The 56437-nt window shown below is 42.6% G+C and overlaps 1 protein-coding gene, 4 non-coding genes and 4 pseudogenes across 5 annotated transcripts; all 9 read right to left on the bottom strand.

Moving 5' to 3' along the window:
• Nucleotides 1-12855: 12855 nt before the first annotated feature.
• Nucleotides 12856-12997, bottom strand: LOC145986102 (U2 spliceosomal RNA; annotated as a pseudogene).
• A 1128-nt stretch (nucleotides 12998-14125) lies between these two features.
• Nucleotides 14126-14317, bottom strand: LOC145986084 (U2 spliceosomal RNA). The gene has a single exon (XR_014441530.1). It is a non-coding gene; the product is annotated as a U2 spliceosomal RNA (small nuclear RNA).
• A 4191-nt stretch (nucleotides 14318-18508) lies between these two features.
• Nucleotides 18509-18590, bottom strand: LOC145986100 (U2 spliceosomal RNA; annotated as a pseudogene).
• A 5955-nt stretch (nucleotides 18591-24545) lies between these two features.
• LOC145986090 (U2 spliceosomal RNA) lies at nucleotides 24546-24731 on the bottom strand. Its single transcript, XR_014441535.1, has one exon. It is a non-coding gene; the product is annotated as a U2 spliceosomal RNA (small nuclear RNA).
• A 10623-nt stretch (nucleotides 24732-35354) lies between these two features.
• On the bottom strand, nucleotides 35355-37085 carry LOC145985485 (uncharacterized protein T26G10.4-like). Its single transcript, XM_083119556.1, has one exon. It carries the CDS (start codon nucleotides 37083-37085, stop codon nucleotides 35355-35357), a length of 1731 nt encoding a protein of 576 aa, XP_082975682.1.
• A 1691-nt stretch (nucleotides 37086-38776) lies between these two features.
• LOC145986099 (U2 spliceosomal RNA) lies at nucleotides 38777-38941 on the bottom strand (annotated as a pseudogene).
• A 5854-nt stretch (nucleotides 38942-44795) lies between these two features.
• LOC145986089 (U2 spliceosomal RNA) lies at nucleotides 44796-44981 on the bottom strand. Its single transcript, XR_014441534.1, has one exon. It is a non-coding gene; the product is annotated as a U2 spliceosomal RNA (small nuclear RNA).
• A 2271-nt stretch (nucleotides 44982-47252) lies between these two features.
• Nucleotides 47253-47445, bottom strand: LOC145986075 (U2 spliceosomal RNA). The gene has a single exon (XR_014441521.1). It is a non-coding gene; the product is annotated as a U2 spliceosomal RNA (small nuclear RNA).
• A 1132-nt stretch (nucleotides 47446-48577) lies between these two features.
• On the bottom strand, nucleotides 48578-48753 carry LOC145986091 (U2 spliceosomal RNA; annotated as a pseudogene).
• Between the last annotated feature and the right edge of the window lie 7684 nt (nucleotides 48754-56437).

Here is a 56437-nt window from a genome sequence, read left to right as displayed (position 1 = left end):
GAGAGATGGGCCGCCAGTTGCTCACATCGTTTTTGTCCCCCTTCTTGTGGATCAGGATGGTGTTGGATTTCTTCCACTGTTGGGGGATCTTCCTCTCCCGGAAGCATCTTTGGTACAGGCATTGGAGGAGGTGGGCGCCTGGGTCGCTGGCTCGCAGGGCTCCGTAGGAGACTCCGTCTGGTCCAGGGCTGGTGTTGGACATCCTCGCGAGACGCTTGGTAATCTCCTCGGCGTTCGGCGGTCTGGTGAGGAGCTCTTCTTCCGCTGGCGTGGTCGGCATGTTCACTTCCACCATCCCTGCTGGTCTGGGTAGGGGATCCTGGGCGACGCCTCTCAGCTCCTGTTGGAAGTGCGCGGACAGTTCCTCCCTGGGGATGAGGCAATACGGGGATGAGTTGTCGAGGATTCCCCTCATTGCACGCTTCCTGTTCGCGTTGTACGCCTTCTGTTGTCTGGAGGCTGCCTGAGGATCGTACCTCTGTCCTCCACGTCTCCGGGGGGCCGGGGGGCGTCTAGGGTGGGTGGGTTGGCGCTGGGTGCGTTGTTCATTATTGCGGGGGGGCCGGGTGGTGGAGTAGTTGGCCTTGATGCTGGCTATGAGACGGTCAACTGTGTCCTGGAAGGTGTCCCAGGATGGTGCTTCCTCCAGTCTCGGCAGCCACTCACGCTGGAAGTCTGTGAGGCGGTTCACTGGCAGTCTCGGAGGGTTCCTGGCTTCGTCGTTTATTCCCGGTGTATCTACGTCGGGGGGCGTTGGTGTAGGTGTCCACGCGTCTAAAACTCTGTACACTTCGTTGTCGACCTGTAGTTGGCTTCCGTTGGTGGCTGGAGGCGGTGGTGTCGGGAGCACGGGGTGGTCACGCGGCTCGTGTGTTTCTCTTGGCGGTGGAACTTGAGGGGTGGGTTGCTGAGTCTGGATTGGTTGGAACCTGACCCTCTTCCTGGGTGGTGCTCTTGGGGGCAGGTCACTCTCCGGTTCTTCTCGGGGGTGCAGGTCGTGGCCAGGCGTGGTGTGGTGGCTGGGTGTTGTAGATGGTCGTGGCGGCGATGCTGCGGCTTCCTCTTCTGCTGGTGTTGCGAAGAAACTCATGTCCGGAAGCGGTAGTTCCGGTGTGGGAAGGAGTCGGAGCTGCGATTCTGTAAGTGGTTCGATGACTAGGAACCGCCGGCACTGGGTGTCCAGTGATGGGCTGCTGCTCGCCTGTGAAGGGTGTATGGTGTGTCCCTCAGGGGTGGGGGCAGTCCGTTCGTCGCTCTCCATCACGACGGCAAGTGGTGAGTTTGCTGGTGGCAGGTTTTCATTTGCCGCTGCTGCTGGTTCGTTGGATGAAGTTGGGACCTCCAGGGGGCTTTCCGTACCATCAGCGAAGAAGCCGAGCACGCAGGAGGCTTCGTCGATGGTGATGAAAGTCTGACAAGTTGAGTCGCCGCAGGTGTTTGGAGCTGCGGGAGCCGCCACGAGTTCCTCAGGCTCTTGCGTGGAGCTAGCCTCGTCAAGGGTTACGAATGTCAGTTGGTGTGCTGGGCTCTCCTCCTCCTCAGTGGGTGACGTCGGACTGGGATGATGGGGGTGTTCACTTCCAGGGGGGGAACAGGTGGTCATATCTAGAGTGAAGAAACTGGATACGTGCGTCACCGGGGAGATGGGGCTGCTGCTCACTTTCCTTGCGTTCAGAGGGCTCTCGTTCCTGGTGCGAGGGGTGGAGACGCGGAGGGGTCTCATCAGAGTCAGGATACGCGGCACGTCGACGTCTGTCTCGGGAAGGAGGCGTCCGGCGTCTACTGTGTTGGCGCTGTTGCTGCTACTCGGGCGTGTCCTCTGCCAGGGGTTTTGGTTTGCAAGGGCAGGGGTCAGTGAGGTTGCTGTGTCCGCTGCACCTTCCACCTCGTTGTTGTGGGTGTTGGAGGCCCCCGTGTGCTCCGTTGCGGGTGGACTCGCGGTTGGGTGACTACACGTTTCTGGAGGCGGCGAGGCACTTTCCGGCGCGGAGGCGACGGGGTTACTGGCTGTCGGTAGGGACGCCGTTAGATTGACGTCAGCCAGGTTGTACAATGCACATTCTTTCGTGTAGTGCACTTTGCATTTTTTAACTGTATTGAACAATGCCTTGCACACGCAGCACTGAAATTTCAGTTCGACCCCCTTGTGGTGTTTCTTTATGTGTTTGTTCAGGTCATTGTGGTTGCGGTATTCGCCGAACGTCGTGCGGTTCCCTATGGTGCTACCAAATTGTATGTAGCACTGGGGGCAGCGTACGTTGTTGCCGAATGGATAGGGAACACTAACACTCGACATTCTGTGGGCCATGTTACAGTCGTCACACTAGGGAAGTTTTGTTTGAGCGCACAGTTTGAAAAAAAAAAAAAAAAAAAAAAAAAAAAAAAAAAAAAAAAAAAAAAAAAAAAAAACTTAGCACTGTATTTCCTTCCGTTGCTTCTATTTTTGCGGCACTATTACACGAAGACGATACGGCGTCGCGATGCTCCAACGAGGACGGCAGCACTTGTCCACTTGTACACCGTCTATAATGCGCGGGGTCCTTCGCATGTGGATCCAAGATGGCGGGAGTTCACTGACGGCTCTCGGTACGTGCTGGAGTAAGGGATTTTGTGAGGGGAATTTGAATTATCGTTGTGTTCAAAAATTTCCCTCGCCATGCTTCCCGTGCCGGCGCGCTGGCTTCATTGTTCGTGGGCGCGGGACCAAGACTGTCTGGCGGATAACCTTCTGTGGCCGTAGTGCTTACAGGCCACCCACGCTTTCCTCCCTTCTTGCGTGCACCCACACACGCGGGATGGAGACACAAATAAATGAATAGAAGAAAATAATGTTATTCCTGCGACCAGGACACAGTAGCACTGTAGGCACCCGTATGTTGTGTAGGAAAAAAAAAAAAAAAAAACAAAAAAACTTTGTTTTCTTCCGTTGTTTCTTTTTGCGGCACTATTTCACTTCATTACACGAGGAGGGAACGGCGTCGCGATGCTCCAGCGAGGACGGCCGCGCTTGTCCACAGTCTATAATGCGCGGGGTCCTTTGCATGTGGGCCCAAGAAGGCGGGTGTTCACTGGCGGCTCGCAGTACGTGCTGGAGTGAGGGATTTTGTGAGGGAAATTTGAATTACCGTTGTGTTCAAAAATTTCCCTCGCCATGCTTCCCGTGCCGGCGCGCTGGCTTCATTGTTCGTGGGCGCGGGACCAAGACTGTCTGGCGGATAACCTTCTGTGGCCGTTGTGCTTACAGGCCAACTACGCTTTCCTCCCTTCTTGCATGCACCACACACGCGGGATGGAGACACAAATAAATGGGTAGAACAAAATAGAGTTATTTCTGTGACCAGAACACAGTAGCACTGTAGGCACCCGTATGTTGTGTAGAAGAAGAAGAAAAAAAAACAAAAAAAAACTTTGTTTTCTTCCGTTGTTTCTTTTTGCGGCACTATTTCACTTCATTACACGAAGACGATACGGCGTCGCGATGCTCCAACGAGGACGGCAGCACTTGTCCACTTGTACACCGTCTATAATGCGCGGGGTCCTTCGCATGTGGATCCAAGATGGCGGGAGTTCACTGACGGCTCTCGGTACGTGCTGGAGTAAGGGATTTTGTGAGGGAAATTTGAATTATCGTTGTGTTCAAAAATTTCCCTCGCCATGCTTCCCGTGCCGGCGCGCTGGCTTCATTGTTCGTGGGCGCGGGACCAAGACTGTCTGGCGGATAAACTTGCTGTGGCCGTTGTGCTTACAGGCCACCCACGCTTTCCTCCCTTCTTGCGTGCACCCACACACGCGGGATGGAGACACAAATAAATGAATAGAAGAAAATAATGTTATTCCTGCGACCAGGACACAGTAGCACTGTAGGCACCCGTATGTTGTGCGTGGGTTACTTCACCGCACTACCGGTAAAAAAAAAAAAAAAAAAAAAAAAAAAAATCCTTCCGTTGCTTCTATTTTTGCGGCATTATTTCACTTCGATAGGCGGAGACGGTAGGGCGTCGCGATGCACTTGTTCACTTAAACACCGTTTATAATAAGCGGGGACCGTCGCATGGGGACACAAAATGGTGGAAGTTCAGCGACGGCTCTTGGAGCGTGCTGGAGTGGGGGATTTTACGAGGGGATTTCGAACAACCGTTATGGCCGTTATGTTCGAAAATTTCCCTCGCCATGCTTCTCGTGCCGGCGCGCTGGCTTCATTGTTCGTGGGCGCGGGGCCGAGACTGACTGGCGGATAACTGTTGTGGCCGTTGTGCTCACAGGCCTCCCTGGCTTTTTCCTTTCTTGCAAACCCCCACACACGCGGCAAGGAGATATAAATGGATTAAATGCAATGAAATAAACTGATTCCTGCGACGAGAATACCCTGGCTCTGCAGACACCCGTATGTTATGTGTGGCACACTTCACTGTACCACAGAGTTGGGGTGTGTGATGTTCGTATAAAAAGAGAGTAAATAATAACAACAAAAATCACTATACTTACAATGTCATCACACAAAAATACATGTGTGATTGTTCCTGTTGGTAGCCGCTGCCACACTTTCCCGGCACTCGTCACTCGGTAGCACGAAACTGTACAGCGTCGCGAGGCAGGTGTATGCGCGCGGAAATATCACGGACGTCGCGAGAGAAGCGTCGGTGTTCATGCGAGCACAATGCAGGCATCGCGATGTTCCTGGGGGACGTCAGGCTTCATTACAACTGTGCGGCGTCGCGGTGTGCACACGGGACGTCAACACTTGTCGCGGGAACTGATTCGGCGTCGCGATGCTCGTGTGGAAACAGTAGCACTCGAGATGTCGGATCTCGCGAAAACGAGCCGGGCGTCGCGATGGTGACGGATCCACTTGTCGCACTCACATTTTGGTGTTCACGCGGAAACTTCTGCGAATAAATTGCAATTTCAATGAATTTTACAGTTTTCTTCTTAAATTTGAATTTTGGATGGCACTTTGTCACAAAAAATTAAGCTGATAAGAACAGATAAAAAAACTTTATTACAGAAAATGCTGAACGAAGTTCAGAATATACAGCTCACCTATTTTAAAATGAGATTTCAAGTTGCACAGCCTTAGCTGGCAGTATAGACATAATATTAGAACAGAGTTATAAAATCCAATCAAAATCAGGTATTGTAAAATACAAATCAATTATTGAATTAGAAGATCAAGTTCAAGTTCATTAACTACGTCATCAATTCATAACATATCCAGTATAACCAATATGAGTATCGCTAAATATTCATAAACCATTTGAGTTTATGCCTCATACGCTTAAATAGTTCAAATTTAACATATGAACATTAACCCCACTACAACTAGGAGTTAAATTTGTCAATCTTCAAAGATGACAACGTATGCTATACTAAATAATCTCATAAGATACAACCATCAAATAAGCAAGCGAGACTTCAACCTTAGATCAAATATTCAAAAACACTAAAGGCAAGTTAAAACCAATAAGATTTAGCAATTGCATAAGTGTACAGCATTAGATATATCGTTGCGGGACCATATACATAACAAATTGGCCGTATGATAACCATAAGAGTCATGTGTCAGGTGAATATATTTCTAAAAAATTAATCCAGAATATTAAGTAACGTATAATCACGATAATAACTCTACTTAGTTTGACATACAATAATTACAGAGCCATTAGTAAATGACTATCCTCCATCCTATGATATAGGATCACTCAATTTAAAATACAATAATCATACGACTGTTCATCATAAAGGCAGTTTACATCATTAAATAAAGTAAATTTGCATTCATTGCATACAATTCATTTATAACACAATAAGTGGAAATTCACAAGTAGATAATAAACTCAAAGACACCGAAAAACAAATAAAATACAATATGATTTGCAGTTGCATAGACTTTGAGCAGAATATAATCCAATAATTAAATGAATATAGTGGCCTTTAACCAAATAAAATTCAATCATGCCATGGACATATAATAATATACAAACGTTAAATTATAATTAAAATTATATAAAAGTTATAGGTCCACTACTTGAAATATTCAAACAACCCTTAATCAGTAAGGCCGCTTACAATATTTAAAATATAGCTAATTTACATTTATTAGCATATAATTCATTAATAACCGATTGGCCAAGATAAAACAAAAGGCTAACATTAATATCCTACAGGGCCAGTCCAATATTACAGCTTCCCGGTAACATGCTCGGTAGGATATAGGTCATATCAGGTTTAAGACTGGTAAAGTCAATCTACTACTACTTACACAAAACAAGTCACCAGTTAATGAAATCGTCAGTAATTATACTTCAAGAGTTCAACAGGTAGGAAGGTAAAATCTTAGTACTGTCTAGCCCCTGTTATATGCTCAATAAAAATATCCCTGGACCATTTAATAGTGTCGCTCACAATAAGCCTCTTCATTAGGCCTGAGTATCGATCACTAATGCCCAATGCTCTAATAATACTATCGTTGGCCGGGTCCCATGTTCCAAGGGCTCCAACAACTAGAGCATCACATGTGACCCGCCACCCTTTTGCAATAAGTTGGTCAGCAAGCGATTCGTATTTTAGTTGTTTAAGCATTCGAACAGCTTCAAGAGATTCCTTCCTGTTGTCAAATGGTACAGCTACATCCACAATGTGACACGACTTTTTCTCATTAGAATATGCAACTATGTCAGGCCTTAGTGTGCTATTGCACCCCTCAACTCTTTTATTAATATTAATGATGGAGAATTTGGATGCAATCGCTTTAGCTATACGCTCTTGAATTGCATTGTGGCGCAGCTGCCATGCAGCAGAATGAAGTCTGCAGTGGTTGATCACATGAGGCAAAGTTTCGACAGCGTACCCACATCGCCTACACCTTTTATCTCCTTGTCCGTATCTAGTAGTACCATTTAATTTTACGGTTCCCAGACGAGCCTGGTGTATAAATCTCCAATCTGCAAAGCGGGTATATTTACCCTCCCTAACAAAGTGATTGGAGAAGTAGGAGGCTGAAGAAATGTCCATTACTTTTCCTTGGTCAGGCTTCTTTTTGATTTTAACCAAGTAAAACTCTTGAGCAGCTTTTCTGAGCATTGATTGTAAATAGCCACGTGAAGATTCATCAACAATTATTTTGTTTCCACTAGAGGGACAAGTAAATCTAATCTCCAGGGAATTTCTGTTGTTATTGAACGACCATTCAATGTTGAATTGCTTCTTCAGTAACACAGTTGACTTTCTGCAGTAGGACCAGGTAGAAGAAGTATCACCTCCATCTCTGGAAAACTCCTCATCATTCCTGCCATTCAAGTAATCAGTCAACTCAGACCATGAGGGATCCTTCCTAATTTTCCTTCTTACCACACTCTTCAATTCACCCAATGCCACTCTTTGGACATTCACATCAGGAGTCGTCAGCAATCTATATGCACGGACAATGCCCGAAATATCAACCAGTTCACTCAGGGGCAGAATGCCAGCACCACCCTTATCCGTGGACATAAAAACTATTTCGGGACTAGCCCGAGCTGGCAAGTTAAGCCACTTCTTAACCAGTCGCTTCAAAGCCGAGTCAATTTCTCTGAAGTTCTTTTTCATTATAAGTGAACCCCTAAGAGAATGCTGAAAGCGAGGCAAAATGAAGGACCTTATTGCATCAATTTTTTGCCACGGGGCAAGAAGACTAACATCTATTTTCTGCAGGTCTTCCGTGGCTTTAATTAGGGTTTCATCCGGACTTGAATTTGATTTGAAACCTGCCGGGATTCCCAAATAGCAATATATTTCCCCCTCCTTCAGAACCCTCATAGGGTTACCTCCAAGGAGAAAAGTAGAACCCTCTACTCTTCTTTTACCTTTACAGTTGACATGTAAAGATGCGCATTTTGGAGGTTTAAACTTCAAACCGATGGAATCAGCTGTTTTATGAGCTACGGTTAGCAATTCCTGCATCAAAGCGGATGATTTAGCAATGACGACTAGGTCGTCGGCATATGCTAAACATGAGTATGAATCACCAAGAAGTTTGTAGCCATGAGAGTCACTAACAGAAGTTAACTGACTAATAATAGACTCCATAGCGATATTAAAAAGGACAGGGCTAAGAGGACAGCCCTGTTTAACCCCAGCAGAGATTGGAATGTCCTTGGTATACCCAGTACTACTTCTAATTCGAGTGGTAGAATTAGAGTACATATCCTTAATGATAGTTAAGATACGATCAGGAAAACCAAATTTACGTAGGCTATCTAGGATGTGCTTATGAGGGACCGAGTTAAAGGCATTCGCCAAGTCGAGCCAAGCTACCACCACCTCTTTGTTATTTCTCCGTGCGTCATTGATAGCAGCCTGTATAATGAAGTTATGCTCAACACATCCCTCATAAGGCCGAAACCCTTTCTGAACACCTGAGAGAATTTCATTCCTTTCACAGAATTGAGAAATTCGATCTGAAATGACACCAGCATAAAGTTTCGAAATGGTGTTGCCAAGTGTAATCGGACGCCAATTATCCAAGATCTGCTTATCACCCTTTTTGTAAACTAATACCGTGTTTGATTTCTTCCAGCTGGCAGGAATACGATTCGCGTTCAGACATCTATTAAAGATGTATGTCAGTACAATACAGCCCGAATCATACTTCTTCAGAGCAGCATAAGAAACCCCATCAGGCCCAGGACTGGTATTTGCAGTTTTACCAAGTCTTTTTCTAACTTCATCGCAAGTAATTGGTCTGAGAGACATGTCATTGTTATCGTCACACACTTCCTCACCCTCGTCAGACGGCTCATTACCTTCTTCTGAGTTTAAATTATCAGGTAAGTCCAGATTAACCATCCTTTTACTTTTAAAGAGATCTTCAAAGTGCTTCTGAATCTCGGCAGCTTCAACCTCACAATATTGTGAGGATTGATTTAGGATGGAGTTAACCGCTTTCTTTTTGTTCACTCTAAATAATTTTTGTATTTTGGAAGCCTTCTGAGCATCAAATCTAGGGCCATTATTACGCCGATTAAACCTTCCGTCTCTAATGTTGGATCTTTGGGCAGAAGGATTAGCTCTCGGGTGTACATAGCTGGTATGAGTAGACCTACTGCTGTTGTTATTATTTTGAGGCTGATTAATTTCATTTGACTTGGGTTTCATAGCCAATATAAGACCATCGACAGTCACCTCAAAGTCTTCAAAATCAACAGCCTCTCTCAGCAATGTCAACCAATGGGATTGGAAGTTGGTTAGCTTTATTTCATTGTCATTCCTTATGTCAGCTGGTCGGTCAATTAAAGGGGCAGATTCCGGAGCAGCAATAAATTCATCAAGGATTATGTATTCCTCTCCGTCAACGACCATAATTTCCCCCTGTAAAGTCTGATCAATAGCAGTGGCCTGTGAAGAATTAGCTAGAGGGGAGAGAGAGAGGTTCAAATCCATATCAAGCGCCCTCTCGGAACACTGATTAGAGCCCAAATTATTACTAGATGAGACCCGGTTGGTCACAACATCCAACTCTATATCAATCAAACCGGTCTCTTCAACAGTATAAGTCTGAACACCAGAGGCATTAAAGGGAGACACATTGTTAGAGTCATCAGGATAAACATTATCCGTACTAGAACCAAATGTTTCATTTATAATCCTGAACTTTTCACCATTGACCCTAACTCCACTACTCGTGGTTTCTACATTATGATCGTTATAAGTGACTTGCCTCAATTCTGATGGGTTGGGGTCCGACTGGATGATGGGTCCCTCTAGAGAGTCAGAGAGGCAGCCATCCAGCTGATCCATATCATGCGCCCTCTCGGAGCACTGATTAGAGCCCAAATTATTACTAGATGAAACCCAGTTGGTCACAACATCCAACTCTAAATCAATCAAACCGGTCTCTTCAACAGTGTAAGTCTGAGCACCTGGGGCATTAAAGGGAGGCACATTGTTAGAGTCATCAGGATAAACATAATCCGTACTAGAACCAAATGTTTCATTTATAATCCTGAAATTTTCACCATTGACCCTAACTCCGCTACTCGTGGTTTCTACATCATGGTCGTTATAAGTGACTTGCCTCAATTCTGGTGGGTTGGGGTCCGACTGGATGATGGGTCCCTCTAGAGAGTCCGAAAGGTAGCCATCCAGCTGAGCATCACTGATGTCCTGGGCTTCTGGGATGGTCACCAGTTTACTAGAGTCCAGAGGACGACTCCACAACGCAATATCTTTGCTATTGCCTTCGATCCCGGTAACTTGAATTGGGATAGGGGTAGAGGTGGCAACAACTAAATTCTCCTTGTCAAGCAAATGAGTATCAGACGGGTTATCGTCATCGTCATTAACAGTCAAGAACTCGTTATTGTCCTCAAACAGTAAGCTTCCGTTGATCATCCCTACATAGCTTTTATTACCCGTAATGCTTAAAGTATCATTAATAGTCACATTATTCTCGACTACCAAATCTTCAACTACACCTAGGGGACTATCACTAACACACTCTTCACATGAGCTTTTACAGACCTTAAAGTGTGATTTTCCTTGTTTTAATAAGTCAAATAGTAACCCACATTTCGAACATTTAAAGGTCAGCAAAGTACCTTTATGGTATTTTTTGACATGTTTATATAGGTCATTGTGAGTTTTATATTCACCGAAGGTACCCCTTTTGGCAGAGCCACTAGCAATATTAGTAAAGCATTTGGTGCATTTAAATGTAGAAGGAAGAGGAATTTCAAGAATCACACTATCCTCTTCCATTGTTGATCGACACGAGCTAACAGACATATTAGAACAACAAAATAAGAATATTATAGTTCTTAGTTATAAACGATAACTATACCCGCTCTTAAAGATGGGATCTTCATCATCGGTCCGGTCCAGTCCGCCATTAAGTCCCGCTGCAGTCTTCAAGGTAACAGAGGCCAAATCTCTTGACAGGGCAAGTTCACTGCTGGAAGCGGCCTTCGCTGGTATGCCCCAGACCTAGGCAACACACCCCAGAATGACACGGACTGGCTCCTCACTGGATCGCAGTCCACCTCCTATGGTCGGAGCTGGCTCCCCGCCGGATGGCAGTCCACCCCTCCTATCAGGGGCTGGCACGTCCCTGAAACTTCGGCGAAACGGGGGCTGGCTCCCTGCTGGATGGTACTCCTCCAGAGCTTCGGCGATACGGGTGCTGGTTCCCCGCTGGATGGTACGCCTCAGCACGCCTCTGAAACCTCGGAAGAACGGGGGCTGAATCCCCGCTGGATGGAACGCCCCTGGAGCTTCGGCGGCACAGGGGCTGGAACCCCGCTGGATGGTACTCCTCAGCACGCCTCTGGAATCTCGGAAGAACGGGGGCTGGATCCCCGCTGGATGGTACGCCTCAGGAGCTTCGGCGGGACAGGGGCTGGTTCCCTGCTGGATGGTACTCCTCCAGAGCTTCGGCGATACGGGTGCTGGTTCCCCGCTGGATGGTACGCCTCAGCACACCTCTGGAACCTCGGAAGAACGGGGGCTGAATCCCCGCTGGATGGTACGCCCCTGGAGCTTCGGCGGCACAGGGGCTGGAACCCCGCTGGATGGTACGCCTCAGCACGCCTCTGGAACCTCGGAAGAACGGGGGCTGGATACCCGCTGGATGGTACGCCTCAGCACGCCTCTGGAACCTCGGAAGAACGGGGGCTGGATCCCCGCTGGATGGTACGCCTCAGGAGCTTCGGCGGGACAGGGGCTGGTTCCCTGCTGGATGGCAGTCCACCTCTACCAGTCAGGGCCAGCTCGCCTCTGGAACCTCGGAAGAACGGGGGCTGGATCTCCGCTGGATGGTACGCCTCTGGAGTATTTCGGCGAGATGAGGGCTGGCACCTGCTGAATGGCAGTCAACTTTTCTTCAAGTACTATAACAGAGAAAACACGAATATAAGCTAAAAGACAAAAAATACGCAGTTAGAGACTGTTCAGCCAAGGCCCGTCTCTTTTAAGTATATGCCAAAAAATATCAAAGTGTAGCCCGTTATTAATAATTAAGCTGATAAGAACAGATAAAAAAAACTTTATTACAGAAAATGCTGAACGAAGTTCAGAATATACAGCTCACCTATTTTAAAATGAGATTTCAAGTTGCACAGCCTTAGCTGGCAGTATAGACATAATATTAGAACAGAGTTATAAAATCCAATCAAAATCAGGTATTGTAAAATACAAATCAATTATTGAATTAGAAGATCAAGTTCAAGTTCATTAACTACGTCATCAATTCATAACATATCCAGTATAACCAATATGAGTATCGCTAAATATTCATAAACCATTTGAGTTTATGCCTCATACGCTTAAATAGTTCAAATTTAACATATGAACATTAACCCCACTACAACTAGGAGTTAAATTTGTCAATCTTCAAAGATGACAACGTATGCTATACTAAATAATCTCATAAGATACAACCATAAAATAAGCAAGCGAGACTTCAACCTTAGATCAAATATTCAAAAACACTAAAGGCAAGTTAAAACCAATAAGATTTAGCAATTGCATAAGTGTACAGCATTAGATATATCGTTGCGGGACCATATACATAACAAATTGGCCGTATGATAACCATAAGAGTCATGTGTCGGGTGAATATATTTCTAAAAAATTAATCCAGAATATTAAGTAACGTATAATCACGATAATAACTCTACTTAGTTTGACATACAATAATTACAGAGCCATTAGTAAATGACTATCCTCCATCCTATGATATAGGATCACTCAATTTAAAATACAATAATCATACGACTGTTCATCATAAAGGCAGTTTACATCATTAAATAAAGTAAATTTGCATTCATTGCATACAATTCATTTATAACACAATAAGTGGAAATTCACAAGTAGACAATAAACTCAAAGACACCGAAAAACAAATAAAATACAATATGATTTGCAGTTGCATAGACTTTGAGCAGAATATAATCCAATAATTAAATGAATATAGTGGCCTTTAACCAAATACACTTTGATCTTAGCCAAAAGGCCGAGAAGCGATGGGTTTCATTGCAAAAAGTGTCAAAATGAACGTGAACAACAGCTTACCTGGCCGTGGGAGTCACAGTTCCGTTGACCCTGCAGATTTATCACAAGATTTCTGATCACAAGTGAACATGTATTTAAACGCAGCCCAGAAGGACACATTTAATTGATATGTGAGATTTGTCGATATGCACCACAATTTGTCAGGGTGAGGAAAGGAAGTGATCTGGAGTGACACTTTTTGAGGGCCAGGTACTTATACCAATGGCTAGCAAACAGGTTCCGTTTCCGGTGCTCTGAGAAATTCCCTCGCGCAGCGTGGATTTTCCCGCACTGGCGCACGATCGTAGAGTCGTCACTGGTTTCCCGCCATTGGACGCCCAAGCTGCTAATATTTCTGGATTGCAGTAAATAGAATGAAATGCGCCCATCGGGGAATGTAGGTAGCATTGGCCCAACTTGACTCTCGTTTCGCAGTGTACAACGTTTCCACTCAAAAGCAACGCATGTGGGTTTACGGAATACCTTTTCATATAAGTGTGTATTGCAGAAATAGAAAAGAGGCCACATAAGGAGGAAAACGTGTAAAATTGCAGAAGTGGATACATTTCGCGAAACGAAATTGTTCCACCAAAAGGTGCCCGTTGCACACACCGCGAATGCCTCGGTACGGGTTTAAACGAACGGGAGACAAGCTGTGACGCTGTATTGAGCGTTGCGAATGGTTGTGGAGAAAAGTGATATGAAAGAAAGATAGGCACACAGAGGGCAATTTGAGGTGTGCATGTGTGAATCGCCTTACCTAAAGTGACAAATGAACATTGCAAATTACCTAGAGAAATCGAGGATATGGTTCATGTGTGGGCGAGCCTCTGTGCTGGAGTGGTCAGTGTTAAGCGTTACGAAGAGAGGGAAGTTGTAAATATAGAAAATGTTCCATCCTGCCATCCATCGTCGCGATTATCCGAAATTGTAGTAACGCGACGTAAAGGGAAGTGAAAGAAGTAGAATAAGCTTTTCAATGGAAATGTCGCATGTTCTGTAGGCAACTAAATATCCGATGTATTAACATTGCACAAATCCAAAATATGAAACACATTTTTGGGTAAATCGTTTTTTTTTTTTTTTTTTTTTTTTGCATTCGATAAGGTCTGCCGTTCCCGACTGTACTGCAATGCCGGGCCGACAGGTGGTGAGGGTGTGGCAAGCCACGACCGCCTCACCTGTTTCCAAAAATCAGTTTAATATACTGGACCTGCAATGCAGGTCGTATCAGATATTAAGCTGATAAGAACAGATAAAAAAAAACTTTATTACAGAAAATGCTGAACGAAGTTCAGAATGTACAGCTCACTTATTTTAAAATGAGATTTCAAGTTGCACAGCCTTAGCTGGCAGTATAGACATTATATTAGAACAGAGTTATAAAATCCAATCAAAATCAGGTATTGTAAAATACAAATCAATTATTGAATTAGAAGATCAAGTTCAAGTTCATTAACTACGTCATCAATTCATAACATATCCAGTATAACCAATATGAGTATCGCTAAATATTCATAAACCATTTGAGTTTATGCCTCATACGCTTAAATAGTTCAAATTTAACATATGAACATTAACCCCACTACAACTAGGAGTTAAATTTGCCAATCTTCAAAGATGACAACGTATGCTATACTAAATAATCTCATAAGATACAACCATAAAATAAGCAAGTGAGACTTCAACCTTAGATCAAATATTCAAAAACACTAAAGGCAAGTTAAGACCAATAAGATTTAGCAATTGCATAAGTGTACAGCATTAGATATATCGTTGCGGGACCATATACATAACAAATTGGCCGTATGATAACCATAAGAGTCATGTGTCAGGTGAATATATTTCTAAAAAATTAATCCAGAATATTAAGTAACGTATAATCACGATAATAACTCTACTTAGTTTGACATACAATAATTACAGAGCCATTAGTAAATGACTATCCTCCATCCTATGATATAGGATCACTCAATTTAAAATACAATAATCATACGACTGTTCATCATAAAGCCAGTTTACATCATTAAATAAAGTAAATTTGCATTCATTGCATACAATTCATTTATAACACAATAAGTGGAAATTCACAAGTAGACAATAAACTCAAAGACACCGAAAAACAAATAAAATACAATATGATTTGCAGTTGCATAGACTTTGAGCAGAATATAATCCAATAATTAAATGAATATAGTGGCCTTTAACCAAATAAAATTCAATCATGCCATGGACATATAATAATATACAAACGTTAAATTATAATTAAAATTATATAAAAGTTATAGGTCCACTACTTTGAAATATTCAAACAACCCTTAATCAGTAAGGCCGCTTACAATATTTAAAATATAGCTAATTTACATTTATTAGCATATAATTCATTAATAACCGATTGGCCAAGATAAAACAAAAGGCTAACATTAATATCCTACAGGGCCAGTCCAATATTACAGCTTCCCGGTAACATGCTCGGTAGGATATAGGTCATATCAGGTTTAAGACTGGTAAAGTCACTCTACTACTACTTACACAAAACAAGTCACCAGTTAATGAAATCGTCAGTAATTATACTTCAAGAGTTCAACAGGTAGGAAGGTAAAATCTTAGTACTGTCTAGCCCCTGTTATATGCTCAATAAAAATATCCCTGGACCATTTAATAGTGTCGCTCACAATAAGCCTCTTCATTAGGCCTGAGTATCGATCACTAATGCCCAATGCTCTAATAATACTATCGTTGGCCGGGTCCCATGTTCCAAGGGCTCCAACAACTAGAGCATCACATGTGACCCGCCACCCTTTTGCAATAAGTTGGTCAGCAAGCGATTCGTATTTTAGTTGTTTAAGCATTCGAACAGCTTCAAGAGATTCCTTCCTGTTGTCAAATGGTACAGCTACATCCACAATGTGACACGTCTTTTTCTCATTAGAATATGCAACTATGTCAGGCCTTAGTGTGCTATTGCACCCCTCAACTCTTTTATTAATATTAATGATGGAGAATTTGGATGCAATCGCTTTAGCTATACGCTCTTGAATTGCATTGTGGCGCAGCTGCCATGCAGCAGAATGAAGTCTGCAGTGGTTGATCACATGAGGCAAAGTTTCGACAGCGTACCCACATCGCCTACACCTTTTATCTCCTTGTCCGTATCTAGTAGTACCATTTAATTTTACGGTTCCCAGACGAGCCTGGTGTATAAATCTCCAATCTGCAAAGCGGGTATATTTACCCTCCCTAACAAAGTGATTGGAGAAGTAGGAGGCTGAAGAAATGTCCATTACTTTTCCTTGGTCAGGCTTCTTTTTGATTTTAACCAAGTAAAACTCTTGAGCAGCTTTTCTGAGCATTGATTGTAAATAGCCACGTGAAGATTCATCAACAATTATTTTGTTTCCACTAGAGGGACAAGTAAATCTAATCTCCAGGGAATTTCTGTTGTTATTGAACGACCATTCAATGTTGAATTGCTTCTTCAGTAACACAGTTGACTTTCTGCAGTAGGACCAGGTAGAAGAAGTATCACCTCCATCTCTGGAAAACTCCTCATCATTCCTGCCATTCAAGTAATCAGTCAACTCAGACCATGAGGGATCCTTCCTAATTTTCCTTCTTACCACACTCTTCAATTCACCCAATGCCACTCTTTGGACATTCACATCAGGAGTCGTCAGCAATCTATATGCACGGACAATGCTCGAAATATCAACCAGTTCACTCAGGGGCAGAATGCCAGCACCACCCTTATCCGTGGACATAAAAACTATTTCGGGACTAGCCCGAGCTGGCAAGTTAAGCCACTTCTTAACCAGTCGCTTCAAAGCCGAGTCAATTTCTCTGAAGTTCTTTTTCATTATAAGTGAACCCCTAAGAGAATGCTGAAAGCGAGGCAAAATGAAGGACCTTATTGCATCAATTTTTTGCCACGGGGCAAGAAGACTAACATCTATTTTCTGCAGGTCTTCCGTGGCTTTAATTAGGGTTTCATCCGGACTTGAATTTGATTTGAAACCTGCCGGGATTCCCAAATAGCAATATATTTCCCCCTCCTTCAGAACCCTCATAGGGTTACCTCCAAGGAGAAAAGTAGAACCCTCTACTCTTCTTTTACCTTTACAGTTGACATGTAATGATGCGCATTTTGGAGGTTTAAACTTCAAACCGATGGAATCAGCTGTTTTATGAGCTACGGTTAGCAATTCCTGCATCAAAGCGGATGATTTAGCAATGACGACTAGGTCGTCGGCATATGCTAAACATGAGTATGAGTCACCAAGAAGTTTGTAGCCATGAGAGTCACTAACAGAAGTTAACTGACTAATAATAGACTCCATAGCGATATTAAAAAGGACAGGGCTAAGAGGACAGCCCTGTTTAACCCCAGCAGAGATTGGAATGTCCTTGGTATACCCAGTACTACTTCTAATTCGAGTGGTAGAATTAGAGTACATATCCTTAATGATAGTTAAGATACGATCAGGAAAACCAAATTTACGTAGGCTATCTAGGATGTGCTTATGAGGGACCGAGTTAAAGGCATTCGCCAAGTCGAGCCAAGCTACCACCACCTCTTTGTTATTTCTCCGTGCGTCATTGATAGCAGCCTGTATAATGAAGTTATGCTCAACACATCCCTCATAAGGCCGAAACCCTTTCTGAACACCTGAGAGAATTTCATTCCTTTCACAGAATTGAGAAATTCGATCTGAAATGACACCAGCATAAAGTTTCGAAATGGTGTTGCCAAGTGTAATCGGACGCCAATTATCCAAGATCTGCTTATCACCCTTTTTGTAAACTAATACCGTGTTTGATTTCTTCCAGCTGGCAGGAATACGATTCGCGTTCAGACATCTATTAAAGATGTATGTCAGTACAATACAGCCCGAATCATACTTCTTCAGAGCAGCATAAGAAACCCCATCAGGCCCAGGACTGGTATTTGCAGTTTTACCAAGTCTTTTTCTAACTTCATCGCAAGTAATTGGTCTGAGAGACATGTCATTGTTATCGTCACACACTTCCTCACCCTCGTCAGACGGCTCATTACCTTCTTCTGAGTTTAAATTATCAGGTAAGTCCAGATTAACCATCCTTTTACTTTTAAAGAGATCTTCAAAGTGCTTCTGAATCTCGGCAGCTTCTACCTCACAATATTGTGAGGATTGATTTAGGATGGAGTTAACCGCTTTCTTTTTGTTCACTCTAAATAATTTTTGTATTTTGGAAGCCTTCTGAGCATCAAATCTAGGGCCATTATTACGCCGATTAAACCTTCCGTCTCTAATGTTGGATCTTTGGGCAGAAGGATTAGCTCTCGGGTGTACATAGCTGGTATGAGTAGACCTACTGCTGTTGTTATTATTTTGAGGCTGATTAATTTCATTTGACTTGGGTTTCATAGCCAATATAAGTCCATCGACAGTCACCTCAAAGTCTTCAAAATCAACAGCCTCTCTCAGCAATGTCAACCAATGGGATTGGAAGTTGGTTAGCTTTATTTCAGATACAGATACAGATACAGATACTACACTTTGATCTTAGCCAAAAGGCCGAGAAGCGATGGGTTTCATGGTTTTTTTTTTGGTTTGGTTCATTGACAGGTCGCTTTGCTTGCTTCAGCATCAATCTTTATTTGGCTGATATCTCATTTTTCAATCACAATTGTAATTACATATACATACTTTTCTTTACAGGATTTTTGACAAAGTCCCCCGCAGCTGTCGCTAGGGGAGTTACTCGACAATATTTCCGGACAAATACAATTCTAACTACTACAATACAATAACAAAATACAAATACATATAGTGTACTGTGTACAGTACGACATGAATATTTTACATAGTTATGTTATCTGGAATTCTGATTTTTCCGTTCTGTGTATCTGTAAACAAACAGGTATGTGTTTGTTTCTTGTATAGTACTTCCAATGTCTGGAAGAATATGTCTTGTGGTCTTTATTGTTATGGTCGAGGTAGGCGCACAATGTTCCGACGGGGCCTCGATTTTCCGATATCTTTGATGAGTGGATTTGGATGAACTTGGATTTTCCTCCAAAGTTTTGCTTGAGCTGAGTGAAGAGCTTCCATGAGAGGTGAGCACTCCAAATCTTCGTGCATTTGTTGTATTCGGGTTGTTCTTGGGTAGTGTCCTATAGCTCTAAGGGCTCTATTTTGCACCACTTGGATTTTGCGATGATGGATATGGGCCATCTGCTTCCACACTGGTCCTGCATACAGTAATATAGGCCGGATCATCATCCTATATACATGGATTCTGGCTTCTAGTTGGAGAACGGGCGAACTAAGTATTGGATATAAGTATCCAATACGTTGTTTTGCTCGGTTGGCCATCTTCTCGGTATGTTGGCCGAAGGTGAGATGACGATCCAATGTCACTCCTAGGTATGTGACGGATGTTGTGCTAGGAATTGCTTTCCCGAAGAGCTGGATGTTTATCTTTCCGGTGGAAGGACCGAGTCCAAATTCTATGGCCTGACTTTTCTCAGGATTGATGTTTATCCTCCATTTCCGTGCCCATACCTCGAAAGTTTGGAGGTATTTCTGAATAGCTTGCATACTTGGAAGGAGTCTTCTGCTCCATCCAAAGATGGCAGTATCATCGGCGTATGTAGCGATGATTCCTTTGTTAGGTTGAGGGATATCAGCTGTGTAAATGGCGTAGAGGAGTGGAGATAAAACTGAACCCTGGGGGACTCCTGCTCTTACTGGTCTTCTTTCAGATCGTTTTCCGTTGAAGGTAACCGTGAAGGATCTTCCGAGTAGGTAGTTGGCTAGGATTTTGCAATAGCTGATCGGGAGCTTCATATTGTAGAGTTTGTAGAGAAGACCAGCGTGCCAGACACTGTCAAAGGCTTTGTGGACGTCCATGAATATTCCCAGGACCCGTTGTTTACGATCCATCTGCACGGCAATATTGTCCACTACTCGTAGGAGTTGATCGACTGTTCCATGTTGGGTTCTAAATCCAAACTGGTGATTGGGAATGATGTGATGTTCTTCACAAAAGTCCGTGAGTCTTTTTCGCAAGACACGTTCGAATAATTTGGCTAGATGTGACAGGAGGCTAATTGGCCTATAGTTCGTTGGTAGTTCTGGATTTTTGCCGGGTTTGGGAATTGCAATGATATTTGCTAGTTTCCAATCCTTTGGGAAATACCCGATCTTCAGTATATCTGTGAACAGTCTTGCCAGGAAAACCGTGCCTTTTCTGGTGAGATTCTTTAAGGCCGCTGACGGGATCTTATCAATCCCCGGTGCTGATTTGGTTTTCATTTGCTTGGCTGCTGCTGCCACCTCACGTGGGGTGACATGATGTACATCCAATCTCCTAGGTAGGCTTTTCAGTTCGTCAAGTCCTTCTTTTACCACTTGTTCCGTGTCTTTGTCCCGGAGGTGGTGATGGGGGACAAAGGATGCGTAAAAGTGATCAGCCATCATATCAACCTGCTTATCTGGATCCATTACGTGTTCTGCTCCAGTTCGTAGTACTGGGGCTGCCATGGTGTTCTTGTTCTGCAATGTTCTGGCTAGCTTCCAGAAGGAAGTGTCCATCGGAGAAAGATGCCTTAATGTATGATCCCATCTATCCATTCTATCACGGAGAAGGTAGTTGTGTAGTTGTTTTTGGACCATCATCCAATCAGCCTTGTGTGTTGGAGCTCTGGATCGTTGCCATCTTCTTCGGGTCCATCTAGCCAGGTGAATTAGAATAGTTAGCATCGGTGTCTCCCTTGATACTGCAGGTTCATTGCTGTATGAAGTCGCTTTATACCAAGCCTTCGTTACAATGTGCGTGAATTTGATGACAGCTAGATCAATGTCCCTGGGCGAATGGAGGTGTATTCTGGGGTCGATCTCGGCATGAGTTTCCTGTCGGTATTGATTCCAGTTGGTGGTAGATTGCTGCAGTGTCTGGAATCGTTGGCAGTAGATACCTTGAGCCAACGATGCTATTATTGGAAGATGATCCGAAGTTAGTTCGGGGACCGCATAGGGTGCAGTACTGGTGCCAACTCCTTTCAGAAGAAGAACATCTAAGACATCTGGGAGACCTCCGTTACGTGGATAAAATGTGGGTTCTTTTGGTGCCATAATATGGAAATCTGTATCTTGGATCCTATTATATAATGTATTCCCAGCTGTGTTGGAAGTCCTTGAGAACCATGATGGATGTTTTGCGTTTAAGTCGCCTCCCACCACCATGTTTGGTCCCATGTTGTCCAATTTGATGATATCGTTACCATCCAATGGTATGCTGGGTGATTTGTAAGCGGCCACTAATATCAGGTCCATGGCTTCTGTTTTGACTTTCACAGCCAGTGTTTCGATGGAAGTTGTAGGTGGTGTGGCAATCTGTGTTGCTGCGATTCCTCTTCTCATTAGTATAAGGAGTCCCCCTTTGAGTTGTCCCCGTCGGTCCAGTCGGAACTGTCTATAATTGGCCATCTTCCAGCTGTGATGTGGTTTGAGATGAGTCTCATTGATCAGTGCTATGTCAATCTTGTGTCGTTGAATGAAATGTTGAAATTCCAGTGTTTTTTTCATTATGCCATCTGCATTGAATACCAGGATGGTGATCTGTTTTAGGAAGTTTCGACGACTAAAAGCAGCCATCTCGTTGCATGTCTAGGAGTGTCTCTATTAGTATCGATACCATTGTCATGCCAGACCCTGCGGTTGCCAGCTTTTGTAACCCCTTGGACACATGTTGCCAAATCCTTTGTAAATTCCATGATGCAGCCAGGTCTATCAAGGATTGGATACCTTGTCCCAAGGTTGGAGAAGTTGTGGGGGGTGTCGGCCTAGATGGAAGTTGCGACACTCTTGGGACCCTTCCTGCGTATGTGGAAGTGGATGTTGCTGTAGTTGATGCAGCTGGCTGTGGTTGTGAGGCGGACGTGCTTGGACGTTGTATGGTGTTCTGTATTGAAGGTCTTCCCAAGTTGTTTACGGTGGCAGTGCTTCTGAGTGTCGATGACTCCTTTCGGTGAAAAATTCTGCAACCTCTATAGTTGGCCGGATGCTCCCCACCGCAGTTTACACATTTGGCAGGCAGCTTTCTGTCCTTTTTTGGGCATTCACGAGCATCATGTGGTCCTGTGCATTTTACACATCGGGGACGTGCTTTGCAAAGAGCCGAAGGATGCCCTAATCGTTGACATTTGAAGCATTGAAGTACATCTGGCGTTCTGTACGGTTCCACCGTCATTCTGTAAAGGCTAATATACTCCTGTTGATATATCGTGGAGGCTGAGGATGTTCTTTGGATGTTAACCAGATATAACGGCATCTTTTTTCTGATGTTTGTTGTGTTGTCAGTCTTTTTCAGCTGGCTGACAGATATAATCTGGAATCCTAATAATTGGAGCTCGTCCTTGATCCATGCAGGGTCGAGATCTATTGGAAGGAGTCGTAGCACCACCTTTAGTGGTTTTCCTTGTTTTTGTGGGCCTGTCGCATATTCGATGTTGTTAAGTGATAGTCTTGTTACCATAGTGTGGAAATCTTTTTCTGTCTTAGAGTTGATTCTCACGCAATGTGCAGAGACTCTTACTCTCGGTTGTTCTTCTAAATGGGCGCAGATGTTGCTAACCATTTGATGTGGATGTGATATACCATATACGAAGATTGGTGGAATGCTTTTCATTTGTGATGGTAGGCTCCCTCCGCCTGTTGCTCCCTCTGTATCCATCTTGTCTCCGTCTGCTTCGACTGTCCCCTCCGTTTGAGTGAAATTTTGTAGTGGAACCGGTGTTGTTCCCTCACATTGTACTGGGAGGTCATCGAATAGGTTCGGTGTCGTAAAGATCGGAGTTTGCGGGGCGAATGGTGTTTTCGCTGCTTTACGTGGATCTACCAGTTGGAATGACTCATCATCAGATTTTGTTTCTTCTTCTTCTTTCTTGCCTCGCTGTTTCCGGCGGCGTTTCGGGTCTTTAAGTGGTGTGTGTCCCAATTTTCTCGTGTCTCGTGGTCGTTGTCCCATTGGAGTCGGATTGCCGGTGTTCCCTGGGTGCTTCAGGAATTCTCTCGAACGTAAGGGTCTCTGCATAGTGGCCGATTCATCGGATTGTAGTTCGTCATAGGTTCCCGATCGTAGATCAGAATCGCTCTCTGTATTAGAAGTTGATCTATGTTGTTGAGAACTGCGACGTTCTTCTTTTCCTAATTTGGCGGTGGATATGGATCCAGCGAATGGCGGCTTCATTACCATGGGTGGCAGGAAGTGTTTTCTCTGTGCTCCTGCACAGGTATCGCTAATGTTGCTCCCATTTATATCCATCGCAACGCGTCGCGTCGCGATGCACAATCAAGGCTTCAGTTGGCACCGTTAGGTTTCCACCTTGATTCCCGGGGACTGGGCCTCCCCGGATTCCATGATGTGGGTTTCATTGCAAAAAGTGTCAAAATGAACGTGAACAACAGCTTACCTGGCCGTGGGAGTCACAGTTCCGTTGACCCTGCAGATTTATCACAAGATTTCTGATCACAAGTGAACATGTATTTAAACGCAGCCCAGAAGGACACATTTAATTGATATGTGAGATTTGTCGATATGCACCACAATTTGTCAGGGTGAGGAAAGGAAGTGATCTGGAGTGACACTTTTTGAGGGCCAGGTACTTATACCAATGGCTAGCAAACAGGTTCCGTTTCCGGTGCTCTGAGAAATTCCCTCGCGCAGCGTGGATTTTCCCGCACTGGCGCACGATCGTAGAGTCGTCACTGGTTTCCCGCCATTGGACGCCCAAGCTGCTAATATTTCTGGATTGCAGTAAATAGAATGAAATGCGCCCATCGGGGAATGTAGGTAGCATTGGCCCAACTTGACTCTCGTTTCGCAGTGTACAACGTTTCCACTCAAAAGCAACGCATGTGGGTTTACGGAATACCTTTTCATATAAGTGTGTATTGCAGAAATAGAAAAGAGGCCACATAAGGAGGAAAACGTGTAAAATTGCAGAAGTGGATACATTTCGCGAAACGAAATTGTTCCACCAAAAGGTGCCCGTTGCACACACCGCGAATGCCTCGGTACGGGTTTAAACGAACGGGAGACAAGCTGTGACGCTGTATTGAGCGTTGCGAATGGTTGTGGAGAAAAGTGATATGAAAGAAAGATAGGCACACAGAGGGCAATTTGAGGTGTGCATGTGTGAATCGCCTTACCTAAAGTGACAAATGAACATTGCAAATTACCTAGAGAAATCGAGGATATGGTTCATGTGTGGGCGAGCCTCTGTGCTGGAATGGTCAGTGTTAAGCGTTACGAAGAGAGGGAAGTTGTAAATATAGAAAGTGTTCCATCCTGCCATCCATCGTCGCGATTATCCGAAATTGTAGTAACGCGACGTAAAGGGAAGTGAAAGAAGTAGAATAAGCTTTTCAATGGAAATGTCGCATGTTCTGTAGGCAACTAAATATCCGATGTATTAACATTGCACAAATCCAAAATATGAAACACATTTTTGGGTAAATCGTTTTTTTTTGCATTCGATAAGGTCTGCCGTTCCCGACTGTACTGCAATGCCGGGCCGACAGGTGGTGAGGGTGTGGCAAGCCACGACCGCCTCACCTGTTTCCAAAAATCAGTTTAATATACTGGACCTGCAATGCAGGTCGTATCAGATATTAAGCTGATAAGAACAGATTAAAACTTTTATTCAAGAAAATGCTCCATATTACAGTAGATTTAAGATATAAAATAGACAAATTGCACATCATTGATGGCGTTCGTTTTTAGATTACAATACATTTAAAATATGAAATAATAAGCTGTACATCTTTGATGGCCGATCTTGCAAAAAACATAGATAAGACAGGCAATAATAAATGTTTTAGTCAGTTACAGTTGGAAGGTCACATTAAACAGTACATGGCATTAAAAGACCCTTCAAGAACAAGGCCAAAAATGTCAATTTTAAATACAATAGGACCAATGCACATATAAACCAATAAGAATCACAATATTTAAAATTTTCAGATGTAAAGTATAGTAATGAGAGCAACAGAGTAAAATTGAGCTACAATCTCATTAGGTAACATTGCACAAATTTTTAACCCAATTTCGTTGTCATGGTATCATCCTTGTATTCACAAAAGTAATTCCTTATGTATATTACAGTTCTTTTAATAATGAAATGTCCAGTGACATATCCTAAATAGTCATTCATGTAAAAAACATAAATAAAATAGATAACAGATTTTAGTCTATTACCATTAGGCGAATCATAATTACCTGATTAAAACGATTCATTAAAAAATTCCATCAATTACACTCCATTTCAAAATCAGTATTGCTCACTTAAGTTGATTGTCAAAATGACATCAAAGATCATAAAAACACAATAGAATTAATGTACATATAAATTAATAAAGATCACCATACACACCGTTGCGAGTTCAAATTATGATAGCAAGTTTGGTCAAGTCAATTTAATATTTTTTTTTATCAAAGATCATAGTGTCAAATTTAAATGTTATGTACATATAAGCATAAAAATTCACAGAATATACATTAACAAATTCAAAAAATAATAGGTTCAGCTTAACAAATTAACAACTTAATTGCAAAATGATTTTTATAATTATTACAGCTCATTTAAGAATAAAAAAGTCTAATTTCTCATCCTAGATAATCATTCTACAGGGAGGTTATTTCAGTCGTTCACCGCCAGCGTATCGGCCGTTCAGCGGGCTCTTCATGCAACAGGTCCCGGCAAATTGCGTTCAGGAAGTCCGTAACAGAAACCGCTTGTTTTGTAATGTTTCCACTTTTCACAATTACAGTTACAATTACAATTGAAATAAGCACGTACCTTGTCGCAAGGATGCTGTGTGTGTGTGTGTGGAAAAGGTGTCCTCCCAAATACAAATATTTCTGGCACCTTATTTCTGACAGAAAATCTTAGATTAGACATCGCTACTTTATCGTCAGTTGTCAGAAAGGGAAGACAGCATCCCGGCGCATAAAGCAAACCGAAAGCGTAAAATGATATTTAAAAGTAATAATAATGATGATCACTAACCTCCTGTGTTATAAGATATGTTGAAAATGACCTCCTTTAACAGCAATACAACACGTTTCTTAGGTTCAAGAGATCCGGTCTATCGTAATTCCCTGACCACTTTTCTGCAAGAATTCGTTTTCACGTAATTATCGTACATAAAAACTCTCTGTTCAAGACTATATTTGTTTAACGACATAACTAATGAATGAATAACAATTAACACACAATAAAGCACTGGCCATGAGTAGCAACACAGTATAAACAACACGCGTACTGATAAACGCAAACAGAAGTGAACTTGAACGTACACTGACTAGTCTGGTAGCCGACAGTGTTGCTAACCATTTTTCGGCAATGTCCCTACAGACGTAGTCAAAATGTCCCTACAACTGACCAAATGTCCCTACGCCAAGTAAAGCGACTAAAAAAATTATCACCTCATGAGCATGCAAAACAGAAGATAAAATATACACATTTACTTACCAAATCTTTCTGCTCGGTGCTTCCACAATTAATGAAGGAGCGAATTTACATTTGCCTATCCTAACTTAACCTAACCGTACCTGGAAGCGGACCCGGCGTCTACCCAGCGTCGAATAACATGGGTACCTGGGGGAAACCCTGGGGGGTAAAGGCGGTCAGGGGCGTGATGCTGATCACATCACCCCCACTCACGACCGGATCAAGAAAGTGTGGGGCGTTACCCTCACACCCCCTATACGCCTTCATGGCGTGGTGCTATGCACAGGGGAACACTTTACCTTTTTTGTACCTGAATGGTTCGTGGGGCTATCCGTCAATGGTTTGTTGGGCTACCCGTTTTTCGAGCCCAAATTTTAACTATGTTTGCCTTGCCTAACCTAACTTAACCTAACCTTACCGAGAATGCTCAGTGGGGCTATTCCTGAATGGTTTTGCGGTAATTGTGATTACGAACCGATAAAAAATATTTTTTTCGTATCACTTTAACATCATCGAAGACGCCATTTTCGTATCCTGCAATTTTATGATTGATGTAATGTTGCCAAATTTACCTGTAATCAAATCAGTTCTTCTACATCGTGATTGTCGCTGTTACATGTAAGCATGTTCTTTGGGCAATATACTGAAATGAATAAGTTTATTAATTAGCCCTCCTGCACACTCCACCTAACAATCTGTATAACATTAACAACTTTTTTACTGTTCTCTTCCGCTATTCTTATACAATCCATGCTCTCCAAGTATGAAATCAACAGTGTGGCAACGCTGTAGACAGCGTAACTAATTGTAATTTGTTCATATCAACAAATATGGCTACCATACTTGTATACGGAGAATCATTGCGAGAATTGAAATGCTTATTTTACAACTTTTACACGTTAATTAACATTTTTTCCCCCTCACCCCAACATGTTAACTTGAGATAAATCATCACGAATAATTATTTCGTGAGTATAAGACGTAGCATAGAAATTACAGAAGGGTCCGGTATTGGAAATTCTTGCCTTAATGAATAATAGGGGTGTGCGGGACAGAATTTTTTGGGTCGGGACGGGATCGGGACGGTAATTTTTTTAAATCCCGACATTCGGGACTGAAAAATTTGCAATTTCCCGACCAAGTCGGAAAATTTTCGGGACGGGAAATGTTCGAAATTTCCCGAAGCACTGGAAATCTCGAATTTTACAAGTCATTTTCACTTTAAGTGATTGTTTTTGCATTTCTAGAATAAAAACTTACAATTTTCGATAAGTTCCAGAAACTTACAAGGCAGAAAACGTCGAGAATTAACGACTTTTTAAAGTAAAGGATCCCGCACACCCCTAATGAATAACGTTGAGTCGTTTACTGTTGATTATGTTATTTGAAGTCATACATGCTGCTGCTGTGCAGAGATAGATGTTGGTTGGTGATGCTGTATTTCCTGCAGTCTTTAACAATTCTGGTCCCATTTTACTTCCCGTTTTTGTTTTTGTTGAGTTGAGTTGGTGTTTTAAGTCCACTTTATGCACAGTAAGGCTAATCGGGACTGGACCTACAGTTTAAAGTGGGATCCGAATCACTTGTGCCTCCACGGGTATCGAACCCGGGACCCCTTGATTACAAGGCGACGACGCTACCACTGCGCCATCGGGGAGGCCCTTTTTTTGTTTTTGTATCACTTAACATTGAAAATATTCTTTCAGTTTCTGCTTTAGAATGTGGCAATGTTAGCACTATTTTCGCGAGAGTGGAAATGTTTTCAAAAAGGAACTTGCCTTGAAAGTTTTTGGTAACCGATAACATGTTTCAAAATTCTGATGGAGATTTGTTAGTTAGTTCTTTTTTCTCCTCTTCGCTAAAGTATCCAGATAAACTAATTCATAAAATGTCATTTACCAAGATTGAAAAAAGTACCTACGTTTTCCCTCATTTGGCACAATCTGTCCCTACGTTCTTACGCGGGAGAAATTTAGTGAAAAGTCCCTATGCTTAGGGACATGTCCCTACGGTTGGCATCACTGCCGACACGTGCAGTATGAAGCGCCCTCTCGCGGCTGACAGACAACTCACCCAACCCCCGATAAGCTGCCGGCGCTGTCGCGACAACTGAGGATAAAGTAGCGATGACTAATCTAAGATTTTCTGTCAGAAATAAGGTGCCAGAAATATTTGTATTTGGGAGGACACCTTTTCCACACACACACACACACACAGCATCCTTGCGACAAGGTACGTGCTTATTTCAATTGTAATTGTAACTGTAATTGTGAAAAGTGGAAACATTACAAAACAAGCGGTTTCTGTTACGGACTTCCTGAACGCAATTTGCCGGGACCTGTTGCATGAAGAGTCCGCTGAACGGCCGACAGGCTGGCGGTGAACGACTGAAATAACCTCCCTGTAGTAGAAGCATTGGTGAAATAGATAACAAATCTCAATCCATTGCAATTAGGCAGTTCACAATTACATGATTAGACCATTCATTAAAAATCCCATCAGTAATACTCCATATCAATGTCAATGTGACCAATCTAAATCACTTGTCAAAATTACTCAAAGGCCATAAATATTAACTTTAAATACAATAAAAAACAGTGAACGTATAACTCAATAAGGTTCACCGTACACATAGTATCAAATTCAGAGTATAATAGCGAATTTGGTAGAGCCAAAGTAAGCTCCAGTTTCTTAAATCGAGTTGAGCAAATTCTTGTCTGATATAATTATCATCGCCACTCAGGCCTCCTGGTATTGCCTTGATCCGGTGATATGTTCAATGAATATGTCGCGAGACCATTTTATGGTATCGCTTACCATCAATTTTTTCATCAGGCCCGCATACCTGTCACTAATACCCAGAGCCCTAATGATACTATCATTTGCTGGGTCCCATGATCCCAGAGCTCCAACTACCAAGGCATCACAGGTGACTCGCCACCCCTGACTAGCAAGTTCATCAGCAAGCGGTTCGTACTTTAGCTGTTTAATCATCCGAACCGCCTCTAATGCTTCCTTTCTATTTTCAAAGGGTACTGCTATGTCGATGATATGGCATGTTTTGCTAACTGGAGATCTGATTACAAGATCAGGTCTGAGCAAGCTGTTACACCCTTCCACTCTTTTATTGACACTGACATTGTAGCGCTTAGATGCAAGAGCTTTAATGACTCGATCTTGTATTGCATTATGTCTACGTTGCCAGGCTGCAGAGTGAAGTCTACAATGGTTAAGAACATGGGGAAGAGTCTCAGATGCAAACCCACACCTTCTACATCTCTTGTCCCCATGTCCATAACGCGTGGTACCATTGAGTTTTACAGTTCCTAATCTTGCCTGATGGATAAACCTCCAGTCAGCGAACCTTGTATATTTTCCTTCACTAAGAAAATGGTTAGAATACGACGAGACTGATGAAACATCCATAACTTTACCCTGGTCAGGTTTCTTCACTAATTTAGCAAGGTAAGAGTCTTGGATAGCCTTTCTCAAGCGTGGTTGGAGAAAACCTCGTGCGGTTTCATCAATGATAATTGGATTTCCACTAGAAAGATCAACAATTTTAATTTCAAAATTGTTCCTGATGTCATTGAATCTCCATTCCAAGTTGAGACGCCTCTTCAGTGTCATAGAGGACCTACGACACTGCGACCAAGTGGAAGCTGTGTCGCCGCCATCCCTAGAAAAGTGTTCATCCAATCGACCATTCAAATAGTCTGCCATATCTAAATTTGTTGGCTCTCGTTGAATCTTACGCCTGATGACACTCTTTAATTCATCGAGAGCCACCGACCGTACCCTAGGATCGTTAGAGGTCAACAACCTAAATGCCCGGACAATTGAGGTAATGTCGACCAAGTCACATAAAGGGAGTATACCAGCACCACCCTTATCAGTCGACAGGTAAACAATTTCAGGGCTAGCCCGGACTGGAAGATTTAACCAAGTTTTTGCTAGTCTCTTAAGATCTACGTCAATTCTTCTAAAATGTTTTTTGAGAATGTTAGCTCCCCTCAGCGAGTGTTGGAATCTAGGGAGTATAAAAGATCTAACAGTCTCCAACTTCTGCCAGGGAGCTAATAGACTCGCATCAATTTTATTTAGGTCTTCAGTCGCTTGAGACAAAGCCTCCTCCGGGCTAGTGTTAACCCTAAATCCAGCTGGAATTCCAAGGTAAGTATAAATGTCACTCTCTCTTAAGGACTTGAGTGGTTCACCACCAAGTTCAAAAGTTGATTCTACCACTGACCTTTTACCTTTGCAGTTTACAAGAGACATGCACACTTCGCAGGTTTAAATTTCAGTCCAATATTTTCTGCGGAGCGGTAGGCATCGTTCAGTAGTTCTTGCATTAATTTATTCGACCTTGCTATCAAGACCAGATCGTCAGCGTAAGCAAGGCACGAATATGAGTCACCATGAAGTTTAAATCCATGCGACATAGACAAAGATGTTAATGATTTAATTATGTCTTCCATTGCAATGTTAAAAAGAATCGGGCTGAGAGGACAACCTTGTTTAACACCAGCACGTATAGAGATGTCCTCAGTGTATCCAGAAGTGCAACGGATTCTGGTACTCGAGCCCGAGTACATATTCTCAATAACAGAAATTAGCCTCGCAGGGATATCATACTTCCTAAGACTACTTAGTAGGTGACTATGAGGGATTGAATTGAAGGCGTTGGCTAAATCAAGCCAAGCAACCAAAACCTCCTTATTATTCCTACGCGCATCATTAATAGCCGCCTGGACAATATAATTATGCTCTACACAGCCCTCATAGGGTCGAAAGCCTTTCTGAACCTGTGACAGAATGCCATTCAAATCACAGAATTGTGAAATTCTATCTGCGATAACTCCAGCATATAATTTAGAGATTGTATTGCATAGAGTGATAGGACGCCAATTATTCAGGTCTCGTTTGTCCCCTTTCTTATAAACTAATACAGTATTTGAAGTTTTCCATTTTTTTGGGATCTTGCCCTCACTTAGACAACGATTAAAGATGAAGGTCAGCAAAGCACAATTCGAGTCGTATTTTTTTAGAACAGAATATGGAATACCATCAGGTCCAGGACTGGTATTAGCTGCTTTACCCAGTCTTTTGTTAACTTCCCCCATTGTGATGGATCTAGTGGCTGGGTCATCATTACCTTCTTCTGAGTTTAGATTATCAGGTAAGTCCAGATTAACCATCCTTTTACTTTTAAAGAGATCTTGAAAGTGCTTCTGAATCTCGGCAGCTTCTACATCACAATATTGTGAGGATTGAGTTAAGATGGAGTTAACCGCTTTCTTTTTGTTCAGTCTGAATAATTTTTGTATTTTGGAGGCCTTCTGAGCATCAAATCTAGGGCCATTATTACGCCGATCAAACCTTCCGTCTCTGATGTTGGGTCTTTGGGCAGAAGGATTAGCTCTCTGGTGTACATATCTGGAATGAGTAGACCCACTGCTGTTGTTGTTGTTTTGAGGCAGATTAATTTCATTTGACTTGGGTTTCATAGCCAATATAAGTCCTTCGACAGTCACCTCAAAGTCTTCAAAATCAACAGCCTCTCTCAGCAACGTCAACCAATGGGATTGAAAGTTGGTTAACTTTATTTCGTTATCATTCCTTAAGTCAGCTGGTCGGTCAGTTGAGGGGGCCGATTCCAGAGCAGCAATAAATTCGTCAAGGATTATGTATTCCTCTCCGTCAATGACCATAGTTTCCCCCTGTAAAGTCTGATCAACAACAGTGGCCTGTGAAGAATCAGCTGGATGAGAGAGAGAGAGGTTCAAATCCATATCATGCGCCCTCTCGGAACACTGATTAGCGTCCAAATCATTACTAAATGAAACCCGCTTGGTCACAACATCCAACTCTATATCAATCAAATCGGTCTCTTCAACAGTATAAGTCTGAACACCAGGGGCATTAAGGGGAGACACATTGTTAGAGTCATCAGGATAAACATAATCCGTACTAGAACCAAATGTTTCATTTATAATCCTGAAATTTTTACCGTTGACAATAATTCCGCTACTCGTGGTTTCTACCTTATGGTCGTTATAAGTGACTTGCCTCAATTCTGATGGGTTGGGGTCCGACTGAATAATGGGTCCCTCTAGAGAGTCAGAGAGGTAGCCATCCAGCTGAGCATCACAGATGTCCTGGACTTCTGGACCAGTTTACCCGAGTCCAGAGGGCGACTCCACAAGGCAATCTCTTTGCTGTTGCCTTCAATCCCGGTAACTTGAATTGGGATAGGGGTAGAGGTGGCAACAACTAAATTCTCCTTGTCAAGCATATGAGAATCAGACGGGATATCGTCATCGTCATTAACAGTCAAGAACTCGTTATTATCCTCAAACAGTAAGCTTCCGTTGATCATCCCTATATAACTTTTATTACCCGTAATGCTTAAAGTATCATTAATAGTCACATCATTCTCAACTACCGAATCTTCAACTACACCTAGGGGGCTATGTGCGTTAGTGACAGGGGTATTGTCATTAACACACTCTTCACATGAGCTCTTACAGTCCTTAAAGTGTGATTTTCCTTGTTTTAATAAGTCAAATAGCAAGCCACACTTCGAACATTTAAAGGTCAGCAAAATACCTTTATGGTATTTTTTGACATGTTTATATAGGTCATTGTGAGTTTTATATTCACCGAAAGTACCCCTTTTCGCTGTGCCACTAGCAATATTTGTAAAGCATTTGGTGCATTTAAATGTAGAGGGGAGAGGAATTTCAAGAATCACACTATCCTCTTCCATAGTTGATCGACACGAGCTAACAGACATATTAAAATAACAGAATAGGAATAATATAGTTCTTAGTTATAAATGTTAACAATACCCGCTCTTAAAGATGGGCTCCTCATCATTGGTCCGGTCCAGTCCGCCACTAAGTCCCGCTGCAGTCTTCAAGGTAACAGAGGCCAAATCTCTTGACAGGGCAAGTTCACTGCTGGAAGCGGCCTTCACTGGTACACCCCAGAATGACACGGACTGGCTCCCCACTGGATCGTAGTCCACCTCTCTTGGTCGGAGCTGGCTTCCCGCCGGATGGCAGTCCACCCCTCCTGGTAGGGGCTGGCACGTCTCTGGAACTTCGGCGTAACGGGGGCTGGCTCCCCGCTGGATAGTACTCCTCTGGAGCTTCGGCAAGACGGGGGCTGGTTCCCCGCTGGATGGCAGTCCACCTCACCCAGACAAGGCCAGCACGCCTCTGGAACCTCGGAAGAACGGGGGCTGGATCCCCGCTGGATGGTACGTATCTGGAGCTTCGGTGAGACGGGGGCTGGTTCCCCGCTGGATGGCAGTCCACCTCACCCAGTCGAGGCCAGCACGCCTCTGGACCTTCGAAGAATACGGGGGCTGGATCCCCGCTGGATGGTACGCCTCTGGAGCTGTTTCCTTACTGGATGGCAGTCTACCTTATCCAGTCGAGGCCAGCACGCCTCTGGAACTTCTGCGAGACGGGGGCTGGATCCCCGCTGGATGGTACGCCTCTGGAGCTTCGGCGAGACGGGGGCTGGATCCCCGCTGGATGAGACGCCTCTGGAGCTTCGGCGAGACGGGGGCTGGTTCCCCGCTGGATGGTACGCCTCTGGAGCTTCGGCAAGACGGTGGCTGGTCCTCCGCTGGATGGCAATCCACCTCTCCCAGTCAAGGCTGGCACGCCTCTGGAACTTCAGCGAGACGGGGGCTGGTTGGTACGTCCCTGGAGCTTCAGCGAGATGAGGGCTGGCACCCGCTGAATGGTAGTCCACTTTTCATCAGGTACTATAACAGAGAGAACAAGAGTGTAAACTAAAAGACAAAATAAGCAGTTAGAGACCGTTCAGCCAAGGCTCGTCTCTTTAAGTATATGCCAAAAAATATCAAAGTGTAGCCTGTTAGTTAATAATTAAGCTGATAAGAACAGATCAAATATTCAAAAACACTAAAGGCAAGTTAAAACCAATAAGATTTAGCAATTGCATAAGTGTACAGCATTAGATATATCGTTGCGGGACCATATACATAACAAATTGGCCGTATGATAACCATAAGAGTCATGTGTCAGGTGAATATATTTCTAAAAAATTAATCCAGAATATTAAGTAACGTATAATCACGATAATAACTCTACTTAGTTTGACATACAATAATTACAGAGCCATTAGTAAATGACTATCCTCCATCCTATGATATAGGATCACTCAATTTAAAATACAATAATCATACGACTGTTCATCATAAAGGCAGTTTACATCATTAAATAAAGTAAATTTGCATTCATTGCATACAATTCATTTATAACACAATAAGTGGAAATTCACAAGTAGACAATAAACTCAAAGACACCGAAAAACAAATAAAATACAATATGATTTGCAGTTGCATAGACTTTGAGCAGAATATAATCCAATAATTAAATGAATATAGTGGCCTTTAACCAAATAAAATTCAATCATGCCATAGACATATAATAATATACAAACGTTAAATTATAATTAAAATTATATAAAAGTTATAGGTCCACTACATGAAATATTCAAACAACCCTTAATCAGTAAGGCCGCTTACAATATTTAAAATATAGCTAATTTACATTTATTAGCATATAATTCATTAATAACCGATTGGCCAAGATAAAACAAAAGGCTAACATTAATATCCTACAGGGCCAGTCCAATATTACAGCTTCCCGGTAACATGCTCGGTAGGATATAGGTCATATCAGGTTTAAGACTGGTAAAGTCAATCTACTACTACTTACACAAAACAAGTCACCAGTTAATGAAATCGTCAGTAGTTATACTTCAAGAGTTCAACAGGTAGGAAGGTAAAATCTTAGTACTGTCTAGCCCCTGTTATATGCTCAATAAAAATATCCCTGGACCATTTAATAGTGTCGCTCACAATAAGCCTCTTCATTAGGCCTGAGTATCGATCACTAATGCCCAATGCTCTAATAATACTATCGTTGGCCGGGTCCCATGTTCCAAGGGCTCCAACAACTAGAGCATCACATGTGACCCGCCACCCTTTTGCAATAAGTTGGTCAGCAAGCGATTCGTATTTTAGTTGTTTAAGCATTCGAACAGCTTCAAGAGATTCCTTCCTGTTGTCAAATGGTACAGCTACATCCACAATGTGACACGACTTTTTCTCATTAGAATATGCAACTATGTCAGGCCTTAGTGTGCTATTGCACCCCTCAACTCTTTTATTAATATTAATGATGGAGAATTTGGATGCAATCGCTTTAGCTATACGCTCTTGAATTGCATTGTGGCGCAGCTGCCATGCAGCAGAATGAAGTCTGCAGTGGTTGATCACATGAGGCAAAGTTTCGACAGCGTACCCACATCGCCTACACCTTTTATCTCCTTGTCCGTATCTAGTAGTACCATTTAATTTTACGGTTCCCAGACGAGCCTGGTGTATAAATCTCCAATCTGCAAAGCGGGTATATTTACCCTCCCTAACAAAGTGATTGGAGAAGTAGGAGGCTGAAGAAATGTCCATTACTTTTCCTTGGTCAGGCTTCTTTTTGATTTTAACCAAGTAAAACTCTTGAGCAGCTTTTCTGAGCATTGATTGTAAATAGCCACGTGAAGATTCATCAACAATTATTTTGTTTCCACTAGAGGGACAAGTAAATCTAATCTCCAGGGAATTTCTGTTGTTATTGAACGACCATTCAATGTTGAATTGCTTCTTCAGTAACACAGTTGACTTTCTGCAGTAGGACCAGGTAGAAGAAGTATCACCTCCATCTCTGGAAAACTCCTCATCATTCCTGCCATTCAAGTAATCAGTCAACTCAGACCATGAGGGATCCTTCCTAATTTTCCTTCTTACCACACTCTTCAATTCACCCAATGCCACTCTTTGGACATTCACATCAGGAGTCGTCAGCAATCTATATGCACGGACAATGCTCGAAATATCAACCAGTTCACTCAGGGGCAGAATGCCAGCACCACCCTTATCCGTGGACATAAAAACTATTTCGGGACTAGCCCGAGCTGGCAAGTTAAGCCACTTCTTAACCAGTCGCTTCAAAGCCGAGTCAATTTCTCTGAAGTTCTTTTTCATTATAAGTGAACCCCTAAGAGAATGCTGAAAGCGAGGCAAAATGAAGGACCTTATTGCATCAATTTTTTGCCACGGGGCAAGAAGACTAACATCTATTTTCTGCAGGTCTTCCGTGGCTTTAATTAGGGTTTCATCCGGACTTGAATTTGATTTGAAACCTGCCGGGATTCCCAAATAGCAATATATTTCCCCCTCCTTCAGAACCCTCATAGGGTTACCTCCAAGGAGAAAAGTAGAACCCTCTACTCTTCTTTTACCTTTACAGTTGACATGTAATGATGCGCATTTTGGAGGTTTAAACTTCAAACCGATGGAATCAGCTGTTTTATGAGCTACGGTTAGCAATTCCTGCATCAAAGCGGATGATTTAGCAATGACGACTAGGTCGTCGGCATATGCTAAACATGAGTATGAGTCACCAAGAAGTTTGTAGCCATGAGAGTCACTAACAGAAGTTAACTGACTAATAATAGACTCCATAGCGATATTAAAAAGGACAGGGCTAAGAGGACAGCCCTGTTTAACCCCAGCAGAGATTGGAATGTCCTTGGTATACCCAGTACTACTTCTAATTCGAGTGGTAGAATTAGAGTACATATCCTTAATGATAGTTAAGATACGATCAGGAAAACCAAATTTACGTAGGCTATCTAGGATGTGCTTATGAGGGACCGAGTTAAAGGCATTCGCCAAGTCGAGCCAAGCTACCACCACCTCTTTGTTATTTCTCCGTGCGTCATTGATAGCAGCCTGTATAATGAAGTTATGCTCAACACATCCCTCATAAGGCCGAAACCCTTTCTGAACACCTGAGAGAATTTCATTCCTTTCACAGAATTGAGAAATTCGATCTGAAATGACACCAGCATAAAGTTTCGAAATGGTGTTGCCAAGGCTCGTCTCTTTAAGTATATGCCAAAAAATATCAAAGTGTAGCCTGTTAGTTAATAATTAAGCTGATAAGAACAGAACAGAGTTATAAAATCCAATCAAAATCAGGTATTGTAAAATACAAATCAATTATTGAATTAGAAGATCAAGTTCAAGTTCATTAACTACGTCATCAATTCATAACATATCCAGTATAACCAATATGAGTATCGCTAAATATTCATAAACCATTTGAGTTTATGCCTCATACGCTTAAATAGTTCAAATTTAACATATGAACATTAACCCCACTACAACTAGGAGTTAAATTTGTCAATCTTCAAAGATGACAACGTATGCTATACTAAATAATCTCATAAGATACAACCATAAAATAAGCAAGCGAGACTTCAACCTTAGATCAAATATTCAAAAACACTAAAGGCAAGTTAAAACCAATAAGATTTAGCAATTGCATAAGTGTACAGCATTAGATATATCGTTGCGGGACCATATACATAACAAATTGGCCGTATGATAACCATAAGAGTCATGTGTCAGGTGAATATATTTCTAAAAAATTAATCCAGAATATTAAGTAACGTATAATCACGATAATAACTCTACTTAGTTTGACATACAATAATTACAGAGCCATTAGTAAATGACTATCCTCCATCCTATGATATAGGATCACTCAATTTAAAATACAATAATCATACGACTGTTCATCATAAAGGCAGTTTACATCATTAAATAAAGTAAATTTGCATTCATTGCATACAATTCATTTATAACACAATAAGTGGAAATTCACAAGTAGATAATAAACTCAAAGACACCGAAAAACAAATAAAATACAATATGATTTGCAGTTGCATAGACTTTGAGCAGAATATAATCCAATAATTAAATGAATATAGTGGCCTTTAACCAAATAAAATTCAATCATGCCATGGACATATAATAATATACAAACGTTAAATTATAATTAAAATTATATAAAAGTTATAGGTCCACTACTTGAAATATTCAAACAACCCTTAATCAGTAAGGCCGCTTACAATATTTAAAATATAGCTAATTTACATTTATTAGCATATAATTCATTAATAACCGATTGGCCAAGATAAAACAAAAGGCTAACATTAATATCCTACAGGGCCAGTCCAATATTACAGCTTCCCGGTAACATGCTCGGTAGGATATAGGTCATATCAGGTTTAAGACTGGTAAAGTCAATCTACTACTACTTACACAAAACAAGTCACCAGTTAATGAAATCGTCAGTAATTATACTTCAAGAGTTCAACAGGTAGGAAGGTAAAATCTTAGTACTGTCTAGCCCCTGTTATATGCTCAATAAAAATATCCCTGGACCATTTAATAGTGTCGCTCACAATAAGCCTCTTCATTATCAGAACAGATACTACACTTTGATCTTAGCCAAAAGGCCGAGAAGCGATGGGTTTCGTTTTTTTTTTTTTTTTTTTTTTTTTTTTTTTTTTTTTTTTTGTCCTCGTTTTCCATTTAGAAGGGTACACCTTCTCTTTGGTAAGTGAATTGTTTCCATAAATGTTTTCCCTTGCAAGGTGATGGTCTAAGTGTTTTCAGTAATGAAGTGGTACATATTTACTTATTCTGAGGGTAGTTCACTTAGATCTTATTTATGCAGTAGTGGGAAAATTACTTCTGTTAGGAAAGTAATAATTTGCTATGGTGCGGCATGTGTTGGATATATCACGTGCCGTAGTTCCGGAGGATGATGGATATTATACAGCTGGTAGTCAGGATGCTGTGGATCTATCAGGAAGGTGTACATGGTTAAGAGATGCTGTAATGGTGTGCAGTGGTATGTGGGAAGGCAGTCGTGTAGAGCATCTTCGTACATTGTGCTAAGAAGTTGTGGATGGTGCGAGTTCATTCGACCAGTTATATATTTGTGACGGATGGCTTCGATGTGGGTTGTGATTTCGGGAAAGGTTATTCGCTCGTACAGTAGTCGTGTAGGACTTGGTAGGACTACTCTGAAGGCCAAACGAAGAGCATGTCTTTCCAGAACTTGTAGTTTGTGATAGAATGAGTCTGGGGCTGATATCCATGCAGTGTGGCCGTAAGTAATTGCTGGTCGAAGGAAAGCCTTGTAGGTATGTAGGACAACCTGGGAGTTGAGTCCCCAGGATGTTCCAATTAGCCGTTTGAGCAAGCTCAGACGATTTGTAGCTTTTTGGACGATGTTGAGCAATTGAGGTTTCCAGGTTAGCTTGGAGTCAAATATGACTCCCAGATATTTTGCAGTGGTGGCAGGCAGAATTGGAGTTCCCCGTATTTTGATGTTTAATAATGTTGGGTTCCTTTGGATCTTCGAGCGACAGCCTGTCTGCAGAAACACCAATGCTTGTGTTTTGAGAGCATTAATTGTGAGACGCCATGTGTCACACCATCTTTGGAAGGAGTTTATAGCTGGTTGGAGAGTTTTGTTTATAGCTTGGATGGTTGAACAACAGGCGAGAAATGCGGTGTCGTCAGCGAATTGGTAGATAGAAACTTGTGGGGGTTTTGGCATATCGGCAACGTATAGTATGTAGAGTAATGGTGATAAAGCAGCACCCTGTGGAACGCCAGAGTAAGGGAAAATGGGGTATGACATCGCTCCATTTACAGTGACATAAGCGACCCTATTTGTTAGAAAGCTGTGTACTAATCTGACATAGCAAAGCGGTAGTTGGAATTTATGGAGCTTGTAAATGAGTCCAGTATGCCATACTTTGTCAAATGCTTTCTCCAGGTCGAATAGTACTAGGCAGGATGGTTTGGATGTGTTGAAATGATTTGTGATGCGAGTCGTTAGTTTTAATAAATTATCAAGGACACTGTGTTGAGGTCTAAAGCCTGCTTGGTGCGACGGAAGTAAACTGTGTGCTTGTAAGTGCATGTGTATGCGTCGAACAATGATGCGTTCGAATATTTTGCTAAAGGTTGATGTGAGCTGAATAGGTCGATAGTTTGTTGGGTTGGTACTATCTTTGTTTGGTTTTGGGAACATTAGAACCTTTGAAATCTTCCAGTCTGTCGGGTAGTGTCCTGTGCGGAGGATAAAATTGTAGATAATGGCCAGAAAGGACAGCAATGCAAGCGGGGCCTGTTTAATCAATACGTATGTGATATTGTCCAATCCGGGAGCAGTGTTTCTCTTCCTACGCACAGTATTGATAATATCGTCTGTTGTGATAGGAACAGTTAGAGCATTTGTATGATCAATAGTGTGCGTATTACTGGGTTGCAGTTGCCTGTTATTGGGGTTTGTGACTCTGTCAATTTTGGTCTGGAGGCGGAGATTTGGAGCTAGTTGCGGTGTCGGAGTGAAAGTGTCTTGCAAGGCATTTGCGAAGGCATAAGCTTTTTCAGTGTCTGTGTTTAGAGCTACGTCCTTGATTGTTATCGGATAAGGAGTACTACTGGATTGTCCAGTGAGCACCTTGAAACGTTTCCAGTATTTTGTGGGATGGCTTTCGTCACTCAATTGGTTGCACGTTTCAATCCATCGACGTTGTTTATAAGCTTTTATATAGTTATGAACTGTACGCAGCCATTGACGGTGTAAGTTAAGGGATTCAGGATTTCTGGTCTGGAGATAGTCCCTGTATGCTCGTCGTGATGCTGTGATTAGGTGAAGATATTGCGGAGGTAGCTTTGGTTTGTAACTATTGAGAGTGGTCGTAGGTATGTTAGTGGTTGCCGCACTGGTAATCTGAGCAGTAAGATGTTCCACCGCCGTATCGAGTTCCTCTGAATTGTTTGGTTCTGGATGCGGGTGAGAAAAAGCATTCTGTAGCTTTTCACTATATGCCTCCCAGTTCGCTTTGTTGTAACACCAGATTTTTCGAGGTTGTATTGTACTGCTCGTATTGCGGTTACCAAGATTTAAGGTAATTTTCACTGGGTCATGGTCACTGCCGATGGAATCCAGCACAGATATGTTCAAGCAGGCACTTAGAGATGTTGATGTTATAACAACGTCAGGGGTAGTGTTACTTATGGGACGTGTGGCTCTGGGCAGTACATGGAATTCTGCTGTAGTGTTTTGGTCCAGAAATTGTAAAAAGTTTGTTTTGTCTTGCATGGTTCGGCTATGATAATTGATGTCCGCTGCTATGATATAATGTTTGCTAAGGGTTTGGATATGTTGAAAGAATTGGTATGGAATAGTCTCCCCTGGTCTTACATAGATGGTAGCAAATGTAACGACCCGGGATGGAAAGTAGATTGTACTAGCAGTATGTTCTGGCAAGTGGAAGTGTGGTGGGAAGGTAACTGTTCGATATGGTAATTTTCTATCTACTCCAATTGCTGTGCCGCCGTTTACTCTTAAGCCCGGCGGGCCATCGTGGCGTAAGATGTTGTATGGTGGAATATGACAGATCATTTTTGGAGCAAGATAGGTTTCGTTTAGCGCAAAGCAGTGAACAGATTCTTCCAAGAGCAGGTGTTGCAATAAAGCTTTTCGTTTAGAAACGGATCGGATATTTAAAAATAGAAAATTATACATATTCCGTACTGCCATATTCAAAACCTTAAACCGCAGTTTCCAAGTGGGATATGTGGAAATGCACGTGAGGACCAGAGTATGTTGCATGGAGTTGCAAGTTGAAAATGGTTTTTGCCGATGCCGTTACTTGGGTTAATATGTGCGTTCTTAAAAATGGGTGCACATTTTGGAGAGTCAGTGTGAAGAAACGTATTAGATCTTCCACTGTTACAGGATGTCGTAGTGAGTTGTCAGGTTCCGTAGCAGTGTCATTGGTGCGCAGGGGGACTGTTAGGTCGGGGTGTTCAGGTATTGCTTCTGGCTTGGCTTTGCATTTGTAGCTGTATGTAGGATGGTTTTCCGTACATGTGACACATTTTGGTGGAGCAGTTTGGTTTTGACATTCTTTGGTTGAATGGGGTCCTGAACAGTATCCGCATTTATCTCGGTTTGGACATGCAGCGGTAGTGTGCTTGTTATATTGTTGGCATTTTTCGCACCGCAATGGAAGAGGTTGTTGAGAACGGGATGGTTCAACTTTGTACCTGCGTCTGTATATGTATGCTCCACTGTGTAGTAGTGTGTCTACAGCATTTTGTGAGTCTGTTAGGACCCGCACCATGTATGTGGGTCCGTTGTTATTGCGAATACGGATACATTTGCGGATTTGTACACCTTCGCATTCCAGTTCCTCAAAGATCTCCTCGTCTGTTAAGACAGGTTCTACACCCCTGATGACTACTGATAGTAGTGGGGATTTATGTGGTGGTGGTGGTTGTTTTTAAGTGGAAGCATTCAGTGTTTGGATGTTTGCTTTGGCTCCATAAATTTCAAAAGAAGCTTTGTTTCTAATTAGTTTTGCAAAGTCTGGATCTGGTGATTTCAATATGATGCCATTACGGGTGAACAGTATTTGTGCAATTTGTGCCCTTGGTACATACTTAGATGTTTGTTGGAACACATGTTTTGCTGTGTTGAATTTGGTGTCGTAATTGGTGAGCAGGAAGTTGTATAAGCTATTATCCTGTTGTTTGGATTTTAGTTGGGTTGCATGAGCTGTATTTCCTGTATCTCGTTTAATTGGTGATCTAGATCGTTGACGTTGAGGTAGAGGTAATCCTTCATAGGAATTGCGACGTCGGTGTTTTGTGGAATAGCTGGACGTTTGCATTGGATCATTGGTACTTCGTGAATCGAGCATCGTCTCGGAGTTTGGACCGTCAGTCCGTTTAGTACCTCCGGTGAAGGTTTTCACCCCTTCTCGCTGTCGTAGCAGCGTTGCAGGAAGACCATGATGCATATCAGAAGACCACAACCGTGAGTTGTTTATATGATCCAATAGAACAAACGCAAATCCTATGGGAAAAGAGGCACAAACTCAAACCAACTGACAACTCAATCCAAAGAAGCGAATCCAAATTCCAAACTAATTGTAGAGCCCAAGACAAAGAAGAGGAAGGATGAAGGTAGTAAGGGAAAACAGTTTCAAAAATATTGCAAGTCGTATGTCTGCTCCACTCAACGTGTTCAACCAAAAAGGTTCCTCGCAATCACCTAACCACCGTGTAGGCACAATTGGTACCGTTTGTCCGTTCCAGACTTACGGCTTCCACCTGGAATAATTGGCCCACGATGCGTGACACAAGAGAGACCGACTTACGATTACCTATACCTTGATGGGTTTCGGTGCAAAAAGTGTCAAAATGAACGTGAACAACAGCTTACCTGGCCGTGGGAGTCACAGTTTCGTTGACCCTGCAGATTTATCACAAGATTTCTGATCACAAGTGAACATGTATTTAAACGCAGCCCAGAAGGACTCATTTAATTGATATGTGAGATTTGCCGATATGCACCACAATTTGTCAGGGTGAGGAACGGAAGTGATCTGGAGTGACACTTTTTGAGGGCCAGGTACTTATACCAATGGCTAGCAAACAGGTTCCGTTTCCGGTGCTCTGAGAAATTCCCTCGCGCAGCGTGGATTTTCCCGCACTGGCGCACGATCGTAGAGTCGTCACTGGTTTCCCGCCATTGGACGCCCAAGCTGCTAATATTTCTGGATTGCAGTAAATAGAATGAAATGCGCCCATCGGGGAATGTAGGTAGCATTGGCCCAACTTGACTCTCGTTTCGCAGTGTACAACGTTTCCACTCAAAAGCAACGCATGTGGGTTTACGGAATACCTTTTCATATAAGTGTGTATTGCAGAAATAGAAAAGAGGCCACATAAGGAGGAAAACGTGTAAAATTGCAGAAGTGGATACATTTCGCGAAACGAAATTGTTCCACCAAAAGGTGCCCGTTGCACACACCGCGAATGCCTCGGTACGGGTTTAAACGAACGGGAGACAAGCTGTGACGCTGTATTGAGCGTTGCGAATGGTTGTGGAGAAAAGTGATATGAAAGAAAGATAGGCACACAGAGGGCAATTTGAGGTGTGCATGTGTGAATCGCCTTACCTAAAGTGACAAATGAACATTGCAAATTACCTAGAGAAATCGAGGATATGGTTCATGTGTGGGCGAGCCTCTGTGCTGGAATGGTCAGTGTTAAGCGTTACGAAGAGAGGGAAGTTGTAAATATAGAAAATGTTCCATCCTGCCATCCATCGTCGCGATTATCCGAAATTGTAGTAACGCGACGTAAAGGGAAGTGAAAGAAGTAGAATAAGCTTTTCAATGGAAATGTCGCATGTTCTGTAGGCAACTAAATATCCGATGTATTAACATTGCACAAATCCAAAATATGAAACACATTTTTGGGTAAATCGTTTTTTTTTTGCATTCGATAAGGTCTGCCGTTCCCGACTGTACTGCAATGCCGGGCCGACAGGTGGTGAGGGTGTGGCAAGCCACGACCGCCTCACCTGTTTCCAAAAATCAGTTTAATATACTGGACCTGCAATGCAGGTCGTATCAGATATTAAGCTGATAAGAACAGATTAAAACTTTTATTCAAGAAAATGCTCCATATTACAGTAGATTTAAGATATAAAATAGACAAATTGCACATCATTGATGGCGTTCGTTTTTAGATTACAATACATTTAAAATATGAAATAATAAGCTGTACATCTTTGATGGCCGATCTTGCAAAAAACATAGATAAGACAGGCAATAATAAATGTTTTAGTCAGTTACAGTTGGAAGGTCACATTAAGCAGTACATGGCATTAAAAGACCCTTCAAGAACAAGGCCAAAAATGTCAATTTTAAATACAATAGGACCAATGCACATATAAACCAATAAGAATCACAATATATAAAATTTTCAGATGTAAAGTATAGTAAGGAGAGCAACAGAGTAAAATTGAGCTACAATCTCATTAGGTAACATTGCACAAATTTTTAACCCAATTTCGTTGTCATGGTATCATCCTTGTATTCACAAAAGTAATTCCTTATGTATATTACAGTTCTTTTAATAATGAAATGTCCAGTGACATATCCTAAATAGTCATTCATGTAAAAAACATAAATAAAATAGATAACAGATTTTAGTCTATTACCATTAGGCGAATCATAATTACCTGATTAATACGATTCATTAAAAAATTCCATCAATTACACTCCATTTCAATATCAGTATGGCTCACTTAAGTTGATTGTCAAAATGACATCAAAAATCATAAAAACACAATAGAATTAATGTACATATAAATTAATAAAGATCACCATACACACCGTTGCGAGTACAAATTATGATAGCAAGTTTGGTCAAGTCAATTTAATATTTTTTTTTTTTATCAAAGATGATAGTGTCAAATTTAAATGTTATGTACATATAAGCATAAAAATTCACAGAATATACATTAACAAATTCTACAAAATAATAGGTTCAGCTTAACAAATTAACAACTTAATTGCAAAATGATTTTTATAATTATTACAGCTCATTTAAGAATATAAAAGTCTAATTTCTCATCCTAGATAATCATTCTAGTAGAAGCATTGGTGAAATAGATAACAAATCTCAATCCATTGCAATTAGGCAGTTCACAATTACATGATTAGACCATTCATTAAAAATCCCATCAGTAATACTCCATATCAATGTCAATGTGACCAATCTAAATCACTTGTCAAAATTACTCAAAGGCCATAAATATTAACTTTAAATACAATAAAAAACAGTGAACGTATAACTCAATAAGGTTCACCGTACACATAGTATCAAATTCAGAGTATAATAGCGAATTTGGTAGAGCCAAAATAAGCTCCAGTTTCTTAAATCGAGTTGAGCAAATTCTTACCTGATATAATTATCATCGCCACTCAGGCCTCCTGGTATTGCCTTGATCCGGTGATATGTTCAATGAATATGTCGCGAGACCATTTTATGGTATCGCTTACCATCAATTTTTTCATCAGACCCGCATACCTGTCACTAATACCCAGAGCCCTAATGATTCTATCATTTGCTGGGTCCCATGATCCCAGAGCTCCAACTACCAAGGCATCACAGGTGACTCGCCACCCCTGACTAGCAAGTTCATCAGCAAGCGGTTCGTACTTTAGCTGTTTAATCATCCGAACCGCCTCTAATGCTTCCTTCCTATTTTCAAAGGGTACTGCTATGTCGATGATATGGCATGTTTTGCTAACTGGAGATCTGATTACAAGATCAGGTCTGAGCAAGCTGTTACACCCTTCCACTCTTTTATTGACACTGACATTGTAGCGCTTAGATGCAAGAGCTTTAATGACTCGATCTTGTATTGCATTATGTCTACGTTGCCAGGCTGCAGAGTGAAGTCTACAATGGTTAAGAACATGGGGAAGAGTCTCAGATGCAAACCCACACCTTCTACATCTCTTGTCCCCATGTCCATAACGCGTGGTACCATTGAGTTTTACAGTTCCTAATCTTGCCTGATGGATAAACCTCCAGTCAGCGAACCTTGTATATTTTCCTTCACTAAGAAAATGGTTAGAATACGACGAGACTGATGAAACATCCATAACTTTACCCTGGTCAGGTTTCTTCACTAATTTAGCAAGGTAAGAGTCTTGGATAGCCTTTCTCAAGCGTGGTTGGAGAAAACCTCGTGCGGTTTCATCAATGATAACTGGATTTCCACTAGAAAGATCAACAATTTTAATTTCAAAATTGTTCCTGATGTCATTGAATCTCCATTCAAAGTTGAGACGCCTCTTCAGTGTCATAGAGGACCTACGACACTGCGACCAAGTGGAAGCTGTGTCGCCGCCATCCCTAGAAAAGTGTTCATCCAATCGACCATTCAAATAGTCTGCCGTTCCCGACTGTACTGCAATGCCGGGCCGACAGGTGGTGAGGGTGTGGCAAGCCACGACCGCCTCACCTGTTTCCAAAAATCAGTTTAATATACTGGACCTGCAATGCAGGTCGTATCAGATATTAAGCTGATAAGAACAGATACTACACTTTGATCTTAGCCAAAAGGCCGAGAAGCGATGGGTTTCGGTGCAAAAAGTGTCAAAATGAACGTGAACAACAGCTTACCTGGCCGTGGGAGTCACAGTTCCGTTGACCCTGCAGATTTATCACAAGATTTCTGATCACAAGTGAACATGTATTTAAACGCAGCCCAGAAGGACTCATTTAATTGATATGTGAGATTTGCCGATATGCACCACAATTTGTCAGGGTGAGGAACGGAAGTGATCTGGAGTGACACTTTTTGAGGGCCAGGTACTTATACCAATGGCTAGCAAACAGGTTCCGTTTCCGGTGCTCTGAGAAATTCCCTCGCGCAGCGTGGATTTTCCCGCACTGGCGCACGATCGTAGAGTCGTCACTGGTTTCCCGCCATTGGACGCCCAAGCTGCTAATATTTCTGGATTGCAGTAAATAGAATGAAATGCGCCCATCGGGGAATGTAGGTAGCATTGGCCCAACTTGACTCTCGTTTCGCAGTGTACAACGTTTCCACTCAAAAGCAACGCATGTGGGTTTACGGAATACCTTTTCATATAAGTGTGTATTGCAGAAATAGAAAAGAGGCCACATAAGGAGGAAAACGTGTAAAATTGCAGAAGTGGATACATTTCGCGAAACGAAATTGTTCCACCAAAAGGTGCCCGTTGCACACACCGCGAATGCCTCGGTACGGGTTTAAACGAACGGGAGACAAGCTGTGACGCTGTATTGAGCGTTGCGAATGGTTGTGGAGAAAAGTGATATGAAAGAAAGATAGGCACACAGAGGGCAATTTGAGGTGTGCATGTGTGAATCGCCTTACCTAAAGTGACAAATGAACATTGCAAATTACCTAGAGAAATCGAGGATATGGTTCATGTGTGGGCGAGCCTCTGTGCTGGAATGGTCAGTGTTAAGCGTTACGAAGAGAGGGAAGTTGTAAATATAGAAAATGTTCCATCCTGCCATCCATCGTCGCGATTATCCGAAATTGTAGTAACGCGACGTAAAGGGAAGTGAAAGAAGTAGAATAAGCTTTTCAATGGAAATGTCGCATGTTCTGTAGGCAACTAAATATCCGATGTATTAACATTGCACAAATCCAAAATATGAAACACATTTTTGGGTAAATCGTTTTTTTTTTTTTTTTTGTTTTTTTTTTGCATTCGATAAGGTCTGCCGTTCCCGACTGTACTGCAATGCCGGGCCGACAGGTGGTGAGGGTGTGGCAAGCCACGACCGCCTCACCTGTTTCCCAAAATCAGTTTAATATACTGGACCTGCAATGCAGGTCGTATCAGATATTAAACTGATAAGAACAGATTAAAACTTTTATTCAAAAAATGCTCCATATTACAGTAGATTTAAGATATAAAATAGACAAATTGCACATCATTGATGGCGTTCGTTTTTAGATTACAATACATTTAAAATATGAAATAATAAGCTGTTCATCTTTGATGGCCGATCTTGCAAAAACATAGATAAGACAGGCAATAATAAATGTTTTAGTCAGTTACAGTTGGAAGGTCACATTAAACAATACATGGCAAGGCCAAAAATGTCAATTTTAAATAAAATAGGACCAATGCAAATATAAACCAATAAGAATCACAATATATAAATTTTCAGATGTAAAGTATAGTAAGGAGAGCAACAGAGTAAAATTGAGCTACAATCTCATTAGGTAACATTGCACAAATTCTTAACCCAATTTCGTTGTCATGGTATCATCCTTGTACACTTTGATCTTAGCCAAAAGGCCGAGAAGCGATTGGTTTCGGTTTTTTTTTTTTTTTTTTTTTTTTTTTTGCTAGTGTTAACCCGTTGAGAGGGTTATGCCCTCACTTCGGTAAGTGATTTCATTGTAAGTTATGTGTCTTTCATCATTTTGGATGTTCTAAGTGCTTTTTTATATTGCAGAATCTTTTTCTTATCAAGATTGGTGATTCGTTTGTGTTAACTTACTTTTGGGCGTGGTTGAGAAGATTGTAAATATGGATTTCGATATTTGGAGTCGGAGTATTGTTGGTACTGTTTAGGCTGTAGTGGTGGGATAAATATGGCGTGATAACTGCGATGGATGATATATATCGTATTCGTGTTTCTGTGGGTCTAGATCATCTAGATAACATGAATACATGGTGAGCAGGTGTTGTAATGGCGTATAAATATGTGTAGGTGCTGCATCATGTCTGATATCAAGCTGAATGGTATTCCAGAATACTGGGTTTTCGGATATCATGGCTTTGTTTATGTATCGTTGGCGAAGGCTCTCGACGTGATACAAAATGGTCGGGAAGGAAATTCTGTCATACAGTAGTGCTGTGGGATAAGGTAATTTAATCCGGAAAGCCAATCTAAATGCGTGCCGTTCAAAGATTTCCAGTTGGTCGTAGAAGGAGGCAGAAGCGTCAATCCAAGCAATATGCCCGTGAGTGATGGCTGGGCGCAAGAACATTTTGTAGGTGGTAAGGACTGTTGTCGGGTGTAATCCCCAAGATGTACCCACCAGTTTCCATAATAGGTTTAGGCGGTTCTTTACCTTCTTCTTTATCCTTTCTAAGTGTGGACGCCAGGTCAGTTTTTCATCTATGGTAACCCTAAGGTATGTTACGTGATTTGAAGGTAAGATGCGTCTCCCCTCTATTTTAATCTTCAAGAGTTTGGGGTTTCGGTGTACTTTGGAGCGACAGTGGGGAGGTAGGAAAACTACTGCCTGAGTTTTTGAAGAGTTTATTGATAGTTTCCATTGGTTGCACCAGCGAATAAAGGAGTCTACGGCCTTTTGAAGTGTTTTATTAATGGATTGAACTGTTTTCCCAAGAGTTAGGAAAGCAGTGTCATCTGCAAATTTGAATACGTGTGTGCTGGTATCCATGGTCGGCATATCTGTTACATACATTAAATATAACAGCGGTGACAAAACAGACCCCTGCGGGACTCCTGTGTGCAAGAAGATGGGATAGGATGTTGCCGAGTTCAGAGAGATGTATGCCATGCGGCCTGCCAGGAACGAATGGATAAGGCGAATGTAGCATTGAGGAAGTTGGAATTTGTGGAGTTTATATATTAATCCAGAATGCCATACTTTGTCAAACGCCTTTTCGAGATCGAATAAAAGAAGACACGATGGCAAGGACTTGTTATAGTGGTTTGTTATAGTTGTTATCAATCTCAGAAGTTGGTCGTTGAGGCTGATGGATGGTCGGAAGCCTGCTTGATGTGCAGGTAGGAGCTTCTTGGATGAAAGGTGTTGGTGCAATCTGCGTACAAGTACTTTTTCAAAGATTTTGCTGAGGGTCGATGTGAGCTGTATTGGTCTGTAAGAGGATACTTCGCGAACAGGTTTCCCGGGTTTGGCGAACAGCAGCATTTTGGAAACTTTCCATTCTGTCGGGAAGTAGCCTGTTCGTAGTATATATGTATATATGGTGGCTAGGATTAGCAGAAAGGTTCGTGGAGCCTCTCTGACGAGTCGGTAGGTTACCGAGTCGAAGCCTGGAGCAGTGTTTCTTTTCCGAGATATTGCGCATGCGATGTCTTCTGGTGTTATAGGTGAGGTTAGAGGTTCGTTTTCATCCATACTATGGTCATTGTTAGGTTTGAGAGCTCGGTTATGTGGGTTTGAGACACGTTGTACTGTACGTGATTGGGTTGTTTTGTGTAATGGTTCAGTTTGTGGTGTGAAGATACCTTGGAAGTGGTGCGCAAAGGCATTTGCTTTCTCTTGGTCGTCGTCTACAGATTTCCCATCGACTATAATGGGATATGTAGTTCTTGACCTTTTCCCTGTGAGTTTGTTAAATTGCTGCCAGTATTTTGATGGGTGGGATGTATCAGCCAGTGTATTGCACGTTTTTATCCAATTCCTTCTTTTATATGCAATGATATAGTTTTGTACCGTGCGGAGGAGTTGTCTATGATGCCGTAACGCTTCAGGATTTCTTGTTACAACATACTCTCGAAAGGCACGCCTGGAGGCTGAAATCAGTTTTAGATAGTTCGGCGGTAATTTTGGTTTATATAGATTGATGGTTTGAAGTGGGATGGCACTTTTAGCAGCTTCAGTTAAGGCAGAAGTGAGTAATGGGACTACATCATCCAGATCCCTATCGTTTGTTGGCGTATCTGCGTTTTGCATGGAGTTTTCGATTGCATTACAATATTTTTCCCAGTCTGCTTGAGCGTAGGAGTACCTTGTTATGAGAAAGGGTTTGTGAGGAGTTGGTGCAGGTGCATCAACTGTAAAGATTATAGGTGCGTGATCGCTACCAATGGGTTTAAGTACATCCACGTTGCTATTTGTAAGGAGGGAAGTCGATGTAAGTACAACATCTGGAGAAGTACTGCTGATTGGTCTAGATGGTTTCGGAAGTTGGTGGAAATGGCAATTTTGGCAGTTGACTATAGTTTGGTGAAATTGTCGCTTTTCGGCTTGTGGTCGACTATGGAGATTTATGTCGGCCATGATTATGTAATGCTTGTAGCTGTTTTCAATGTAATTGATAAAGTTGTATGGTATAGGATGTCCAGGCCGAACATAGATGGTTGCTAGGGTAATGCTTCTGTGTCTCAGATATATTGTTGCTATGCTGTATTCCGGCAAGTTGAAATGCGGTGGTAATGTGTGTTCTCTGTGCGGGTATGATTTTCGAAAGCCAATTGCAGTCCCTCCATTTGCACGTTGAGCTTCCGTTGGCCCATCATGTCGAATTATATTATATCCGCTGATCTTGGGTTTGAATTTTGGCGTTAGGAATGTTTCGTTGAGGGCAAAAGCTGATATATTCTTTTCCTGCAAGACAGTCTCAAATAAGCTTTTGTGTTTTGTTAAAGAGCGAATATTTAAGAAGAGAAAGGAATAACCCATGATTGTTATGAAGAGTCTGAAAATTGTTTTAGGATGTACTTGTGTTTTCAAGAGGGTTGATATTGAAATGGACATGTGGTCCCGTATACGTAGCGTGTAACTGCAGTTTGAAAAGTGTTTTTGCAGCGAGTATGACTTGGTCCAGAATATGTGTGCGTAGAAATGGCTGGATGTTTTGAGTTGTAATAGTAAAGAATCGTAGCAGATCTTCCACAGTGATTGGGTCCATTAGTGAATATTCCGGTTTGGTTGAGCTATCTATAGTTCGGATGGGAACAACAAGCTCAGGGTGATTTGGTTCTGGGTTAGGTCTGGCTTGGCATTTATAGCTGTAAGTAGGATGTCCTTCAGAGCATGTGTTGCATTTAGGCGGGTTCTGGATGTTTGTACAAGTGTTGGTAGAATGTGGTCCAGAACAGTATCCACAGATGGCTGAATTTGGACAGTTGGTTGTAGTGTGCTGATTGTATGTTTGACAACGTTCACAACGCACTGGCAGTGGTGTTGACGTCCTGGAAGGTTCGACTCTGTGCTTTCGACAATATATATAGGCTCCATTGTGCAATAGTTCGTCCACGGTATCTTTATCTACTGTCAGTATTCGAACCATATAGGTTGGTCCGTTGTCATTTCGGATTCTCATGCACTTGTGGATGGTGTGACCTTCTGCCTGAATTTCTTCAGCGATTTCTGTGTCGGTGTATTCAGGGGGAACACCCCGAATCACCACTGATAGTATTGGTGCTCGTTTAGGCGGAGGAGGTTGCTTTGGACGTGTAGAGGTTAGTGGCTTCATATTGGCATTTGTACCAAAAATTTGGTAGGAGGCCTTGTCTCTGATAATGGTAGAGAAATGTGGGTCAGTAGATTTTATAAGTATTCCGTTCCTAGTGAAGACTATTTCATTAACTGAAGCTCTTGGCACATATTTTAGGATTTGATTTAGGATATGTTTTGGCGTCTTGTATTTGGTGTCGTAGTTCGAAAGAAGGAAATTGTACAGCTCTGGTGTCTGTGTGTTTACTTTGGTCTTGTTCTGTCTGGAGTCTGTTCTCTCTGGAAGTTTCTGCTTTTTGTTGGCAAGTGGTGACCTAGATCAATCGCGGGAATCCATGGAAGAGCTTCGGGAATTTGGGTTTTCTAGCTTGTTCCGGCCTCTGGCTCTGACATCTCTAGGGACAGTACCCCCAACTTGTTGGGGGAGCCCTTTATGCATCGCTTCCCTTGCACTACTTTGCAATCGGCGAGTGAGTGTGGAAGCTGCACTTTGCACGTGATGGAGAGAGTCAGAGTCAAAGTCTCGGAACAGACACTTACCAACAAGGATTTTAGAACCAAACAGCCAATGAGAGACGAGGACAGAAACCAGAGCCAAAGAAAGGATTGGTGTCTCTAGCTACTGTGACCAGAGCTCCAACGGTGAATGTTTGGGGCTACAACCTAGTTGCGGCCACCTGAAAAGTGTCGTTCGAGCTAGATATCCCTTCGCAGCAAGGCGTTCAACAAAGTACCTCGGGAACACCAAACCACTGTGTAGACTGCAATTACCTCCAGTCGTCCGTTCCAAACGTACTGAAATTACAGTTACAGCGAATGTTCCAAGGGGGTTTTCTCTCGACGCACTGACGTGTGGTTTTTTTTTTTTCGAAGTCAGGACTTTTCATGTCCAGCATATTGTTTATTGAACTGGGATGTGGGTTGTTTACATAGTGAATGTGTACAGGAACATTGATAATTACAATTACATTAGTGTTTCCTGCTACTGTCGCAGGAGACAGGTCGTGGGTATGTGCCCAACATATACAACTAACTACAAATAATACATACAAGATATACAAGAATTAATCATGATAATTTACATGAAATTTGATTACAAGCACAAGTGCACATAGTATACATTTGTTAAAAACCATGTGAAGAGATTACTTAGGTTCCCTAGGATCTGAGTGTGGTTCACTTTGTCATGGTCGAGGTAGAGGTACCTTACGCCGTCGGGGGCGGAGTGTCCCGATGGAGTTTATCAGTGGATTGGTGTGGGCTCGAACCTTGGCCCATATGCGTTGTTTGGCGATTTGGAGCGTCTCCTCTATCATTGGATATTGCAGATCATCATGAATCTGGGTGATACGGGTGTCCATGGGGTAGGACCCAATCATGCGTAGCGCTCTGTTCTGCACAATCTGGATCTTGTTGTGGTGGGTCTGTGCCATCTGGGTCCATACCGGGCTGGCATAGAGTAGAATCGGCCGAACCATCGAAGTGAACACATGGAGGCGCGTGGCAAAAGGAAGAGTGTGCGCACGTAGCAGTGGAGATAGGTAGCCAAGACGCATGCGTGCGCGCTTGCAGGCCGCATCTGTGTGAGGTCCAAATTTCAGTCGTCTGTCCAGGAGGACACCCAGATATTTCACTTGATCACGATGAGGCACTCGGCGTCTGAAGAGGGTGACTCGAGCTCGTTCTGGTACGGGGCCCAAGCCGAAGACCGTAACAAAGCTCTTCTCCGGGTTTATCCTGATCTTCCATTTTGTGGTCCATCGTGGTAACAAAACTTCTCCCGAAGAGGAAACTGGACAAGATCTGACAGTATGTGGTCGGAATGTGCATTCGGTGGAGTTTGTACAAAAGCCCGTGGAGCCACACACTGTCAAAGGCCTTTTGCACGTCCATGAAGAGACCTAGTACTTTCTGTCTGCGGTCGAGATTGACCGCCACTGTATCCACCACACGTAACAGTTGTTCCGTTGTACCGTGATGTAACCGGAAGCCAAATTGGTGGTCAGGTAACAGGTGATGAAGGTCGCAAAAGTGTGCCAGTCTGGTTCGAAGTACTCGTTCGAACGTCTTCCCCACATGGGTCAGGAGGCTGATTGGTCTATAGTTGTTCAGTTCTTGCGGGTTTTTACCCGGTTTAGGAATGGCGATTACCTTTGCTAGTTTCCAGTCTCGTGGGAAGTAACCAAGGCGAAGCATGTTTGTGAAGAGTTTGGCTAAGAACACGTAGCCTTTTCTTGTCAGGTGTTTGAGCGCTTCTGCAGGAACACGATCGATGCCTGGGGCCGAGCGAGATTTCAGCAGACGAGTCGTTGCATACACTTCTCGGGGGGTGACATGAGGCACGTCGAGACCGAGTGGCATGCGTTTTAGGGAGTGTAGTCCCTCAGTTACCAAACGTGTTGTGGAGGCATCCCGCAAGTCACTGTTGGGGGTGAAACTCTGGGCGAAGTGGTCAGCCATCTATTCGGCCTGCTCCTGAGGATCAAGGACTGGACCATGTTGTGTGGTTATTGCGGAAAGAGGCGCTAGAAGTTGCAAGATGTCCTCTTCGTGGAAGGGCACCCGCGGTGAACGGTAGGCTGCGACAAGGATGAGGTCGGAGGTTTTGGTTTTGAGTTGAATGGCCAGGACTTCGAGGGAGGTCATCACCGGGGTGGCTATTTGCGCGGCTGGAATGCCCTTGCGCAGCAGTATCATTAATCCACCTTTCTGTTGTCCTTGACGATCTAGGCGAAAAAGTCTGTAATGAGGGAGTCTCCAATCCAGATGAGGCTTGAGGTGTGTTTCATTGATCAGTGCTGCGGTGATGTTCTTGGAGTTAAGTAGTTGACTAAATTATCCCGTCAGCGTTGAAGATGAGCAGGTTCATTTGAGTAAGGTACGATTGTCTATTGAAAGCAGCCATCTTCTTGCATTTCGATCAATGTTTGGATGACTGCCGTGATCATATTCATACCAGTCGAAACCTGACTAAGTTTTTGCAGACCCCTCTTAATATGTGTCCAGATTTTGGAGAGGTTCCATTTGGACATTGTGTCGAGGAAGGAGGTGAAGTCTTGATTGGAGGCAGCTTCTTCTTCTCGTCGTTTGTTAGTTTGGCCTCGTAACGCAGCTTGTGCCCTCCCTGCATAGGATTGCGGCTGCGATCTTGTGATAGGTGCAGCAGGAATCTGAGCAGGGCGAGCTGTGGCGGAGGTCGAGGTGCTTGGAGTGGGTTGAGAAGGTGTGGGTTGACGATTTCTCTGTCTATATTGTTCCATTTCTATGAACACTTTGCATCCACGGAAATTGGCGGGATGGTCTCCATTACAGTTGACGCACTTTGCAGGTCGTTTGCGGTCTTTTTTGGAGCACTCGGCAGTTGGATGATTCATCGCGC

This window comes from Lepisma saccharinum, chromosome 3 (genome assembly GCF_977018435.1).
Source record: "Lepisma saccharinum chromosome 3, izLepSacc3.1, whole genome shotgun sequence".
NCBI lineage: Eukaryota > Metazoa > Arthropoda > Insecta > Zygentoma > Lepismatidae > Lepisma > Lepisma saccharinum.
This window is presented reverse-complemented; position numbering and strand designations above follow the sequence as displayed.

What these genes read in the sequence shown, in the direction of transcription:
- LOC145985485 (XM_083119556.1), bottom strand. Translation starts at nt 37,085, where the DNA reads ATGGAGTCTATTATTAGTCAGTTAACTTCTGTTAGTGACTCTCATGGC.